The sequence below is a fragment of the Squalius cephalus genome (assembly GCF_949319135.1).
Source record: "Squalius cephalus genome assembly, chromosome: 19".
NCBI classification, from domain to species: Eukaryota; Metazoa; Chordata; class Actinopteri; order Cypriniformes; family Leuciscidae; genus Squalius; species Squalius cephalus.
In genome coordinates, this window is record NC_137140.1 from 28,735,802 (window position 1) to 28,792,623 (window position 56,822).

At 38.6% G+C, this 56,822-nt stretch overlaps 1 protein-coding gene across 3 annotated transcripts; it reads right to left on the reverse strand.

Moving 5' to 3' along the window:
• Window positions 1–1,434: 1,434 nt before the first annotated feature.
• LOC307146595 (inward rectifier potassium channel 2-like) lies at window positions 1,435–20,987 on the reverse strand. Of its 3 annotated transcripts, XR_013819131.1 has the most exons (3): window positions 20,865–20,987; window positions 7,515–11,703; window positions 4,542–4,734 (listed from the first exon to the last, which is right to left on the reverse strand). XR_013819131.1 is itself a non-coding variant. In XM_079850755.1 (2 exons), exon 2 carries the CDS (start codon window positions 4,483–4,485, stop codon window positions 3,202–3,204), a length of 1,284 nt encoding a protein of 427 aa, XP_079706881.1. In that variant the 5' UTR covers window positions 4,486–4,734; window positions 20,865–20,938; the 3' UTR covers window positions 1,435–3,201. The 3 variants fall into 3 exon arrangements, 2 of the variants coding, with proteins under 2 accessions (XP_079706881.1, XP_079706880.1); XM_079850755.1 differs by lacking the exon at window positions 7,515–11,703 and having other exon boundaries at window positions 1,435–4,734; window positions 20,865–20,938; XM_079850754.1 differs by lacking the exon at window positions 20,865–20,987 and having other exon boundaries at window positions 1,435–4,734; window positions 7,515–8,301.
• Window positions 20,988–56,822: the final 35,835 nt, after the last annotated feature.

Sequence of the window (56,822 nt, forward strand, 5' to 3'; positions counted from 1 at the left end):
GAATATAAACGCTCTTAAAATAAAAAAAAATTATACACTATAGTTTATTTAAATTATCTACCAATGTCCAACATACATCACAGGAGAATGAAAAAAAATTGGCATTTGATATTTTAGTCATTTTTGGAATAATATGGCTATTTGGTCTTGCTAAGTATATTTCCATTGATGCATCCACACTAAAATATTGATAACGCTAATAAAGAAAACTTTATTGGGTGCAAAATAGCTGGTTAAAAAAAATGATTTAAATCCTTTACAGACAATAAATACTGAAATGATATTCACTCTGTGGTTATCATACTATTAGTAATATGTAGGCTAGGATTTATTTTTTATCATTAAAATTAAGATTTAAAACTTGGTTCTGGACAATGCAATCTATATATAAATCCTTTTAAAAATACCAATGTGCGTGTGCGCATGTGTGTGGCCCTGGTATCCCCAATGTCATGGGTAGTAATACAAGTATGGAATTACCAAATCTTTGACCTTGTGGAGATATTTTTGGTATTTTTTGATATTTTACTTTTTTTTTTTTTGAAAATGTAAGTATAAATATTGTACAGTATAAAAATCAGTATGTCTATAAGTTCCACATAAAACATGGAAACCCAATGTGTGTGTGTGCGTGTGTTGATGAAGGCATAGTACAAAGTTTCCAAGACAGTTTTAATGTGACCTTCATATGACAAAAAAAAAAAAAAAAAAAAAGGTTGAAATCAACCCCACCATACATAAAAGTGCCTTAAACTGAAGAAAAATGCATAAATAAAAAAATATGCATTTCTATGTGAAGAGCTGAAGATGTCTTTAAAGGACATTATTTAGTAGCTTTAGACAATTTTATAGCAGCTGTCCGTAGGTCACAAAATTCAGGCTGTATATCTGTGTTTTATGTGTTATGGTTAGTCTTTCCAGTGTTTCCAATGTTTATTTAAAGAACTTACCAATCCAAGTTACCCAAGGAACACAATGATTTTTGTCCATTCAATCTCGTTTTATTGAAAAAAGAAATAAAATAGCATGTACAATAATAATTACAATAATAATAATTATAATAAGAACAACAATAATATTTATCATAATATAAAAATCTGTACATTCCATTGTTTTCTTTCAGTACAATAGGGAAGACTGGTACAAAAGCAACTGCAAAAAGTACGGGGATATTTACAACAAAGAGAAATAAATGCTGCCCATAGACCCACAGTCGTTAAAAGGAGCGTTTCCTTCGAACGAGCCAACAGTAGACCAGTGTAAACTAGTTCTACTGCATAATTGGCTGTTCATCTAGAGTTTCGTTTGAAATATGACGTCAAAAAAAGGAGAAGGATAAAACAGCATTAGTAGCAATTTATACTCTTTTGTATGTTTAACACAGCCGTATAACGTGCAGTATTTTCAAAATAAATATCCTATCATTTTATAGTCTCCTTTTATAGAGCTTTCCGGAGAACGTGCTCTAGTGGCTGTTTTGGGTTACTTCAGGTATTTCAAAAAAAAAAAAAAAACAAAGGTGAGAAGAGACAAGTTAGACATCACAATCAAACGTCAAGTGATATCTCAGGAGCACATTCTGTGTGCAAGTGCGGTTCTGAGCTCAGATTCTGTGCTCTGATTGTCATTGGATCACAGTACCATGATCTCAGTGTAATTACCCAGTCCTACATACACAGTCCTTGGTACACCTGCCAAACAAGTCATTAGGGTTGTATTGCAGTTTGTCAGGCAAGACAAGAGGTTAGAGTTGATTGAGAAATAATTAATTATTAGAGAGTTTTAAAGTCTGAAGGGAGAGTGGATTCTGTTTTCTGTCCTGTTTCTTTGCAATAAAACCCAAAAGCGTAATCCATGCAATTAGAACCTCAAATCGGAAGGTTTTCTACTAGCAACATTTTCCAACCCAAACACTTATGTAGCACTAAACTAGAGTAACACTGAAGTTATGGGATGAAAAGGTGGGAGTAGCGGTTTGAAAATAAGGTAAGCTAACCTGTAGCTCTCTTATTTCCAATGGGCTTTGTTATTCGTAGTCTTTATTTGGCTTAGAATAAGAAAATAATTAATAAAAATAAACCATATATGTGCGTAAGCAAACAAAAAACATTTCTTTTCACTTACAAATATATATATTTTTACTCCACGTCATGACTTGTCCTATTGTCCTACGCCTAATAAAAGAATTTGATGCATTCTTTATGAAAGATCATTTTGAATACTCTTTGGTTTAAGTCTAAAACCCTATATAATATGCGACATAGCAGCACTTGTAGAAAGACATTCATTAACACGTTCACTCTCTTTGTCCCTGCGGACATGACGACTGTGATTCTCATTCTGATACTGATCTAAAGACCCTGTCCGTTATATCGCAATAAACAGGCATGGTCCTGTGCGTTTTTCTTTTCAGATAACCCGAAATGTACTGCGGAGGGCTTCCAACTTAATGTTTCTTCTAAAAAAAGAACATTCACTGAGTTGTCTATATTCCCAAATAGAGGTCCCCCACCTAAGCCCCCCGCAAGACTGTTCCAGAAATACCCGTGGCTCACACAAAGACCAGCGGACTCAAATAGAAAAGGAAAAGAGGGGATAATGGAATAATTAACTAGATGGTAGGAACAGGACTTTTTTAATGATACTTAAGACATTGACTAACACTCTTTGCTGTGTTTTTTTCCCCTCATTTGTTATTTCAATGAACTATTATTATATTAATTGCCTGAAATAAAATTGTCAGAACTAAATATCTGCGTGTAAATTTTCTAAACCGATAAATAACGATATTATCAACTTTGGTAGCAGCATCAGTCTACTATATTGGTCTGAACAATTGGTTCTTACATTGTTGGACAACTGCACATGGACACATGCCTGCTCATTTTCAAGTTTTGCCAACCAGTTACATCCTCTCTGCTTCATGTCATTCAGAAGCAACGGTCTAAAAAGGTAGTGTCGCCTAATTGGGAAACTCTCTCTTCTCCTCCCTTGATGTGCATTCTTCATTAGCTGTGCAGTGCCTCTATGCTGTGTTTTATTTAACCATGCATATTCGTAAGAACACTCTTGTACAGTTTTCTGTTGATTCCTCCTTGCAACTGTACCGTTAGCTCGAGTCTGCCTCGCTGAGGGGCTCAGTTCAGCTCAATGTGCCTGTATGAAGAGGTGTCTGTTAAACCTGCTAAGAGTTCTGCACAGTCATATTTCGGATTCCCGCCGTAGAGGCCGCGGTTCTAAGGGAACGGTGGCCTGGCTGTGGTCAGAGTCTGAGCTAGTGTCTGTGTTTGTCCCGCCAGGGCCCAGGCTGTCCCCGTTCCCTTCCTCTTTCTCCTCTTTGTTTGAAAGGGCCACCTCATTCTCATAGCAAAAAGAATTTGAGTTGGATAGGATATATTTTTTCTCAGCAAGGTCCCTCGCGCTGCACAACGGGGTGCTGGGCACTTCGTAGGTCTTGTGAAAGCGAGAGTAGTCTACTTTGTAATAGTTTTTCTCCTCAAAGAGGACGGGCTCAAAGCGGTGTCCCCACAGGACCTCACTGGCCACGTAGGAGCTACGGCACTGGGTGGTCATGGCCGTGGCCTCCACCATGCCCTCCAGGATAACTACGATTTCAAAGTCCGAGTTCTCCAGTTCTTGTTTGCTCATGTCATAGAAAGGGCTGTCCTCGTCGATCTCATGGACGATGGTGATTGGTGACACCAAGAAGATGCGGTCAATGCCACTGTCAAAGCCCACGTCGATGTCCATCTGGTCTAGAGGGATGAACTCTCCCTCGGCTGTGGTGCGAGATCTGAGGAGCTGAGCCCGAACGTGGGCTTCTACCAGGTGGCTTTTGCGCAAGTTGCCCACCCTCCACATCAGACACAGCTTATTGTCCCTCATGGCCATCGTAGCATTGTGGCTGAACACCAGCGTCTCGTTCCTCTTCTTGGGCTTTGCCATCTTAGCCATGACAGCACCGATGATGAAGGCGTCAATGATGCAGCCGACTATGCTCTGAAACACAACCATGAACACCGCGATGGGGCACTCGTCTGTAACATAGCGATAGCCATAGCCGATAGTGGTCTGCGTCTCGATGGAGAAGAGAAAGGCAGCCGTGAAGGTGCTGACGTTGGAGACACATTTGGGACTTCCACTCTCCAGGTCTCCGTGGAATATTGCGACCAGCCAGAAGATACATCCAAAAAATAGCCACGACAGCAGAAAGGCCAAGCAGAAGATAACGAACATCCATCGCCAACGAATGTCAACGCACGTGGTGAAGATGTCGGCCAGATAGCGCTGGCTCTTCTCGCTGACGTTGATGAACTGCACGTTGCAGTGTCCATCTTTCTTGACAAACCTGCTCTGGGTTTGGTGACGGGTGAGAACCTTGCTCTTCCCGTTACCATACCCATTTGGCACCGCAGCAGTGGCCAACTTCATTCCGTCCTCCTCTGATGACACAATGCTGTAGCGGTTGGCCCGCACACTTCCCATCACCTCAGTCTGGGAGGTCTGTGCTGTTTCTGCTTTGGAAAACAGTCTTAGTTTCTGGAAAAAGCGTTGGAGAAACAGTTTTGAAACACTCACGGGGACCAACACAAGCAGGAAATGGTGGGGCTGTTCAGAGCCGGACGCAGGAGGCGTCTCTTTGCTCCAGTTGGACCTTTTGATTGACAGAAAGGGCCAAGGATGGGGCGATCACTCCGTTCGCATCTGCTCGGGTGATATCATCGATCAAATGTCCTATCAAAAACAGGAAACAAGATACACGTTAATGTTAATTGGCACAGACTGTAAACTCAACATTCTCACTGAAGATTTGTTTCAGTCTCAGTTGCTAAATTAAAGTAATCACTAAAAATTGACTTTGGCTCTAACAGCACACGCGTCTCTGAGACATAATTCTCACGCATTCTCATGCAAGTCTCAGCTTGAACTAATACGTTTCTACACTGATTAAATCATAATGTTAACATTTCCCAGTGAATTTAGTATCACATCAAATAATACTAACTTTGATACATGGTATGTGCTTAATCAAAAACTCATACTTTGAAACTTAAGAGGACCCTGACCATTCCTTTCAGACTGAGAAAAAAACCCCAGCAGTTTTAGCCAACAAGACCAAAATGGTCAAAATAACAGAACCCAAGTCAGACTTCTCTAAATCATTAGCTCAGTGAGGCTGTGAAGCAAGTAAAGCTTGTTTTGCTTGATCGTCAGGTTTTTTTTTTCCCAACTTATTTTTATTACTGATCATCAGTTTTATTACCCAATGTTGACAAAGATTATTCTACATTTGACTTATTTTTTTCTTGGGCAACATCCAATATTTTTTCATCATGTCATCATTTCAATCACCAACTGCACCAACACTTTTGTCAATTAAGTATATATTGTTTAAAAAGTCCAGTTGTAATTTGAATAAATACATTGATATTTAACCAGACAGTGCCCCACATTATTTGATAATGCAATGGCAACCTGTCTGTTTATGTGCTCTCCTATATAGCGTAACTGCCCACAGAACCATTAATAATACCCGTTTTCACATACTGTGCTAATCAGGGAATGGGTGAATGGAAAATTGCTTTGTTCAGTCATGTATGTCTCTTACCAATGCACTAATTTAAATTGGCAAAAACTCATCTAACCAATAGAGGCGTCCTGAAAGCTCTACTCAGAACAATTACAGTACCTTCTGTATATTTAATAGGTTTCATATTTTTAGTATATTGAACAATATTACGTGCTTTTAAAGTGTGTCTTGCAGAATGTCATCACAAATACATGTCAAAAGCTGAAACAGCTGATCTTTTGCATGAACAAACAGCGCCATACAATAAGACCAGTTCCCTAAAGGATGATTGACATTTCAAATGTTTTAAAAAGGGAAAGACTCATTTAGTCAGCGGCAAAAGGCATGCATTCTGTTCAAATGTATTCTTGTGCACCACTTCATTCCTTTCTCAAAGTACATAACATTCTGACCTATAGCTTAAACATCAGCGAAGGTAAAAACAAGCTAAGACTGGTTTTCAGCAAGGTGCAGAGCAGGGACTGAGACAAGGCTTGTTGACTCGAGAGCTTGTCTTGTGGGACCTCATCTTCTCTCTCAGCAGTATAATGACAGCCCTGTGACAATTCCCTGAGGAGGGCTAAAACACTACTCATTAAAGCTCCTATTCTGCCCTCAATGTTCCTAGCAACATTAACTAAAAAGAAAGGTCCTATTTTATCTTATTTAGCAGATGCACGGAATGCAGAAGGGTTTGAGAGAGAAAGGAGAGCGAGTAAAAGCGAATGGCACAATCAATTTGAGAGAGAGCATGAGAATACATTTGTATTTAAAACAGAAATGACTTTAGTAGTGAACAAATTTTTGCCATCTAGAACAAAAGTAAGCTGTTTATTTCTTTTGGTTTAACATTTTGTCTTTTACAAAAGACTGTTTTTCACTTGTGGCCCGGCAGACATTCAGATAAGGAGCAGGTTGATAGATGCCATTATTTCTTACATGAAACATAATATGACAGTGTTTATATCCAGGAAAGATGTTTATTTTGATGGCGTGGACCAGTGAGGAGCAATGGAAAATGTTACATAAAAGTCTACATTCTTTTGAATGATCAAACTAGGATTAATATTTTTAAAACATGGGTGCATATTTTAGGGAAATTCCTTTTGCTCTATTATATCTGTTTACAGTTTACACTATGTGGTGTGCATAGTCCTGACAATCAAGTTAAGCACCAATTTAGCTGCCAATTGAAAGTCTCTGAGTGTTTAAGGCAGAAAAGAGGATCTGCGTGTCTGTCGGCCGACTGACGCCTGACAACTGCTGAGCGCAGCTGTGCTCCAAATATATTAGACAAACGCACACTTAGCAACAGTGAGCTCAGATTAAAACAATACTAGGCTATATAACAATTAGTCACGTGTTTCATGCAGCAATGCACATTATGCAGCACTAAACCCCATATGTTTTAAAAGGCAAATCTGTCATGCGGGTGAAGTCTGTCATATGGAGAAGTCAACAGGTGTGGGAGGAAAAGATATTCCCTAAACCTTATTCCTCAGATTCTTTCTTTCTTCAGAGAAAACAAAAAGCAAATAGTAACCACACTCTCATATCTTTCATTGTAGTGGCATGTGCCTGAAGGTCAGAAATTAACTTTAATTAACAAATCCTCATCATCCCATTAGAAAGATCACAAGTGAAAACTCTTTACAGTTTCAAGTGTTTCTCCAAGATAGCAATAATATTAGTCTAGAAAAGTCTTTTCTTTTATGCTTTTTCTGAGATCAGGTTTCCTGTAGAATTGTAATAGAGAGCTCAAGAGTGTTCACAAACTTATGCTTAGATTGTCTGTTATCAAAAGTAAAATATTACTGAGATCATTCTTAACGAAATGAAGTTCAAATGTAGAGCACAAAACACCTCGTATCGTCAAACAGACAACATTTATTTACAGTTGCATACAATCACAAACAATTTCAGCAAATAATATGTATGACCTTACCATTTGTAAATGATCACGAAACAGTTCTCATATATACATATCCAACGAATGGTTTTACTATCCACACTGCCTTCTCATTGATCTTGTCCTCTCCACGTAATGTATTAATAGCATTTGATATGAAGTATGAGAACAGCAATCTCCACGTTTCTCTTCTTGTATGCGGCGTGCGGTAACTCATGTGCTGTTTCTTCTAGGCTTCAAACCCATTTAAACAACACGCACCGGCTAGTCACGCCCCCTCTCTTACACCCGGCCAATCCGACGAGAGGGAGAGTTTCACGCGCGGATAAAACAACAGTTCCACTCAGACTCACAAAAAGTGAAATAGTGAACAGCAGCGTGCGATTTAAGGCTTGAATTCCCCCAAAGGAAGCCAAAACAAAAGGTTGCGGGTGTCTAAAAAAGTATGTGTGCTTTGTCATAAGTAGGCTATGTGTTTCAACATTGTTTTCAAACAATACTTTCAGTTTCAGCAACAACCACAGTTACTTTACAAGTTTGGCAGAATGCGCTAAGTTAAGTAATGTTAGACGCTGATAAACACAAGTCGAGTTTGTCTGAGGTAACTTTAAGTTAACCATTAATTAGCAACAGTACGATTTTCTCAATGAGATTAATACGACAAAACAAAGGTCATTAACTTACCTGTTTATTAAGTCATACATAAAATCGCAAGGTGATTTAAAACATCAGTTAAGTTAGCCATTGAAGCTTGTTTCCGCCACAGAATAAAACATTTTAAAAGATAATTGCGACTTTTTATTTCACAATTGCGAGTTATAGCGTCAGAATTGCGAGATATAAACTCACAATTCGGAGAAAAAGAATATTGCGACTTTTTTTCTCCTCTTAATTGCAAGTTTATATCTCGCAATTCTGAATATCTCAAAGTCAGAATTGCAAGATGTAGACTCGCAATTGCAAAAAAAAAAAAAAAAAAAAAGTTAAAAAGTTGCAATTACCTTATTTATTTTTTATTCTGTGGCGAAAACAAGTTTCCATAGTTAGCGACCCAGGACGACAAAGGCCAAAATTGTTTGGGCGGGAGAAACATCGACAGGGTTGGCTGTGAAAATTACAGGAAAGTCAACTCCACTGAAAACAATTGTGTAATTCCGAGATTGACTTTAGAGATTGAACTATGAAATGCATCTAAATAATCGCCATTTGAAAAAAAACCCCGACCAATCCCTCAAATAAAGTAGAATTTGCAGTTTAGTTTGTGATTTTATGGAACGTATTACATGCTAGAAATCGCACTTTATATGTGTCACTTGTTGATAGTGAAACCAAATGCAATATCGATACCATTTATCTTTAAACCAATTATAAACATATTTTGTTCCACTAAACAAATGCTGTATAAAATAATTGAACACGAAAGACTATTGTGGCCTTTTAGTCTAGATATTATGCCATTGACCTAAACTTTGAAGTCATAAAGTTTTGAAACTTGTTATTCTGGGATTTGCTATTATGAAATATGATCAATAAATAGTATAAGTCTAAGATTCATAGTATGTAGGCTATATCCACAGCTTTACTCTTTGTTTTCCAGCATCTTATAAAATGAATGTAGCCTATATTGTATTGTTGGGAATTAGACCCTTGTGAAAGAGATTAATGATCTTTTATTGTTTAATCAGGTGAATGTTTCTCATTTCTTTATAAGTGTTCCAATGAAAACCCAGCAGTAAGTGTTCCACAGGCCTTTGCCCTTCCTGGCTGCTGCGTGTCACACATTGCTTACTTGTGATAACTAATGAGCCGTGTTAAACTTTTATTTGTGAAGCTGTTGCAAAGTGCTTATTTGAGTTACTTTCTTGTTCAAGTCTATAAATAATACAGACTATTTATAGGTGAAACGTGGTACTTGAGCTGTCCGGCCTCTGTTTACCTTTCAGCCTAATTTAAAGCGATGCTTGGACAGCACTGCATCCAACCACAAGGTGGAGGGCTGGAGACTTCACTCTTTCAGGAAAACCTCCCAAAACACAGCAATTTTATTCATTGTACTGTAGTAAGTAGACATATGTTTTTTGTTAATATTTCTGAGACCATACATGCCACTGTTCTAAGTCCTGGTCTGTCTTTAAGAGGTCACCTTGAGCTAAATTATTTGTATATAACAATAACAAATTATTTTTTCTCTAAAAATTTGTCATCTTTGTTGTTGCATAATCAATTTGTTTAATATCAATCTATCGATCGATCGCAGACGGGGAGGTCATTCAAGTAACACAACGTAGACTGTAAAATTATATCTAAATGATCATTTATTACCCGTTAGATTGTTCTTTGGGTAAGTGGTTGCATGCTGTGTTAATATTGAAAATTGTCACTGGGGCTCTTTTTCCAAAACATTTTATTAGTAGATTGAATGGAAAGGTTAACCACTTTGCAAAATAAGGATGAACAATGTTCTGCACTTCCTCAGCTAATGCAAAGAGATACACTGACTGACCACAGTTTGGTCAGGTTAACGTCACTGTCATTATAATTGATCCATTGCCTCTTATGTAGGTCAAGGTTTTGGGGTCATAATTTAATCAATTTTTTATTTATTTTTATACATCTGAATATCAAAGAACCTTCAAAGTCATAGAGGAGTCTGTAATACACATACAATTTTTACTGCATCTGTGATATCTGTACAGATGTGTGTGCATTTTGTACAAAGAGATATTGAGTTTTGTGCAAAGCTGCTAAATAGTACATGCAATATAGAACATAATTAAAATACTATTCAAACACAACTTTTATATTATTTTAAAAGTAGTGCTCTAAATGGTTTCTCGTCAAAGCCAAAGTACCTACAGGGCTTTAATGTGATATTCCAGTATTTGTCCAGGATACTATCTTTGTTAGAAGGACTTACTTTTAACTGACAGACAGCACACCTGTAAGTCTAGATCTAATATATAAGTGCCCTATTTCTTACTCTAGTGATGCCTTTGAGGAAGCCTCATTTCAAAGTGCTATAGCAGAGTCAGGATGTATCAAGGCCACTGTTAAAGCTCGTGTTCTTGGACAGCACTGCTAGTGGATGCTTTTTCTGCCTCAAGACTATTCCCATTAACCAATTCCACAGCTGCCGTTGGAGAACTTATGTGGAGTGGTTTGTGTTTTGGCTGTTGAGAGTACTTCTTTAGGTCATACTCCTCTGCGCTTAATTCTGGGACCAGGACTTTAACTGTGTGGTTGAACAGGGCGTAGTCCACTCTGTAGTTATTGCGAGTGACCCTGATCATCTCTTGAAAGTGCTGGCCCCACAGAATCTCGCTTGGAGTGTAGGATGTGCGTGTCTGGTGAAGGATGCCCGTGCAGTCGTCTGTGTAGGTGAAAGAGACCACCAGCTCAAAGCTCTCCTTCCTCAGGTCCTGCAAGCTCAACTTGTATAGAGGACTGCCAGGACTGATTTTATGAACTATGGTTGCTGGGGTGGCCAGGATTATGTTGTTCTCTTCAATGTTGAGGTCTTTGTATGTAACATCAACTTTCCCTGTGCTGTGTGCCAGGTGCTGTACCAGCTGTGCATGAGCTGTCCCTTCTACCATGTGGTTCCTTCGGAAATCCCCGACCCGCCACGACAGGCATAGGTGACCATCACGTAAGCTGATCACTGCACAATTGCTGAACCCAACTGTTTGGGCTCTCTTACGGGCAGATGCCATCTTGGCGACGGCAATGCCGATGACAAAAGTGTCAATGAAGACACTGATGACATCTTGGATGGTAACTACGATGATGGCGATCATGCAGTTCTCCGACATGCCCCGAAAGCCGTAACCAATGGTGGTTTGGGTCTCTAATGAGAATAGAAAAGCGGCTGTAAAACTTCGAACCTCATAAACGCATGGCTCATTGTTGGGGTCTTTCATATCGCCGTGGGCCAGCGCAATGATCCAGAACAAAATTCCAAAAAAGAGCCATGATAAAATGTAGGAGAGGGCAAATGTCAAGAACATGACCCTCCAGCGGATCTCCACCAGGGTGGTGAAGATGTCAGTGACCCAGAGAAGCCAGTTCTCTGGAACGTGTTGCACAACCATGTTACAGCTCCCATCTTTTCTTACATATCGTTTCTTCTTGGAGAAATAGTTGTCGTCTGTGAGCACACTAGTAATGTCGTCACTGCACTTCACTCCGGAATACTGCACCATGCCTGGGTTCATCCTGCCTTAGTCTAGAGATGAGAGAAATGCTAAGTCAGATTCACAGTTACCCATAGCACTCCAGTTACATTAACCGGAAGAACATACAGATAACATCACTACAGAAGCCCTAAGAGGCCATGCATTATTATTTTTTTCTGTCTTATTTTGTTGTGATCACTACTTGAGATTGTGATAGATAGATAGATAGATAGATAGATAGATAGATAGATAGATAGATAGATAGATAGATAGATAGATAGATAGATAATTTCACATCAATGTAAAAAATAAAAAAAAATGTCCGAAACTTGAGAAGTGGGCTACAGCTTTATCGTTGTAGACGCAATAGTGTTTCTGAACATGTGGTCAATTTAATTTCCAGCCAACTCAAGGGATCAGACGTCTACACGGTTATAGAATGAAGTTTGACAGACACCGATTAAATAGTTTGTGGCTGACCAAAGAAATGTTAAGCAACAAACTTTTTTTTTTTTTTTTTTTTGTCATGAGATCATGGAAAACAACTTTTGTTGTGCTGAGAAAATAAGACAGAAAATAGTAATGCATGGCCTCTCAGGGCATCCTTAAATCTCATCCTAAAATGATAAATCAATATACAAGGCATTAAAGATATTGACACTGAATCTGGTGAATCCCCTAAAGGCATCATTAAGATTCTGAGTCTTTTTGACCACATAGATGTATACGTTTTAAGGCTGATAAAGATATAGTTCTAAAAATCATTCTAAATGCTAAATAATAGCAGAGTCAACACCAAAGCTGTATTTTAGCTAACGATAACAGTACAGAGAAACGATATTGTTCAAATCACTTTCACAGCATTTTTTTTTTCTCCAGCTGATGAACAATAAAAACAATGACAGCTAACCAAAATACACAAGACTTTATAGATCTCAAGTGTTTAAAACTGGCAGATGGCGTAACTGCAGCACGAGCTTATAATAAACAGAACGATACCGTCCGCTGGTGTGGACACTAATATAGTTATAGTTGTTTATAGTCATCATTCTTGGTGTGAACTGGCCTTTACAGTGCTTACACAACACTGTTACAAAAACACATGATTTGATGGTTGCTGGCTGCACGAAGTTTCATTTACACTAAACTCATCTTTGTTTGTTACAGTAACTGTTATGGGTGGCATTTAAAATGTTGTATTCCATGTAGTCGAGCATGCCTCTGACAATTCAATGGATGTTGATGAGGGTTTTGGACCGGTAAAAATCAGAAGTAATTTTATAAATACTGTAGGTATTTAGATGTTTTGTTTTTCTGTGGAATGGTTACATTTTTCAGGTGGCAGGTTGGCTTTTTGTTTGCATGGTTTATCAGTAAACAGTGTGTCATATTATCTTGTAAAATATGGCTTGATTTGGATGTTTTTGTGGATATAAGATGTAAATAAGGCTTACCCACAGTGTGGTATTGTGTTTTAGTACACAATGCTAAATGTAGTATTTGCAAACCTTTACGAGAACATATTTGTTTTTAAGCACCACTATACTTTGTCTCTTGGTCATAAGCACCAAGCACAGTTGTGTTAGGGCCAACTTTAAGGCTGGGTGGTGATATGTGGAACAAGAAACGGGTTGCGGTCAGTGGCTTGGCCATTTTATGGAGATGACTTAGCGCAAGCTCAACTTGAGGACACCAAATGGAATCCTGGAGCAGAACAGGCAACGAATCTTTTGGCATAATCCACATTGTAAATCTAAAATTGGGGGTCAGAAGGAGAAGGGGGAGAAAAAAATCTCCCCAAGGAGATAAAATCTGGCTTTAAAGCTTAGATGGGGTGTTAAATACATATGCACATATAGTTTTGTGAGACAGCAGCTGACAGATGCCTTCCCCTTTTACCTCAAGTCAAAGCATGTTGCTCTATATTTTCCCTGTTGTGAAGAAATTCTATCTATAGCTTATTAAAATGTTTGCACAGAATTTAGTTATGCAAACAGATGTTTCAAACTGTTTTTGAACATAATTTGTGTCAACGCTAAACAGAAACCCCACACTGTGGACTTTCCCCTCTTGAGTTGGATGATGTACAGACTTTTGTTTGCAGCTTTACGCACGAGCGCAAACATGAACACCCATGCACATAAAACACACACATTACATTTATGAATGGGAGGCTATGTAAATACATATCTGCAAGTAATGATGACCAGACTAACTTTGCCCCTGGTGAGGAAAATTCTGCACACACACACACACACACACACACACACACACACACACACACACACACACACACACACACACACACACACACACACACACACACACACACACACACACACGCATACACCCATGATTTCTCATGCACTTGCTTTCGCACACCTAACCACATAGATGCATCACAAATTATGACATTTTCCACACTACCATAATAGGAATGTCTGTGTTTAACATGGAGTGGACTGTGAACAGATACTTATAATTACTCTTCTTCACGCACTTCATGTTCCGTCACTTAGCATGAATTCTTGGCGTCTTTGATTTAAATGCTTCCCTGTCCTTTATCAAAGCATGTACTGTACTTCCAGCTGAGCACTGGAAACATAGCCTCCATCCAAATGAACAACATGTAAACGGAGTCTTTTTCAGTGTTAAGGGAACATGCTATTTTGGACAAGGAGGATGAGCATTTTTTATTTTATTTTTAAAAAGGCATTTACAGTCATTGAAAAAATCTTGCCATTCAATTACTTGTGTTTGTCTCTCTCACTGCTATGTAACTGACAAATTGGCTATACTGAGAAAGAAAGAAAGACAGAAAGAAAGAAAGAAAGAAAGAAAGAAAGAAAGAAAGAAAGAAAGAAAGAAAGAAAGAAAGAAAGAAAGAAAGAAAGAAAGAAAAAAATATTTTTCTATATTTTTTCCAGTTGTGGATTTTTTTGTCAAAACTTCATTCATGTGTTTCATCAGAATTTTTGTTGGATGTTGGTTTGACTGGTACGTTTTGGCTTCCCGGTTCTATTTTAAGATGGCAATCTGGGAATGTTTATCATTGGTAATTCTTTTTTTCAGCGTTCCCTTTGCCCAGTGTCAATACAGTTTATCATAATAGATTGGTTGCCTAGAGATGCAAACCTCATTACAACAAACCATTGTGATCTTTCCAGTTTGTGGGATTCTTAGAAACATAGCCGCATTGGGTAGCAGTTGTGCTTAGAGAAATCTAATATCTTCTATTCTCGGTTGCCTTTTTAGTTCTTCTTTCTTCGTAAGCTTGGCTTGGGTTGCTGTGTAATTTTTACATGTGTTTGTACGTAATTTAAGTACTGAGTGTAATTTAAATCTCGTGCTATTCATTTATCATCAGATCTGTTGTCTCACCTCGACTAATTTTGTTATTTGCTACTGTGAAGCGTTGAAAGACTCATCTGGAGTTCTGAAATTTTAAAATGATATTACATTTTAAATGTACAATATGTGCCATAGATTGATACATTAAAGGGCACCTATGCAAAATTCACTTTTACATGGTGTTTGAACATAAATGTGTGTTGGCAGTGTGTGAGCAAAACCACCCTAGAATGATAAAAATCCACCCAGTGGTTTTTTTACAATTCTCAATAAATCATAAGCACTGTCTCAGAATGAGCTGTTCTCAGATTCGGCGCAATGTGACGTAGAATTGAGCAGGCCCCTCCCACGACTGTTGAGTGACACTTCAGTTTGAGCCTAGACCCGCCCTGAGTGAGCTGGACACAGAGTCCGCCATTGTTCGACGCTTGAGCAGCTGTAGACAAGAATGTCTCCTAAGCGGTTGAGGTGTGTTGTTGATGGATGTAAGAATGAACATAGCAGTCTTCATTTACTCCCGTTGTTACTCAAGGATGGATCTGTACTGTTTGTGATCAAGCTTACACTCTCCGGAGCAACAGGCCTAACGTGACTGGACACGGAAGAAATGAAAGTGCGAGCGTGCTCTTTATGACAGCTCTTCGAGTCATTTTACGGATATAAGGTTTACCAGTTTATTTAGCACCCACTGAAAATGTGTGTATATTTGTTTACTGTTAGTTGTAACGAGTGTTTTGTGTACTTCGCTGTGTATGTTGTTGATAATGAAAGGGAGAGAGAGAGAGAGAGAGAGTTTATGGATAAGACTTTAATGCGCACTTCTTATACTATGTTTATTCAGCTCTTACAGAGATTCTCTTGTGTGATGTACAATAAACTTCACTGAACTCGTCAGTATATTTTGGTCATCATTCGGACGGGTTTTGCTACAGCAGGCTTGTTGTATTAGTGGATAAAGGCAGATGACAAATAAGTTATAACCATAATTAAACTAAACTATACCTGTTCTATGTCCATACAGCATATATTCTCTGGCTCTGTGGGCATTATTGTCCGACTCCGAGTCGAAATGAACACCGCAACTGAGAGTTTCTGTTCTGATATTATCAGATGAGATTGTCCTGACTCTGAGCGCGAGCTCGTGAGGCTCCGCCCCCTGTGCTGTGCAGCAGCAGTTAATTTGCATTTAAAGGGCACACACTAAAACAGCGCGTTTTTCTGAGCCCCCAAAAATTACAATTTAAACATGCTGTAAAAAATGATCTGTTGGGTATTTTAAACTAAAACGTCACGTACATACTCTGGGGACATCAGAGATTAATTTTACATCTTGTGAAAAGAGTCATAATAGGTGCCCTTTAAGCATCAATTTATAAAATAAATAAATAAATAAATAAATAAATCATTTGTTCTGCCTCAGAAAAGACTTTTCGTTTCAGCTGATGTCACCAATACCTCTTATTTCAGTCCCTGACCACTTGGCTCCATCCTGATACATTTACATTTACATTTTTTACATTTAGTCATTTAGCAGACGCTTTTGTCCAAAGCGATGTACAGATTAGGACTAAATTAAGCGAGTCGTCATGAAGAGGCAAAAAGCAACGCAAGAAGTGCTCAAAATACAAAGTTCAGGCATTATTCAGAGTAACATAAGCCCGATAAGCGAGGATTTAAAGGAAAAAGGAAGAGGAAAGTTTTTTTTTTTTTTGTATGAGGTTAAGTGTTCTAGGAAGAGATGGGTTTTCAGCTGTCTTTTGAATGTTGTCAGGGATTCTGCATTCCGGATGAGGGTGGGGAGATCATTCCACCAGCATGGAACCGTGAATGAGAATGTTCTGGAAAGTGATTTTGTGGCTCTCTGTGATGGAACCACGAGACGTCGCTCGTTGCCCGATCGTAGGCTTCTGGTAGGGATGTAGGCTCGTAGGAGTGAGTGAAAGTAGGAGGGAGCTGAGCCTGTGATATGTCCTGTAACACTCACTTTTCTTGATATAACAAAATCTTGATCTACATTTTTTTTTTCCTCACTGAACATCTACTTTCACTCACAAATACTTTAGGTTGTGGAAGTAAATGGGTTTTGTATGGCGATTAACATTACCAATGTTCAGAATGTCAGAAATCTGTTCATCATTTAAATTGAGTGTTAAAATTGTATTTCATTTCTGTGTAATATTTACACTTGTTAAATTGAATCTTCTTTGTGCAATAGTTAACCCAAACCCAATTCGAAAAAAAAAAAAAAAGAAAAGAAAAGGGAAAAAAAGTTGCAACTTTTAGTGGCATGATGACAGAGTTTTCAGCTTGGGTGAAGTGTTCTTTTTTGTTCTCTCTGATTTCCGCATTGATAAAGAGCTTGGTGTTTTCTTACTGCAGGGTAAGGGGGCTCAGCCAGGAAAGCAAGAGGCTGTTATCTGGGTGGAGTCCTGAGCTTTCTCCATTAACCATTAAAGGAAGGATCTCTGAACCGCAACACCCTGAGAAGGTAAATGAAAAGGGAATGGAAGCTTCCCATTGGGAGAACTTTTGGCAGTGGACTGATCTATTACAGCCAAACCACTGTGAGCATCCTCTGAACTGATCGCTATACTCCACCCAGCCATACTGGGCAGCAGGTTGCACTTAGATTATGGATTGATATTTCTGTAATCATGTGAAATAGTCAAAATGTCATCCAATTATCTTCTCTTGTGAACTGTGGGATACAAAAGGATGAGGCCTTGTGGTTTTTTTCTCTGCATTAGCATGTCATACAATAGCTTTGTGTGAGAAACGGATAAAACATTTATTAAATTAATCACAATCTCCAGCAGGCTGTTAAATGCTGCTCAATTCAGGAGCAAATTATGCAGGGCAATTCGTGAACAAATGATAACAGTTTTTGTGAATCATTAACAGATTTATTAAAAATTAAGAATGATACATTCATGCATTGGATATCACTAATTTAGCAACCATGGAAAATGGTTCCTTGGTTCCTTTCCTTTTATGTTCTGCAGAAGAAAGAAAGGTTAACGACATGAGGGTGTTTTACGTTTAAACTATTAAACTATTCCTTTAATACATTTTAGGGCCCTAAACTGTGATAAATTACCTGGGAATCGGTTCTAAGTGAGCTATCTGAAGAGGCCATTGTAAATGTTGCCATCCTGGAACACTGTAAATGGTTTATGCACAACGATTGTCGTTAAGACATATTGGGCATGACGGGAAGTGATGATGTGTAATTGGGAATGTTTGTGATACAGAGACTGCTTTGTGACCCACTCTAATGCTCTAAATGCCACAACACGACTGTAAAACTCAGTTCAGTATTCATGCTTTCAAGTTTACTATAAATAAATCCATGTCTCAATTCAATTCATTTATTTTAAATGCTTTATGGCATTTTGTCCAAACGTAAATTAACACATCTAAATCATAAATTTTAACTTGCTTTTGTGGTTGTCATTTTGTTGGAGCAAGACTGCAAAATTATGCTGTGAAATGTGTAATTTTTCTAGGTTAAAATACTTTCTCCTTTCTCAGTTTATTTATGCAGATATTATTATTAAGTATTCTACAAGTATAAATAAGTAACTATAAGTATTCTGGTAGGATGGTGCACAGAAATTACACTCTTCACGCTTTAGGCCTGAATGGATAATAGTAATAGTGGAAATTGAGTTTCCAGTTGTAATCGCATAAACTTAAGGCAATCTGCATTGTTTTTCACACAAACATTCATGCTATATATCACAAAAGTATAGCATTTATTTGCATCTTTTTTGAAGCTTGAATATTTGTGAATATGTGTGTGGAAGCTTGAAGCTTCAGTCCTTGTTCAGTGTAACATGTAATTATCATATGATTTTGTTATGACATAAGAATAAGTAAATGATAACAGACTTTTCATTTTTAGGTTAACTGTCTTAATGTACAGTTACATTATTTAAAGGTACTGAGAAGACAGAACCAGCTTCTCATAAACTGCATCTTGTGCTTCCATAGATATTTTCTCAATTTACTATACAGGTCACTTTTGTGTCAAACACTGTTTAGAAATAAACAAAGATTCAGACAATATACATACTAAAATGGTGTAATTTTGCTTTGTCCTTCAGATGACCATCTCTCATGACAGACACTGCTACTGGATCATGTGGTCAAGTAAAGGATACCAATGTTTTATCAAATCATTGTGGCGCAATGAAAGGTAAACAGCCCCCTTCTCTTCTATGTTTACTGTTTTGACCTGACTACAACATTAATTCAGAGATAAACTTCACTGTGTACAAAATAGTGAAATGCTTAGTGACATGCATCAATGCTAGTGTGTCTGGTCTGTGAACTATTTTTGATTGACACAGAGCACATTGCTCTGGGTTTAGAAGTGACCATTAGAGCCACAGTCATTGTCATTTCTATAAGATACTTGTCTAAAGTGCAGTTTCTTATTGTGTATGATCATCTCAGATTGATCTCTCTCAGTCAGCTAGGGGAGAAGGTCATATGCATAAACTGCTCATGTGGGACATGTGGCAATGTTCTAAACGTCAGAGTCCCAGTTCAGCTTACCTCCGCTATGTTTCCTGCACTGCTCGAGGGCTTTACAAGACTATTACATGCCCACTTAAAGCAAATAACGTCCATGCAGATACACACTGTTCAGTCACACGAAACCACCCTGTACGTGGGGAGCAGAACTTCTTTGCCCTGGGCCCTGTCTCACCCATAATGACCTTCAGTTACTCGGTTCCCAGGAAGTTAGAGGCACTTTATTTAGCTAAAGTTTTACTAGTTCCATCACAAGCTCCCAAAGTTTAATGTTACGTAAAGCTTTTAATACGAGCAAAGATCTTGGAAGATGGCACGTGCAGGTTACAGGTGTAGTGCATTTTATTTCCAATCATGTTAGTTAAATCTCAGAGATTGAAGAGGAATTGAAATGAGGACTAAGCTGTTTGGTTAACTTGTAAGGACTTTTCCACATTGCTTAAAGTGCCACTTTATTACTAGCATAAGGACTGTCAGCCATGCTCCGTTAATCTTTGCCCGAAGCACACATCGAAAACCGAGATGTTGACATTTTTAATGTCACCGGAATACGTGACAACAGCGTTGTATTAGTTGACGATTAATAGAAACAAATTAGCATGGAATGTTTATGCAACATTATGTTTTATGCTCGTTCAGCTGTTTAGATGTTCCAAGAAAATTCCCTATTACAGTCTAAAAGTTGAACATGTAATGTAAATGTACTTCTCAATACATGCATTACAAGATAATAATATTTGTGGTTACACAAATATACTTGTAAATCTATTTTTAAGTATGACATTCAGTAGATGGAAAAAAATACACCCTTACATTAGTTTAAAAAACAGCCGAATGTTTTTGAGCTTGTGGGTCATTCGAGTCTAGTGTTTTCTTAGATTACAGCATGTTCTCTCAATTTTTCGCTCTCATTTAAAGCTTGAGATTTGTCCTCCCTAAAGCAGCTCGAGTGTCACCCATATCCTGACTCAGCCCTTCCTCTAACACCCCAAAAACTTATCAGACTGGATTTATCGCTTCTCACATGACTCTTTCCTGATCTGTGTCTGACAGCAACAGGAAACAAGGAATAAAAATTCACTTTTCGGGAGAGGATGACTGGTCTTTAGTACTAAACTCAAATTTTTGTCCATACCCATGCAATCTTAACACTCACTCTGGATCAATTCTCTGCCAAATTTAAGTTTAGGATCATTTTAACTCAACTAATTTGGCATGATAAATAATAAATACTGTTATTTCTTCTCACAGGTCAGCTGTGATTGCCGTTTCTGGTGAATAAAAAAACAGAAAACAGACTAAGAATGCAGATGGTGCCTACCTGCTCTGTGTCTGTTGCTGTGAGAGTGTGGCGTACGGGCTTTGAAGTTTCCACCTGAGTGCAGGACTGCACACAAACTGCACTGGCTGTAGAGGCCGGATTGGGTAAGTGTGTGTGATTGAGAACCAGCCCACCTGTACCTATGCTCAAGAAAAAATTCACATGCGCTGTGTGTGTGTGAGCATGTGTTGTGCTTGCAGCCATAGTGACTCTTCTGATGAGTTGTAGACGCCAATCACTGTGATATAAAAATGAAGAGTAGTCCTTGCTTTGAGGTCATCTATACGTTAGTGTATTAAATGATCTTTTAGCAGATGTATCTATTTCTAATTGAAAGTCTTTCTTACCATAGGAAATCAAACCACATCTGTCAAGTTATTTCTTTGAGTGTTTAAGTTTAAGCTTAAATTTGTCTAAATAAAAGTTTGCATTTTTATCACATTTCTATTAACTCATGATTTCCCCCCCATTCGGCATGCTTAATCAAAAAGTCAAGTTCCGCACATTATTACTTCCTTTTAATCAAAAATGTTGTGCAGGGTTTGCTAAATTACTAGGCAATGCCGTTCTTACCAAGGACGATAACTGTACCTATAACTAAGTTTAGTAGTAGTTATATATAATAACAAAACCACTGTAATGATAAAAAAAACAAAGGAATAATATTGTTTGAATCACATTCAGAACAATTTTTTCCAACTTGTGGAAAACAATATAAACCAGTGGTTCTCAACTCCAGTCCTCGGGACCTGTTGCTCTGCACATTTTGTATGTCTCTCTTATCTAACACACTCAGTTCAGTTCATGGAGTCTCTCTTAACGAGCTGATGATCTGATTCAGGTGTGTTAAATAAGGGAGACATACAAAATGTGCAGAGCAGCAGGTCCCGAGGACTGGAGTTGAGAACCACTGATATAAACATTGACAGCCAATCAAAATCCATCCGACTTTAAAGAGCTGCAGCATTTAAAGTGGTAGAGCACACATCCGCAGCATGTGCTTATAATAAACAAAACATTATCAGCTGTTGGTGTGAATGCTTACATAGTTTTCATTCTTTGTGAACTGGCCTTAATTCATTGCCTATGTTTGGATAGGGGCAGTTAGCAAAATGCATAACATCGCTTACAGCACCTTTACATGACTTTTAGTCTGTTCCTCACATATTGTTCGAGTAGTTTGGAGTATAGTGAATGGATTGTGTGAACTTATTTTATGGTGCTTTTTTTAGCTTGACACTATTAATCATCTTCCACTTTTTGTTGAATTGAAAAAAGCACTGTAGATGTTCTGCAAAATACAGAACAACAAAATCACGAATGCCATGAGGGTGAGTAACTGATGAGCTGTTTGATTTTGGTATTCACAAATACATACAAGTAACAAAAAATGGTCTAAAGTTCAATAAAAACCTGTAACATGCTCCCGGGAGTGAGGACATGTTGTCACAGTAAACACAGACAGCATGTACCTGAACAGCTTGTTATCAGAAGTCTAGAGTTACAGCTGATTTATCACAGTGACACAATGGCTGATCTAAATTAGACATTGTAAACCCAGTTATTAAACAACTGCTTTAAAGCAACTCAGAAAAGAACTCAAAAACTCAAAGCCATACCAGGAGTACCATTTATTTGTCAGATGTTCTGATAGTGTGAAGAGTTTACAGGAACAGAGGAGAGATTGCGTTCTTTCTCCTGTTCTCTCAAAAACACCTCAAAACGAGACAAAAAAGGTCTTACTAGGCCACATCCCTTTGTCCCGTTCATGTCAACTCTTTATAAGATCCAGACCCTTTTTCAGATTTCAGATATGCTCTTAAGAAAGAAATAGTTTAGCTTGACTTATAAACATTTCGGACAGGTTGCTGCTGTTTTGTGCCTTCAGGCAAACTTAATGCTATGGAAACAAGCAATTATTGTTCAGCCACCAGAACTTTTCCATCCTGGTACAAATGAAAATGACTCCTAAATATCAGTGTGTAGATGCACAAGATTTAATTCAACTCTAAGATGCAATTTTTTACGGATTTTTTTTTTTTTTTTTTTTTGGACACAGTGTACAGATAGCAGTAACATATCACAGTGGACAGATGATTGATATACAAGAATTTAAAGGGAAAGTTCACCCAAAAATGAATGTTTGCTCACTCTCATATTGTTCCAACCCCATTTTCTTCTGTGAAACCCAAAAGGAGAAGTGTTTGACACTATTCTTTTGCATTAACACAAAAGGTTACCAAGGGCAGAAATGACAAAAATCAACATTAAAGGACACAACATGACTTACACACTATATTCCAAATTGTCTGTAACAATGCAATAGCTTTATGTAAGTCTGAAATGACGCTTGGCAACAGTGACATCAAACCTGGTGCGAGCAATGTTGACATCCTGTTAGACTTACATGGGGAAAAAACTGAACATGTTTGAGACAACATGAGGGTGAGGGTTACTATTATTATTCTTATTCTTATTATTTTGTTGAAAATACTTGTGCAAATTAATATTGTTGTGGAAAATCCTTTGATAAATACGAAAATGAACTTATTTGAAATGGAAAACTTTTAGAACATAATAAATGTCTTTACTGTGAATTTTGACTAATTGAATGCATCATTGCTGAGTTTAAAAAAAAATCTTATTGACAGCAAACATTTAAATCTAGAGAATGCCATTTTACTTCTGTAATGTGACTCTCTTTCGAGTGAGACAGGGCATTCAATGCAAAAAACTCAATTAAAAACATATCGAGACTGATATTTTTAAGCAACATCTTTCTCAGTTAAACTCTTCCCTTCTTCTGCTTTAACTGTAGATCTTTTCTGTGTTGCACAGTAGGCTGAAACTGTCATCAAGGCCCTGGATGTGCACATGCTTCCAATGAAACAATATTGAATTAGCCCAATCATTTGTGAGTTTCCTTGGCTTAATTTCTCCCCTTCTGACCCCAGGCACAAAGCAGGCCCTGTTAGTGTAAATCAAGCCTTTTAATGCTCTTTATTCAATTAACTTGTTGCTAAGCTAACATCTTGACACCCTAACAAATACATACACTACTTTCAAATGTTCACGCTTTACGGTTATACTTTCTTTAAAAAAAAAAAGAATTTTTATTCAGCAAGGATGCATTAAATAGCTCAAAAGTAGCAGTAAAGACTTTTACATTGTTACAAACATATTATAAATAAATGCTTTTCTTTTGAAGTTGTTATTCATCAATGAATCCTGAAAAAAAGTATCACAGTACTTTAGCAAACATATTTAGGATATTAGAATGGTTTCGAAAAGATCATGTGATAAGACTGGAGGAATGACATCACAGGTATAACTTACATTTTAAAATATATTAAATTAGCAAATTGTAGTAATATTTTACAAAATGACTTTTACTTTATTTTTGATCAAGTAAATGCAGCTTTTTTCAAAAACATTTAAAAAATCCTACTGATCCCAAACTTTTGTACAGTATGAAGGTCAGTTAGATTATGATTTTCACTATTTTACCCAATATTTGTCTATGCAATTTCTATATTTTTTTTTTTTAGTGTTCTAAGCGAATACACGAATTCTAAGCATAATAATAATACACATTTCTCCTATAATTCCCATCATGCTTTAAAATTATGCCTACATATCAGTTAACTATGGAACACAGTGCTCAGTATGTGTTACGGTTAGTTTTCATCCAATCAAATTGTATTTTTAAATATCTTTGAACCTGACACTTTTTTTTATGTGATGTTCTGTGACCATGCAGTAATGATATGGTACTTGTCTCATTCTTCTAAGGTCTTTTAATGCCTGTGCGTGCGTATTAGTAAGTGTGTGCATGCCTGTGAGTCTATTCAAGGTATTTGGTGTCCAATGGTTCAGAAAGCATTCCCCGTTTAAATGTCTTCCTTCAAGCAAACCAGCAAACAAACAAACAAACAAACGATTGTACCATTGCAGGGACCCTGTGGGCCACCCTGTCTACAGAAAACTCTGGTGGTGTGAGTCCTGGTTCACTGTGGGTCATTAACTTGTCTCACATGTGAACTATTAAGAGAAACACAGATGACCTGAAACAGACTTTTATTTATGTCTGCTCTTCTAGAGAAGGACATTACATAATACTTAGTGCAGCAATCCAAGTAGGCTAATGTTTTCATCCAGCTTTCAAGTGACACTGTACAAGTAAGTTGTGAATGCTGGATGCAAATTGACTCCAAGGTGAGACCAGGTCTTTTAATTGAGTTTTGCTTTATTCTTTCTATTTTCAAATTAAGCAGTTATAGGAATTGTCGTTACACTTTTTTTGAGTTTACTGAATTTCAGGCCTCTGTAGTTGTGCTTACTCTGGTAGTTAGATGAACTTACTGAGGAAGGTATAATTAACTTAAATAAGTTTAGTGAACTTTCAAAAATGATTTAGCACAACTTCAACCACTGAAGTTGAGTAAACTCAAAAATGTTTTTACAGTGTAACATTAGTTAATAAAACTACAGCTGTTCATTGTTTGTTCATGTTACTTCACAGTGCATTAACTAATGTTAACAAATACAGCTTTTGATTTGAATAATGTATTAGTGAAAGTTGAAATTAACATTAACAAAGATTAATAAATGCTGCAGAAGTGCAGTTCATTATGAGTCCTTGTTAACTAATGACACCTTATAGTAAAGTGTTAGTGGAATAGTTTACCCAGAAATTAAAATTGTCATCATTTACTTTTGTTATTTCCTTATTTGTGCAATAAATGAAGACAAAAGCTTCTAAAGGTTCTAAAAACTTTCTAAAAGGACACAAAGGCACAATAAAAGTATCATTAAAGTTGTCCATTCAGGTACTTGTCGCTATTTTCCAAGTCATAAGATAGATTTGTGTGGGGAATAGATTGTCCTCTGATTCCCAAAACAACAAAACAGCAGTTAACAGTTAGCTGTTAGAACTTAAAAATAAATATGCTCCTAGATCAATTCCACGGCGTAAATATTGATCCTTATAGAAAGGTTTATTTCTGACATTGGCAAGTGATGCATTTGGCTGTGGATTTTTATGGGTCCTCTTGTTCCTTCCGGAGTATCACATTTGCATCCCAGTTTCATAAGCGTTCTCATGTCAGTGGCGATGAGGCCGTGTATTGATGCTAATCTGATAGAGCACAGCCAGGGGAAATAGCCACTTTTCTCTGGCCCTTTTTCACCCAACCTCAGCCCTGCCCTGACCGCTTGGCTCCACACGCATGTTTCCATCTCAGATCTGCTTTTTCCATGTTGCATTTTAGACTTAGTCCTTTTCCACTCTTTGTTCTGTCTTTCCTTCTGTCTTTTACTCTTTCATTCCACTGCCGAAATCCACATGATTATGTTTACTGGTGATTGCGTTAAATGGCTTCAGGACAACAGAGGTCTTCATAGAGATGTCACTAGCCTGTCAGTTTTTCCTCTGTATTTTATTGTTCTGTATAAATCCAACAAAAACCTCATGGCTTCTATCAAGTATTGACCTGTTGTCAAGACGAGAACTTGACTTGTATAAATATTTTTAAAGTCTGTGATAATGTGAAACTGGGACACTTTATCAGTCGATTTTCATTTAAGATAAACAAATCTGCCATTTGTGGGCAAAACAGTGATGTGGATTTACTGTGTTGTATATAGCCTACTTCATTTTAAAAGCATAGGACACTTCACTATTGTGAACCCTCTATTTGCATACCTCTCACACATTCATGCCTTCGCTGGCTGCCTATAGTATTTTTGAGCTGAAAAGTTTTCTATACTGGCCCATCCCAAAAAGCTACAAAACAACTTATGTTAGTGCCCACACACCTGCTTTTCAGTAAATCAGTTACTGGGGGAACATAACCTAGTTAATATTCATGAGCCAAGCTTTCTTTTCAGATTGTTTCTACGTCCCTGTCTAAAATGACTGCTCTGATAGGTGATTTTAATTCGGTTATTATAGCCTAAAAAGGTTGAAAATGCATCTGACAATGCAACATGCACTGTCAAAGTAACATTGATACTGAGGTTAGTAATTGCATGTGGCTGATGGATCTATTAATGTTTATGAAATACAAGTATTTCATTCATTTCTTTTTTGTGCTTTTGAGTGTTTCTGTGCGCTTATGTGTAATAACTTGTAGTGGTGATCATGTTGTCCGTAACCAAATTTCCATTCAAGCAGTGTAAAAACCTCTAATATCATGTTTTTCTTGTTTGTTTCATTTTGACAGTAATGTACTTTTTTTGCGAAGCTTTAGTTAATGAGGTGGTATAGTTTGTTTTAGAAAGGGAAGAAATGTGTTTTCAATCTAGATAATGTGACAGTTTTAACCCTTTCTCTCACTACTGTGCCCTCAAAACATCTTAAAGGCCAAATCCAGAAAAGAAAAGGCTGGAGAAGAAAAGTACAAATTTAATAAATTAGCCTGTGAAACTCAAATTGGCACCTGCAGCAGTTCCAGAAGTTAAAATCTCATCTAGTTTCTCCATAGAGAAATAGTTTTCTAGCAATTATCCCATAGGCTGTAAACCTGCTATGATATAAAGTGTAGTTAAAAGATGGAGAAGTAAAGATTGTAAGTCCTAGGGAAGTATTAGAATACCAGAGATCCTGTTTTGATTGAAATGGTAACTATGGTAAAATTATTTTATCATTATTTGGAACTAATTATTGAAGTTTTTAAGCTGAAGTGTAATTTTAATAAGTGGACATGGAAACACTGGCCACTAGCATCAACAATGGCATAGCAAAAAAAAAAATCAGTCAAACAGATAGTTCCGCTCCAGTTTGATGCCATTGGTTGAGCCAGGGATGCTCTGTAGGGCTGGATGGGAAGCTCAAACAAACAGCGCAATTATTTGGAAGAGCCACAATGTTTACACTTTTCAGGGGAAATCAGTTTACCAATGGTTGGCTTTTAACTGTCTTTGGATATTACACAGAGATATCTTTGAAGATTTAAAGTGTATGGAGAAAACAAAAGGGGGAAAAATACTCCTGGAACCCAGGCTGCTGAAAAAAAATAATAATCACTGTTATGTTCTATTGTCATTATATAATATTTTTCTCCATGGTGAAAATATGACAGACCTATGATTCAAACTTTGCATAATAGTAACTGCCATTTGATACATGTCTATGGAATTCTTTCTATCCATCTGTTGTTGTTATGCTCACCTCAAATTTGTTTCGTTGAAAGAAATCCCCTCTGTGTGTGTGTGTGTGTGTGTGTGTGTACTATCCTTGCAGCCCTTGACATGAGTCATACAGAATGACTGTATTTTAGTATTTTAGTATCTCTCTCTCCACTCTTACAAACACACAGACACTCACAAACCCACTCATATTTGTCGCACATAGCTTTGGAAAATCTGCTGGTTTATTTGCTGAAAAAAAAAAAAACAGAGGAGAAGAATTGTCATGTAAATGTTTCCAGCAATTAAGTTTGCACGCTTTCCATTGCCTGCTCAGTGGTTGACTCTAAACCTTCATTATAATACCTCATTGAGCTCCAACATAAAGATAATGTGTATGAATTTGTTTATTAAAAGTTTTTATCATAAACTTTAACCTTGAGTAAAATGGTTGATTACACTCATACATATTTTGCAAAAGAAAAAAAAAGCATTCAACTCATATTAATTTTACATTTTGTTGCATACCTTATTTTTCCATTCCATTCTGAAGAAATCAAATAATACAGTGTTGGAATGACAAAGGGGAGAGTAAATGATGACAACATTTTTGAATGAACTGTTCTTAAGTATAATAATGATTTTCTGGATTATATTAACGCAGAGGTTGTGATTTCTTACTCCTACAGTTTACAGTGCCAAACAAGGGACAAAATCACATGATAAGGCCTCGTAATGGAGTCATTAGAAGAACCAGAAGAGACAACAAAGGAAGACCCCCAATTATTGATTACAGCTGGAGAGGAATACTAAATATGTGGTAATGTTGGGTTTGGATAAGGTTGGATTAGATTGAAATTCACTGTGATTCAAATAAATGATAAAGAATCTCTTGTTCCCTCTCTCTGTATTATTAGAGTCTATAAAGACAGTGGTGAGAGATCTCTGGCTAACCTTCTGTCGACTCCAGCGCTCCAGAGAGAGAAAGTGAGCGAGTACAGTGAGAGGTCCTGTAGATGTCATTGGTGTTCACTGGGCTAGTCTGGGTGGAGACTTGGCGTCTGGGTTTCTGACAGTCTGTCCTAGGATGAACCCAGAGACTTGGTGGACAGGAGTCAGGACCGACACACACAGAGACACTGATGGAGTATGTGAATGAGGAGGAAATCAGCTGTTTAGGAGAAATAAGAGCTCAGCCAAGACTCACCGCACTGTCTGGCAGAGTCCTCATCGCGCCATCGTTTTCATTTTCAATTACGCTCTACCCCGGTCCATCATTTTCCTGCTTTCTCTGTCTGTCGAACAGGCCAAATCAAATCCCACTCCTCTTGCTGGTGCTGTTTACCCTGGTCTCCGCAGGGAAAATTGACTTGACTCAGGGCCACTGTGGAGATGTTATCTTTTTTCTGCTGACATTTTCGATCTTGAATCACATCCTACTCATCATTTGATCCAGAGGGCTGACTTCGTAATAATTGGGTTTTCAGGCACATGATCGTAGATCACTTGCAATAAACACTAGTAAATGAGCTGCAGATGATACTGACACAATTTATCACTCAGCAAGTTAAAACAAGGCTAGTTCACACTGCCCTACCAAAGCAGGTTTTAAGGTTGCCATGTGTGCAAATGTCTGAGCAGAGAAGAATATTTCTGATAGCTTTCTACCAAACACCCTCATGCTCTTTCTTGTAAGGTCAAATGTGATTACTTCAGAGCACTGTCAGAAAGAAGGCCTCTGGCAGTGTGTAGTACACACTGCAACAAACACTAGCGCGCAAACACGCACTGGCCGGCAGTGACGCTGGTCCCTACAGCTGGGTCTCCAGCACAGAGTCGTACACAGTGGTCCACCTGTGACAATAAACACTGTGATTACCTCCTAGAGCCTACTGACGCCATCTAATATACTCAAGAGATCATCACAAGGACAGGGTGACCATTCCATCCATCTCTCTCGAGCCACATCTTTGTGACCCATTCCCACCTCCTCCCCTTAGCAGAACAGAGGAGCCTGAAGGGAAGTACACTGGCTCGATTCCCACAGCATTTTCCATCACTAAGACCAGGAGGTGAGCACCTGGGATGCAATTACAACAGCAGACAGCATTTGTACAATTGTGTTTGTTTAGATTTTCTCTAGATTTTCTCTTAAAGGTGCATTAAAGTGGTTGGTCTTAGACAAAAAAAAAAAAAAAAAAAAAAAAACACCTCTCAACAATAACGGTGATGTCACCTTCAGATGAATCTACAATGAGGCAAAACATGGCTGCTCTCCAGGTTATGCACTGACAAGATTAAATTTGACAGTTAAACAAAACTAAAATTCTGACAAGCGTTTAAATTATTTTTAGCAGCCAGTTTTTTTTTTTCATCTTCTAGCTTGGAGTCTTTTGTAATCCGTAGAGCTGTATGGTGAAATTTGGCACACCAATGTCCAAATGTCCCAATGAAATCAAGACACTCATTACAAAATATTGGAGTCACATTCGCTTTGATTGCTATGAATTTTTAAAAATTACATTGCTATGATTCATGTTTTGTTTTTTGTTTTTTTTATCATGAGAAACCAGCACTGCAATATGTAACCCTATGTAACACAAGTGGGTGGATTTTGTAGTTCTTTGGCCCAGTAGTATAAAATTATAATGCATATGCGCAGTTGCGCAAGTGACATATTTTTATATTTTTAAAACATAACTGACAGATCATCAGAAATTGAATCATAACCTGACAAATCATTACAACCTGAAGGTGTTTAAATCTTTAGCTCACAGACCAGCAAAGCTTTTGTTTGATGTCAAAATCAGATGGCATGAGGATTAAAACTAACATCTGCTGCCACCATTCAGAATTTCAAAGCATGCACACTCCCCACTAGTCATTTTTATTATTTGAGAGGGTCTGAATAGTCTTGTGACCAGCATTTAGGTATGGCACTCAGAGAGACAGGGATAGCTGCAGGTCCTATTGGGCATGCCGAAAGGTACACAATGCTACAGTACAACAGAAACTAACCCCTAACCCTACCCCACACACTAGGAGGCAGCTTTTCGCGACCAATTGTAAAGACCTTTCGGCACGCCCATTACTCTTACCTTGCAGATACCCACACTTGCACTCAGATGCTCTCGCACTACCAACAGCTTAAGTTGTACTTTTTTTAAACTCAAATTTTTCTCCTCTGCTTTCTAGTAGAGTTGATTAGAATCTCTCCCCATGAGATTGGCCAACATCTTGGATTTTGAGAACTGTAGCTGCATCCCAATTCAGAGGATGCACCCTTCAAAGGTCGATTGTGTCACAGCGGCGCGACGAAGGCTGCCCCAATTTGAAGGCTCCTCCAAATGCGTCCTTCGTTTCCTGTGCAATGAAGAATACAACAAATTGATCCTTCAAGGCCTCGCCTACCCCAGAATTCATTGCGCGCCAGTGACGACAGAATTCGAGATTGCAGAATTACACTTTTAAATGCAAGTATTGGGTTTCAACTTACTCAAATATCTAATGATACAAATGTAAAAATAAAAACTTTAAAGCAGTTAAAATGTTGACATATCTTATTAAGATGTGATTATATATAGTTTATACACTTTGTTCTATACAGGGTATATATAATATAATTATATACAGTTATATATAATGGACCATGGTGAACATATTTAGACAGTTTGTGAACCCTGTTTTGTTTTCTGCAATGTATGGGTTGTCGCTTGGCCTCTTTACAACTGTTTTACTCCTTTTCTTTTTCAGTCACAAAAGGCCCTCTTCTGGTTTCAATTGAAATTAAGAACTGCAAGCATAGTGATAATCCCAAGCATCTATCATTATATCCAATGCAGGCACCAGCAAATGTGACTTTGAACTCAGTAACCTTCAGTCACCTTTGTTCCATTTCAACCCTTAAATCTCACATTGACTTTTTTGATCATCTCTGCTGACTTTCCCTCTTAGATCCATTGCTCATTGCTGCGCTCTAGGCCTTCGGACTGCTATCAAGCTCCCAAATGCTGTCAGTCAGTGCACAGTAGCCCAGAACCACATGTTTGTGTAAATCAACAGACAACCAGTGGAATGATGCGTCTGGAGTTATGCATCTCAGATGTACGACTGGTTCCAGCTCCGGTGGAAACTTTGTGCAACAGCTTTACAGGCACATATATTTTCTTGTTTAAATTACGACATGTATAGTACATCTTACCCAGTCCTAACAAATCCCTAAGCCATTCTTCCATATTATACTGATTGATAGTCTCACTTTTTACCCCCCTATAAAGGAACTTTTTTAATTTGCAGCAGGATAGATTTAACATTATTAGTATAGTTCGCTGTTTTGGATGATTTATTCCATTCACATGTCAGCAAGGGGGCAGGTTGCATTGGCTACATAAAAACAATTAAGAGGGGAGAGCTGGTTTCGTTTCCTTCCGTTACGTTGCCCCCCTCGTCTCGCTGTCCTGTTTTGGGAGAATGCTAGAGAAGGCTTTGTAGATTTAGGGTGCTAAATAGCCACACACATGGTTTTCCTAAGCTGTAAATTTTATGGATAATTTCTGATGTGGTTAGAGATTTATACCCCCCAACAAAGACCAACATCTGTAGGTAATTATTCCTCCACTCACACGCTTTTCTCCATTGCTTTCTCATTCTCTCAAACACACACAAACTCCCACATTTTTTTACACTTTGTCATTCTTTGTCCTGTCTACACTCACTTAGTCACACAACTGAGGTTGGTCTTTCCTCTATCTAAACTTGAATTTGATACCCTTAAACAATTAGATGTCCAGAGAGAGCGAGAGAATGAGAGACAAAGAGAAAGTGAAATTCAGGAAAGAAACAGTGTATTTCTCTCAGCGAGTCCTCTAAGGCCTTTGTAAATCAGACAGCTTCAGAGTTCAGGTCTGTCGGAGGGCTTTGGGTTATGTCATAATACACGAATTTGCCCGAATACAACTGCAGCCAAACCAACTCATTAGGGAAGTGTGTATGTGTGTGTGTTTATGTGTGTGGTGTGTGAGTAGGTGGGATTTGAAGAGATCTAATGTTTTGCTGGAAGTTTTGTCATCTCGAAGGCAAAGTGCTTTATATTATTACAGTATCTCATGGAATCCAAATACCTGTAACATTTTCCATCCTGCTAATATTTTCCATGATATTTTCCCACACTGTTCACTTTCTCGTACACGTAATATCTTTTTAATTATCAGGCGGTCAGTGCTTGCACAATATTTAGTTCAGATAGGACAAATCTCTTGTGTTTGAAGGCTGATTCTTGTTTCATGTGTTTAGGTGACTTTTTTTTCATAATTATGATAGACGTTGCATGTCCCTCTTTTCTCTTAGCACACAACCCTGGTAATGAAAGATAATTAAGGATCGATCAATGACAATTTCCCAATCCCAGCCATTATAGTCCATATACTAGGCAAACAGGTGAGGTCAAATAAACCTGAATGTATTATGTGTCGTAGCTTCTCGATCATCTGATAACTGCTGCCCTAAACAATAGTAATTGTACACAAACAGGTCTTTTAAATCAAAATTCTAAGTAGCCTTATTTACTGAGAAAGGAAGCTTAGTTAAACATTGTTTGAAATATCTTCTTTTGCATTCCACAGGAGAAAGAAATTCGTACAGGTTTGGAATGACACAAGGGTGTTTACATTTTTTTATTTAATTTTTTCTTAGTAAAGCAGAGATCTCAATCTCCAATGGGTCATTTGAGGTTGAACTGAATGAGTTTGTAGCTTTGTAGACTTTCTCACCCCTGCACACTCACTGAGTATGATGCTGGCAATGTTGGTTGATGATTGGCTGGCTGCACTTTAAGCTGGGATGGAGGTATGACCTTCTTTGCCCTCTCTCATAATTTTTCTTTTTTGGTGTCAGTCATTTGTTCTCCAACCTCGCTGGCCTCTTTGAACCCATTAAGCCCCCCTGGGGTTCTGGGTAGCGAAGGCTAAACTGTGCGGCTGATGTCCAAGCGCTCATCTATAGCTTTACATTTTTAAAGATAATTTATTTTGATTTAGCGAGTTAAGCAGGTCTTGAGCAGTCAAGTTTTGGCTTTGAGGGTGTTCCAGTGCTTGTCTTATTAATCCCCTGCAATAAAAAGGAGGAAAAAAAGAAGAAAAAACGCAACAGCACGGCTAATAACAAGGGTACTGTTCACTTCTCCTGTCCTCTTTTGTAAATTAAAAATTTACTGCTATGGCTTTGAACTCCAAACCAAACAGTAAATCTTACCCGCTAGAACTGAGCAGGAGAGCGCTATGGGTAAGGGGCAGAAATAGCTCTCATTAGAAACAGTTTGTTAGGTCATGTTTCTTGTTACCAAATGGTTGGCAAATACTAAGAAACAAGGCAGCATTATCGGTTTCTTACTGTTTGGCACCCACATTTTTTTCTAACCTCCACATGTCTATTCAGTTCAGATTCATGGATATGGTATGGTTTTTTGTCAGAAAATAAATGTTCAAAATCTGCAGTGGTAAAGACCCTCAAACGAACACTTTTAAACTCTGTCCACCCCTAAAGGATACATATTAGTCCAAAAAGTAAAAAAAAGGTGTCCCAATGACATGCTGAAGGAATTTCTTTTTCAATTGCTGTCTGTGACTTTCTACTGCATTGTATGACTTTTTGCCTTGGTAGCAAAATGTTTTAATGACCCATTGATGCCTGATATTTATTGTATCCACATACTTTGGGAAATTAATATTCCCAATATTCTCGTTCTCTTTTCTTCTCTTTTCACTGTTGTGCATTTCTTGGCTTGGAAAGAGCTGAGCAGTGAATACTTGACATGTGCTGTTACCAGACAAATAAAAAATGAACAAACCAAAAGAATAATGAAAATATTTCTTGTTAGCGTAATGGGAAATGTTGGCCTGGCGCTTTGACCGGCTCTGGTGATGCTGGGGCAGCACATTTCTAGCACACACAATGTGAAGATGGTTCATTCCAATCCTAGAGGTTTTTCAAGCCATGTCTGCAGGTGTCGGAGAACTGGCTGATGACGCTTAGCACTGGTCATTGTGACTTAAATGCTGCTCTCGCTATGTAGCTCTCCCTCTAAGGGTTGATATTGGAAATCATCTCCTCGCCGATTTAATCTGTTGGCAAATGCACGAGGCGTCTGGACATGGTTTTTATGGCCTGTGAGGGAGCACAGGCCCGTGTGGTCAGATCATACTGGAACACGAACCTGACTGCGACCCTCATGCATCCACATCCAGTAAAAGCATTCAACCATCACTGCCAGTTCTCTCAGGTAGAGGAAGGATGATATCACTCTGTTGGCACTCCACAGCAGCACCCGTTGTAGAGTTTTACCTGACCAGCACCATTGCAGAGAGCATCTGGCCCCTGACCACCGCTCTTACAGTGCATAATCTCTCTGAACCTTTCATTCATGGCGTTAGCTTCCTGAATCCTCTAGTAGGAAGAACAAAACCTCATGGATGAGTGCCAACATACTGTGAGAGGTAGCAGACAGAGCACTCGTGAGCCGTTTTACCCTCCTCTCTAATTTCCTAGAGGAGAACGAAGTCAGGGGAAGTGCAAGCTGAAGCCACTGTCAGGACTGGCAGTGTTTGGGCACGCTCCAGCTAGAACAACTTGTGGTTTTTCTGCTTGCATGAAGTGGAGTGATTCCACATTCTGGTGGGTAAGCATAATGACATGCTGACCGGGGAAAAAGTGAGGATGGACGATGATGAGGAGGAGGAGGAGGAGGAGGAGGGAGGGAGGGAGGGAGGGAGGGAGGGAGGGAGGGAGGGAGGGAGGGATAGATAGAACCAAGAGATGGATGCTAATGAGAACATTAAGGACAGCACAGACAAATAAGGTGAATGTCAGGGCACATAGTTGAAACACAAGAAGAAAAAGACTGTACAATGCAAGGTTAGTGATGCTGTGGAAGGGAGCTGCAGACAAAATACAACAAGACAAACACATGAATAAATCTAACTGCTGCCGTTGGTACTCACGTTGATGATGCAAAATGTACTAAGGTTCAGAACCAATAGTATAATGTGAAAAGAGACCAACAGAGGGCGGGGGTGAAATTAAACTTCTATTGAGACCAGGCAATCAAACCAGGTCTTAAGATTACTTTAGAAATGGTAAGGGAAAAATTGAATTAGCCTACCTAAAAATGTTTGTGTGCTTTGTTTTTTTTAGGGTTGGAAAAGACTTTGTGTTAATTTCGGCCTCAACCCTCAGGAAGTTTAAGAGACATTACAGGGAAGTTGAAGAGACATTCAGCACAGGTAATGAATTCTAGGAAATATATGTCTGTCTGTCTGTTTAGGCAACGTCGGTCCTAGAGAGCCACTGTCCAGCAGAGTTCAGCTCCAGCCCTAATCAAACACACCTGAACAAGCTAATCAATGTCTTCAGGATTACTGAGGGTACGTTTACACAACAACGATATGCTTAAAACTACAACGATATGCTTAAAACTGAGAATTTTTTCCTTTGAGTTTTCCGCGTACAGACGACACCATTGTCAAAACGATCCCCATTCACACGGATCTGCGAAAACGAATAAAAACGCTGTATTCTGCTGCCAGGCCATTAGATGGCGATGGAACATGATAGACAACACGTGACGTAATACGCATTTGCATGACATCATCGTCTTCAGAAATTCGCGTTGTTGTTGTTTACACAGAGACCGTTTTCAAAAATGTGCACTTAGAAACCCGTTTTCAAAACTTTCCATTTTCAGGTACCCAAAACGCAGTTGTCGTGTAAACGACCAAAACGCACAAAAAGTTTTACGTTTTTAGTTGAAAACTAAAGCTCAACTCTGCTGGACAGTGGCTCTCTAGGACCGACATTGCCTACCCCTGGTTTAGACCAATAATTAAATATATATATATATATTACCAAAAAATAATAATACCGAAACCACGGTTTCCTGTTTTTCACTGGAGGTCAAATATGCGGACAGGTATATGGACACAGAAATGTATTTACAATGCCTCAATGCCTAGACCTCCCAGTCATACCACCCTCCCAAAAAAAAAGAGAGGGAGAGAAAGAGAAAGCTCTGATGTGTTTATAGATCAAACCCCTCCAGTAGTACCACAGAAAAAGAAGGGGAAAAATAAGGGGAAAGAAACAACCCCCTCCACCACCACAGGAGGCTGCACATAGTTTCCATTCACTTCTTCACTTGCATTATAAAAATAATTAAAGGAGATGTTGTGAGGGGGAGCAAGTGGCCCTGATGTCTCTCTGCTCTGTCATCTCAGCGGGTCCCATCCAGAGTCCACGCAGGTCAGCTCACTTCAAACATCACCGTGCGGATTGGGTTGCATCTACTGTTGAGTCCAAAAGGATTTGTAGACAAGTTTTTTAATGTTTTGAATTAACACATGTTTAGCACATTGACGCATCAATCAAAACCTTGAAATATGCACACTGTAAAACAGTTTCATGACTTCGGTATTGACTTCATTATAGACCTCATTCGTCTAAGCAATGGTTTATAATGTTCTTCAGTGGGAAACAGCTGCGGCGACCACAGGCTTTCATATTTGCCACAAGCTTCATTAAGATTACAAAGTGTTTGTCTTCTTTTCTGTGTTCATTTATCTTTGCTTTTGTAATTTGTATATGCTTGCAAATTGTTGTACATACGTCTCATGTTAATGACACCACACGCCCAAACAATTCCTCAGGGCCACGCGGTGCTTGTACGGGGTGTCATGGGATACTTCAAGAAGCCAACTCTCTCCAAAATACCTGCGCTCATTTGAAACACATTAGAGAGCTATGTGTTCATTCTTTCCGACGCGAGGTGATGCACTTGTCTGGTATGAAGTCCTCAGTTTGTGGGCGGCCCTGAGAGTCGGGGGCCATGGAGCGGGCAGGGAAATGATGAAAAATGAAATGCAGCAGCCATTCCTGAAAACACACAAACGCGATATATCAGCTTGCGTGTCTGGCTCTCAGGCCATGCGATTTTCTTTTTTCCCCTCCCATGAGCAGACGGTTGTGTGTGTGAGAGAGACGTGTTGTTGCCATGTGTTCTCTTTCATGCTGCGTGTTAATGAGTAAAGATGTACAGACGAAGGCATAGCAATGTTTAACTGATTCTCACACGCTGCTGATGACACCTCATGGGCCTTGTGCTGACCTCATGTTCCCTTAACGTGAACATGCATCCCTGCAGAACACCGTAGTAGAGTTAGCACAGAGTTTGTGTTTTTAGTGTTGGGTTTGAGTCCACCTTGGCGAGTCTGATTCGTGTCCAAGTCCTTAACCAATTGAGAGACGTGTCTTATCTCAATTTTGTCAAAGTCCAAAATGTCAGAGTCCTTGTCAAGTTCGAGTAAAAGTCTACCCGAGTGCGTCTGAGTCAATTCATAATCCATGTACCCCGACTCTGTGTTTTGCTTGGCAATGAGTGATCCATTTTTGGGATTGTTTGGAACTGTTTTCGTTTGTGTAAAAATAGACAAAATGTCTTTACCATCAGAAGTTTATCTAGGATGCCGAAAGTGTTTCTTTTCTCCTCTAGAATTCCATGTTGCAAAACATATGTGATATATTACTTGCGTTAAGCCACCAAAACGTGTATAAATGTTTTTACGAGAGGTTTTGTTTCACACGAGACTGGCTAATATATAATGCTGCGCCGTGACACAATTACCTGCCCTGTTTGCCACAAAAATGCAAGGAAAAAACTGTTAAACTTTTCCATTGGCATAAAGACTAAATATTTTTCAATAAAAATGATGCAAAATAGTTTTGTAGCCAGTAGGAAATATTCTCAATTCACCTGCCATTGGTGAAAATATCCTGTGTATTTCACAGGCTTATAATGTCACTAATGTTTGGAACAGAGCTAATGCATCTTTTTAATCTTCTCTGTCTTTGCATGTTTGATTTGCTGTGGGAGAAGAACCACTGATGTGAATGTTTTCCTATAGTTGTTCCATAGTAGCCTAATTGGTGTGCATACTACTGTGCTACTTTAAAGAACAGTACGAGTACAATAATATCCAGTTCATCAGAAGTCTTGCATTCATACAGACTCACAAACCAACACTGGTGACTCATGTGACCCATCACGATGTCATTTTTCCATCAAACTGCTGGATTGGTCTGCAAAACCGAAACGATTTTGGTGTCTGTGATAGCACTGTCAATTCAGGCCTCAGTTTTATCCAACTGATTCATTGGTGAATTAATTGTTTTAACCAATTTATTTACATGAACCATCCAAACAAACTGATTCACTTAAATTATATATATAAAAAAAGATTAACTAGAACTAGTAAGCTGATATGCACATTCCCAATTATGGCAATTATGCTGATTTATTCATGACAGTGTTGATTTTTTACGTGCTCGTAAAGGTAATATTCTAATCTATCTGTAATTTGTTGGGTAGATAAAGTGATTTTTCCATGCAGTGTTTCTTTGCTAAAGTGCAGTGAGGTGTGCAGCCATGGAAAGTGTTTAAAATATCCTACTGGGAATTAGTAAGCCATATACTCTAATTACGTGGCTGTAACCACATTAAGAAGGCTGAGAGCTGATGCCGGAAGATAAAACTACATCATATAGAATGAGATGTTGGTGTAATTGTCATGTTTGTTTGTCTGTGCCAGTTGATCTCCTAGCATACACTTGTCTGTGACTAGAGAAGGAAAACACTCTCAGGAGAGGAGAGTCTGCATCGCTTTCATCTATCATGTGCATGGCACATCTCTGAATCTCATGAATCACATGCATGTCTTGTGTGATTAAAAATTTGGCATGTGGCATTAAGTGGCAGGGAGAGTGCCAGGATCCCATGCTTGATCTGTTTTGGCAGCTGGAAATTCATTTGTATTGGCCTGAACCCTGTTTTCTCCTCTTGTTGTCAGCAGGCTTATTTTAGATCCCAGGATCAAAAGGTGACTTTCCATGGCAGAAAATTAGCCGCTAATAGAAGCTTGTTTAATTAGCCCAAGATTAATTAGTCTGTGCCTTTTGCGAACATAGCGTGAACGCTTTGTGGTTGGGGCACAGCATTCTCAAAAGGTCTATCTTCTGCTCGGATGTTTATTTTTGGAAGGGACTCCTTTACCCGTTTGGTCTAGAAATAGAATACAAGTCCACTTTGCACGTACACACAGCTATGATTATTGGAGTTCATTCTCAACAATTATTTAAAAAAAAGAAGAAGATTATTTAGCGCATCTACGTGCTAAACTGATCATTTATAGAAAGTCAATTATACTATTTTGGGGATTCTGGGAATCAGCAGTTGTTTGTTGTGACAGAAGATGTGTAGATGTCAGGATCCTGCTGCAGATCACCTTGATGTCATCCTTGGTTAGGCTGGACCACACGGGTAGTGTGCAGTCCATGGCTCTGGTCTGTATTGTGAGACTGGTCTGTTTTCACAGCTGTTCTGTTCTGCTTAGAGTGCTCTGCCTCACATCCCATCAGCATCAGACTTAGTCAGTCCCTGCCAACCTCTCCTGGACATTAATCGCATTCTCAAGTTCTCTAGGTGGTCCACTGTAGTTATAGATAGATAGACAGTCAGAAGACTTCCTTTCCCAGAATGCATTACCTGCATACCTTTTTCTCAATAGATAGATAGACGGACAGATAGAACACTTCATTTACCAGAATGCATAACCTGCATACCTTCTTCTCAATAGACTGACATTTTTTTTCCAAACAAGTTCTCCACCCCTCAGCCAATTCTAAAGATTTTATCGGTCATGTCAATCAGAGTACTGATTGCCTATGCAATGCTACTACAAAATAATAAACTCTAACACTATTCCCTTAACCTAGCATTACCCAATGAAAGTGGCTGAATTTGCGCTGAACTGGTTTGGGAAAAAAGAATCATGCAATACACGGACAGTTACACTTCATTTCCCATACATTTTTCTAGATAGACAGACAGACAGGCAGAACAGATTATTATGGGAGGTCCCAGGGTTTGTGGATCTACCATTCCAGAAACTTGGGATCACGCGTGCCTTGATAACATTGCAGCCTTGATTTCATTGACTTTTTTTGTTGTACGACTACGAATACCATAGAAAAGAATGAGAATTGCCATAAACTGAATCCTACCTGTCGTAAATTTTTCAGTGACTCTAAAAATAGATAAATCCAAAACTAATGTTTAAGGGCAAACATGTTGAAGATTAGCCGATAGGCTGTCGATTCAGTAAATGATAAGCTGGTTTCCCTCAAAAGCGGTTTATTCAGCGTAGTGAAGCATCTCCTCCATTGACATCCCTTGACAAAAAAAATGGCTTCTGGTCTCCTTCCCTGAGTACCACAGTGCTACGTTTTTTTTTTTTTTTTTTTGCTAACCTTGGAGGCTTGCTTTAAATCGGCTTTGGGCAGATTCATTTCCCAGAAAACATTTTATTCACCTTTATTCTCTATAGATAAGCACTCTACCGACTGACACTAGAGACTATGGTATTTAGCCTCCTTGTTAGAGTGCCCGCCTCCTATGTTAGAGACTCCACAGAGCAGGGCGAGTAGGACATGAGGGATTACAGATAGATAAATACAGTCAGATATTGTAGATAGAACACTTAATTTCCCAGAATGTATTACTTGAATACCTTTTTCAAAATCAGGGGTCGGCAACCTACGGCAAAAGCGATTGTGGTGTATGTATTTCATTCAGATAAAGTTCATCATAGATGGATAAAACAGAAGTAGGTATCTGTCATGAATCTGCCACCAGAAATTCTTCATGGTCGTGACAGCTTTAGACTTCCACTCTCTCTTGTTTGTTTTCACTGCTTTTCATCTCTGAACAGCAGACAAACAAGCCAATACTCAGTACTGCCCTTTGGCAGCCAATAAAGTTTTTCATATTTGTAGCATTTGTAGATACATCCATGGAACTCAGGCCTCACCCAAAGGAACATGGCTTTAATTAGACCCCTCTGCGATTTTAGTGTGAGTCGGGAGGGAACCCTGTCACAGTATCCTGCTTCCTATTTGCTCCACATCCGTTTCTCTCTGTGTGTACACAGAATAAATAAGGCGCATACGAAATTTGCACGAACGACTTGTCATAGTGTGGTTAAATTGTGCAGGAAACACTGACAGGCTCAGAGGCAAATGAAGAGTTTAGCTATGTGGATTTTTACTTCGAAAAATATGATATTGATATGTTATTTTTTAAATAACATATGTTATATGTTTTGGAGATTTTAGTTTCCATTCAGATAAAAAGGAGCTGTATTTCTATTGCATTTTTAATCCTATTTTGTGTATAAATGTGTTAACGTGTTAGTGCATTGCATCATGGGATACAATATTCCACACAGTAAAGCTCTGGTAATTTTGGCAAATGTAGTAGATACTTTGAGGATTCACAATATACATTCTACGCACTGTAGGTCAGTGTCTTTTTTTATTAAGTGCAAATAACCTTGTTGGCGGATGCTGTTTTCTTTAACTCCATCCACTTCCGACATAGCAAATCACGTCTTTTATTTTATTTTGTGTGAATAGCATCTATTAGTACTTGCACTTAGTGTTCATGGTAATGTTTGTGTCAAATGTAAATAGCAACGAATAAACATATTGTTTACACCGAGTAGAAATAGCCAGTGCCTTAATACATTCAGCCTTAAGTAATGAGATGCATGTTCAACTGCATGGAGACACGAAAGTGTGCTATGAAAAGAAAAACTACCTAATCTACTTCCCAAATCGCTATTCTGCCAAGGAAGAATTATGCTAATTTGCCAAAGTGATACCACTCGCAAATTAAAATAAAGGAGCTTGGTCATCCAAAAATCACACTCCATTTGCATTTTCCCTTTCCAAACATCAACACCACATGACAGAGCAATTGGTCTCTGATGGCAGCAACTCCTTTGCTTGCATGCTGAGACCTCTGCATGACCAAGCACATGGCCCTGGTCTGCTCGCTCGCTCTGTCTCTCACCTTTCTTAATGCCTCACAGCTGAAAGCAGTCACCAGCTCCTGTCCAACTCGATGATACCAGAGAAAAACAAGGACGTGTCTTGCCAGAACCAAATATATCTGTGAAAAATAAAAGTTGCATTCCATTTTTTTTTAAACAATGACAATTAAAATAAACACTGGTGTAATGTCAACATCAAGGGAGCTGAATTTCGTGTCTTCTCACTTTGTTTTCCGACACTGATTCTCAGTGGATCGTCTTTATTTTTTTAATTACTCCTTTCCCCCCCTGTTTGGACAGCTAGCGTGCTAAGCTGACTGGATCTACAACTAAACAGGCCATTTGGAAAAGCATGTGAGTGGGTTTAGTGTGTGTGCTAAAACTGTGAAGGTGAGTAAATGGTTGTTTTTGCCTGTGCTTTTACTGGAATAGGAAAGAGAGATGAACTGCTGAAATATCCTATTTCACGCCTTCCGAGTGAAAGTTGTTATTAATTCATTATTTTTTTCTTTTGGCCATTAAAAGCAATGAATGGTAACAGGGCAGAAAAGATTAACCCCAGAGCTAGAAAAAAAAAATGTTTGGAAAGAGAATTAAAAAGTAGGTGAACATGTCGGAGACCAAACTTTTCCATTCCGCCATCACACCTGATTTATCCAAGATATTACTGGAAAGCTTGCCATGGCGGCCGTCTCTCGCTCTATACACTGGGGCCCAGTCGCAGTCTCTCCAGGCGCCCTTAATCATGGAGCGTGCAAACACTTGTGAAGGTTCTGTGGCTTCATCAGTGTATTTCCAGATATTAACATCACCAAGAGAGGAAACATTTATGATTAAAAATAATAATAACAGGTGAAAAAAAAGCCACTGAAATTAGACCCAGCTGGAATATCGGTGACGGTTAAGTCAAGCAGAGGAAGAGGGGGAGGGAGAAAGAGAGAGTGAGTGAACGAGTGCACCAACATGTAGAAACAAGTTTCATAATGAGCATATTTATGAACTTATGACCAAGATTTTAGCCGCATTTTCTGTGCAGATAAATAATACCAGTGTTAATAAATTGCATTGTGCATTTCATGTTTCAAATGTTGGCATGTAATTGTCTTCAATAATTTAACCTACAGTAGCAAACACAGAACGTTCCTCTAACGCCAGTGATTGACTCCCAGTTGCTAAGTAAAGTTCCCAGAACAATGCAATGATTTTTGACCAACAAGTAAGAACTTATACAGAAGATTATCACATGGTTATTTTTATGCTATATATCTCAAAGGGATACAAATGGCATCAATTTTGTATAATGACTCGTTAAACACAGCTCAGAGTATTACATCCTTATTGATACTTGACGGCAAATCAAATTAGACTTTGCGCCTTTGTGGCTGTGCAAAACTGTTTGAAAGACGTTCTAAAAAACTTTGCATAAAAAGCATTATAACCATTCAGTGTGAAGGTACAGACAGGCATGCTGGGGTCAAGGGCTTCAGAAAATAATTAGACATTCTTATTTTGTCAGACATTACCTAGAAACTGTGTAATGAACACTATAAATCCTTTTCAGGCTGTATCAATCTTCTCTGCTGTACAAATGCTTTGAAGATCCCCTGAAAAAAAAAAAAAGGTTTATCTCTGGAAGCAGCTCTGTTGAAGTACCTTTTTATTTTAAGAACAGCCAGGCTTACAAAAAGAATGAAAATAAATTTTCAGATGGGAGGATGTTGTAATCCTTTGATGCGAACATGCTGTTGTGATAGTGACAAGGTAACAAGGATTTTGGCGGGAAAGGGGCATGCATCTGTTGGAATATACTGATAATGATAAGTGATTATGTCTTAGTTTCCTGGATTATGATCTTCATTCATGGTGTCTTTGATCCACACAGAGTCTTTGACTGTATGAATGGTGCTGAGATTGAGTGAATGCCATCTCCATAAGGCTTTGATTCTCCTGAGATATGAATGTAACTGTGAGTAGATCTCACCAGTCCACACCTATTGCTCTTCAGTGTTGTTGTTTGTCTTCTACTCCCTGAACAGTTGGCACTGGCTTGTGCTCACAATGAACCTTCTTATTAGAACAACTAATCCCTCCCATCCCTCCAAATACAGTGACTTTCCTTCAACCCAACTTTAATGATAACATAGTGCCCCTCTGATTCTTGCATTGTTTATCACCTCTTAGCATTCCACCATGTACAATGTAGTTCTACAATGGAAAACATTTTTGATTTTTTAATTGCACCCAACAGTTGATTTAGGCACAACCCGCCCCTTGTTTTTTGAACCTTACTTTTTCTGGCATAAGGTGTTTCACTTATTTTAGGCATCATGATGTACCTGTAAAGCCAATGTAAAGCCAGCTTTGTAAACCAGAGATCTTCCATGATGCACCACCCTCTGCCAGGTGCGAGCGTGGACGGCAGGAAATGTTGTCACTGTCCAAGGTTCAATCACTTGCTCAATCAAAACGAATTTGCTGCATAGTTAAATTAGGAAAAAAACATATCTGCTCAGAATCAAAGGGACACCTTTGGAAATGATTGTGAATTCAAAACACACGTGTTCGCATTTTCACATCTTCAGTGAATGGAGAGCCCCCAGTGGTCTCGCTGACAGGCCAGCTGTAGGTGGTCTGAGGCCAAATGGAGGAGCTGGAGAGGGTGGTTTATGGAAAAAGGTTGCAGAAAGCACACACTGAGAAACATATCCCAAACATTCCTACTGAGAACGTCTCAGCAAAATTCAATTAACATCGCATGGCAGAAAAGCTCATGTCCCTTATGGGCATTGGCAAGTTCTCAAGGGCTATTTCCTCAACGGCAGCCTTCCGTGATACCACATCATCCAAACACATCACTTCCGACATTGCTTGATTCCTGGCAATAAAGAATTATGGTCAATTGGAATCGTCAAACAAAGGAAAGTTTGCATTCAGCTTAATACTGGGCAGTAGGTTAAAAAGGAAGCTGAATGTGTGTTAAGTTCATTCCCAGAAGCTTGATTGGTGCGACTCAGCTCGGCTCGGATGGGATCTGCACACAGTCTATTGTGCTTATCAATGACTGGGTTCCTGAACAATATGACCTCATTCAATCTCTCAGCAGGAGTGGGGTCCAGCTTATAATGGCACATAATCAGCCAACCTTTGATTTATGTTGTGGCATTGTTCCACTTGGGACAATGGGACTTATTCCAATGGAATTGGATGTCAAATACATGTGTATAATTCATAGAGTTTATTGCATGAGTTTTAGGGACTAACCTGCTTAGCTTGGTTCTGCATCAGATCTGCAAGTTGGATGGCAAGACTCATTAGCTTGGTTCCAACAACTAGTGAGCTCATGGAAATCCTGGAACTATCAGGTTGTTTTAAAATTGTGATGTATTGTGAAATTGTGTGTGTGCATGCAATCCAGGGTTGTGTGCCATTCAGAATAAACTGAGAACGCTTTTTAAATTCCATTTTGAGTTTCAATTGTAGTTCCTGTCCAATGTTTTACTCTCATTTGGAAGCTATAATTGAAAAAGTCTAAAAAGTCTTTATATTTCAACGTTTTATTGACCTCACAGGCTTACAGACAGATTTATGAACCAGTGTGAAGAAACACTTTGTTCCGAAATCACATTTTCTCTTGAGTAGGCACTTATTTTGAACAAGTAATTACTTTGCAACTGCTAAAAAGTACATTCTCTATATAGTTTGAGTGTGTGAATTTAATCTGGACGTACTACATTCACCATATTGTCATTATCATGTATCATGTTATCATTATCACATCTCCTGTGGCCTCATGGGACAGTAAAGTAGGTCTTCCGGGTACTTTTTGCCTACTCTTTTATGAGTACTGTGAATTTGGACATACTTATTTTGTATTTCACCTAGAGAACTGTTTTTTTTTTTACCTTCTATATGCGATTTCAGATGCAGCCTTCATTTCCCAGAGTGCCACTACCTGTTATTCCACTTCCTGTCATTCCAAAACAAATTCAAATTCAATCCAGTTTTTTATTTTTGCTCAACCCTACCTAAACCTGAGTATGTTAACCAATGCTATCTTAGTGTTACTTATATACAATTATAGTTTTTAATATTTTGAATTAGCTTTTATTTTTTATTGTTTTTTTTACTTAAGTTTGTTAAAATTTTTGTGATTTTGTTAAGTGCTTTGTCGTGTTTATTATTATTTTTGTAAATATTTTACATTTTTTTTCAGTTAGTAATTTTAGTGCTTAGAAACTTAGAAAATCAGAAATGTTACCTTGGCAACTAACTGATATAAATTTAAAGTTTTTCACCTAATATGTATATTTAACTCATCATTATTTCAATAAACAATTTAGTAATTAGTATTCACATTCTGTTCTGTCTTGTTTGCACCTGTTCTTGTTATCCTTAATTAGTTAACCTTCATCCTGTGTTCAGTTAATTATCGTCACCTGTTTTCAGTTTATCAGTGTTAGTATTTAAGTTCCTTCAGTTCTGTCAGTCTCTGCCTGTTCATGTCATTTATTGGTGTGTGTAACCCTCCTGCCCGTCTTTTGTGTGCTATTGAGAGTAAAAGATTTTATTGTAACTTTATGACTCGTGATCTTCTTCTGCCTGCACGCACCATGACAGTATTAGTAATTAGGTTAGTAATTACAAATTAGTAATAACCCTGATGTAAAATCTTTGATACGTTTCTATAGTTTGATACCATTAAGCAGAGTTAATAGATCCATTCTACTTAGCCTGTGATAGCTTAATATACTTCATTTCCACAGGTCACAGCCTGTAAAGTGACTCCACCATGAGGAAAAATTGGGTTGCTGACTGGTGTGACCTCACTAACCCGCTTTATTCTCAGCTCAGTGAACTGTGAGCACATAACAGGAAAGTGAACATGAATCAGTTTTCAGAGAGATTTCCCAGCAAGGTGTGGGATGTAAACACAGCTGATGTTCTGATGATCCGATGTTTGAATGTGTGTGTTTGTCTGCCCCTATGCTCAATACATTTTCCATCTGACCCAAAGGCTCTGGGCCATTGATTGGATGTACTTTTGTGCCAATCCGTTTGGCATTTCCGTTTCCTCCTCACGCTTTTGTCAAAGTGTGCACTCGTGCCTATTGACCACTGCTGCTATTTGTGTGTCTCTGTGTTATAAAAAGGAAATTTGGACTCAAAACAGGAATCTGGAGATTTGTAACAGTCTGCTATAAAATAATTCACTTTGCTAGGTTTAAAGCAATAGCCTAAAAAAATAGATTAAATCTGAAACAAAGGTTAAAAGGTCACGCAGATCTACCTTATAAAACTCTCTGGTTGTAATTGAATACTTCAGTCTGGATTTTAATCGTTTAAATCTGGTTTGGGGGCGAGAATGCAGTAATAGTTTATGCTCCATCTGCACGAGTGACTGTACGTATTGACAAAAATATTGTTTATATCCTTGAACTTTTTGCGGCAATGCTTACTAACCTTTTGAACATGCAACTAGATGGACAGATAAAATAACAGATGAATCAGACTATACTCTCTGCATAGAAAGAGTATGAGAATATTTGGCAATAGAAAAATTGCCTGTGTGAAAACAACACCACCCCAAAAAAAAGATATAACAAATATATTTTTCACTCTCTCAAGAAGCTGTTTCTAATATAGTCGTCAGGAACATATTTTACTGCATTGAATCAGCCTTATGAAAAGCATGATTCATGGTGTCCAGAAGCACAATGAACAACACACAATAAACACACAATAAACACACACACACACACACAAAGCAGCTGCCCAGTGGAAAAAACTCCCCTCGTTTTCCACCAAGACAACAGGAAATTAATTAATGACCTTTAAGTAGTTATTGGATTGGGAAAAAAGTAAGACAACATAGAGAACGAGTTCAGAACAGCTTAGAAACAAAGAAAGGGTTGTGCTTATGGATTGGTGTTTGATATCACAGTGTATTACCAGGTATTTATGGTAGAAATAAGAGAAGCCTTCATCAAGACGATGGTATTATCTGGCTATTTCGCATATTTTCCTCGCGTACCCATCAATGTCCACTTTAAAAATCACTTCTTTGATAAACTGCCCATCAGTGTCACAAGGAGATTTTAGCTGTCTGAACGTAATTATTAAGGTGATTAAATGAGTAAAACATCAGCAAACAACCACAACTACTGTGCCCATGCCTACATATTAAAATGAAGCTATATCATTCGAATAGAATGCTGTTCTACCAAATATCAGTTATTTTGTATATTTTCACTCCATCAACGAAAATAGTCCCAAATAAAGCTGCATTAACTGTTGCATCTCCAAGCAACTGATTGGTAATTCATGAACAATTCGTTCATTTTGAACAATTCTTTAATGGGTCTCATAGAATGATTAGTTAATTAAGTCTTGGCTGTGATGCACAATGTGATTTCATTACGTTCTTAGGCTCTGTACAGGATCTCTACTCATTTGTTCACCTCTCGACGGAACTATTGTGTCTTCTGGTCAAAGTTTTGCTGCATTATTTATTATACACCTACTGGTGTTATGATGTAACATGCAAAAGGAGTCACAGAAAAAAAAATGTGTTAATAGATGTGGCGAGCAGGACGAGGTCGAGGGCCGTGGGAGAACGGCACGAGGCCGGTGGCGTGATTGCAAATGAGCGACACCTGCGCGACGCACCGGTCTCGCATCTCTCACGGAGGAGCGGAAGCATAAAGGAGGAGCGACGACAGTGAAGAGCGAGAGAGGACAGGCCTGATTTTTAGTTCATGTTTTGTTTCTGTTTGTGTCGCCAGCAGTCGTCCGTGAGGGGCTGCTGGCTTTTACTTTTATTTTTGTATTTGTGTATTTTATTATTAAATATTGTTGAATGTCCGCCAGTTCCCGCCTCCTTCTTCCCATAACATCAAAAACTCCGTTACAATAGAATCCTCCCAAAAGTATGAGGAAATTTTAGCCACACTTAAAAATGCATGAATGTCCCTGCCTTGTATAACAAAATATGAAACCAAGCATTCATTTGAAGAAACATATTTTTTGCATATTCCACTTGGTTAGATGTACTCTGATATTTTATCTAATGCTGTGAAATGCATACATACAAATGTGCCAATTAACCATTAATGTCCAAATATGTTTTTGGGCAACTGTACAAGCCTGATTTTATGATAACTTCCTCCAGTGGTATTGAGTTTGTTTTGCAGAAGACAAAGGGATAAATTACTTAATTGGACTCCAATTTTGGAACAGATTCTACTTGTGTAAAGAATGAATTTTGACTAAACGGTGAGTCAAGCTAAACGGTGAGTCAGATATGGTTGTGAACACCAGAAGGTTGTTGTGGTGCGTCACTGGCCTGCAACTCACTGTGGCTGCAGAGACGCCATGCTTCAGAAAGAACGAAAATGAGTAAGGGGGATAAAGAGGGGGAGAAAGAGAAAGAAAGAGGGTGCTAGTGATTGTGGACGGAGAGATTGAGAGCGGAAAGACTAATGGTTGTGGTGAAGAGGAGTACAGGATTGGAGGAAATTAGCTGATGTGGAAAATGTTCAAATGCCGTGACTGAAAGACTGAATTCTGGTCCACGCCCGCGACCACATCCATTTACCTTTACTGGAGATGCAGATATGGCATCAAATCTTTGGAAAGGTTTAATCTTAACTAAATAAAACATTACAACTGATGTGGAACGTGACCAGCATACCATTCAGCAACCAAAGTCATGTGATGTAATCACATTTTGGACATGATAGATGTCAACAGTGACACACCAGGAATGCTCTGCCTTACAAAAAGAATTGCTTCTAAGATATATTTTATAAGTCAATGCTAGAAGTAGTGAATTTCAACACAATAAAATAATGATTGTGACACCGCCAATTTTAGGCACAGTAAAAGGCTCTTTCAGGTCGAAAAGGCTTGAGAATGACAAATCCAGTGGCTTAAAATGGACAAATCGGCATTCATCCAATCCATCTTGGCCAGTAAACAGTTTTGCCTGGAATCCATGCAGATGAGGGTGCGTCAACACGATGGCCAGCCAGTAGCCTTTGACTCTTCCCATTTGGGTTCCCTCAATTGCCGTCTGGAGAGTGTTATGGGATCTGTCTCAGCTTTTGGAATTGTGCTCTGTGAGAGCGGGAAGATATAGGAGGCGCTCGGCATTAACCTGACGCTTCCTAACCCGCAGATGTCGGTGCTGAGGTTCGGTGGCATGCTTCACACCACACTCCACCTAGCCTGAGTCACGATATCTAGACTTGAATAAACTAACAGAGTAAAAGAGCTGCTGAAATATCCCTGTCCCAACTGGGGCTGGATTCACAAAACATTCTGCTATTTTTTTTCCTTTTTTTCTATAACCTTGAATTTGATCTGATTTCAGATTTGATTTTCTTTCAAGACATTTAGAGTTCCCAACGATCAAATTCACCTTACACGTCCATCAGCGTTCACAGAATGGACCTCAGGACGGCCTATGGATAAATATGTCAAGAAGCGACATGTGGCAGTCTGACAATGTTTTGATGGGTGAACTCTGAGGAAGGCGAGAAGGTCTTCAGACAAACAATGAGGTAGATTAAACTGGTTTACAAGTAAGGGAGGGGAACAGGCTAAGCTTTGGGCTTGGAAAGCGGTGACCCCTGACAGGAGTGAGGGATCAGGGAAGAGGGTCTGAAATCTCAAGAACTGTCACTCTCCTCAGGGGATGTTGTCGCGCCTGAGGCAAGGCAACTGAGTCAACACAATGTGGGGCTCGTGGTGGTCTCTTTCACCTAGACCCTTCTGACCAGGCGAAGGAGCTAGCTGTGCATATTCAGTAAACAGAGAAAAACAGCGGACGTTGAATAACCGCAGGCCATAGGGGGCAGGCTCAGGAACGGTGGTGGTCTGCGGAGCGAGAGTGAGGAAAACGAGTCGTCATGTATAGGGCATTCTCGAATTCTTCGACTGCTGATACATGCCTCAAATCCATTACAATGTTTTTGTAGTTATCAGCTGTGTTTGTCGATGCTGAGATGTTCTTTCACGAAGGAATATCTCGATCATCTAGTGTGCTTGCCTTAAAGCCACGACTATGGTTTGAGTGAGAAGAAAAATTGTACTGTTTGTACCAAGGTTTGATTGTGTTGGCTGGAGAGACCATGTTAATAGTGGAATGAGAAAGTTGAGCTGAGAGCTGTCTATTAGAGAATGGTGAAGATATCAAGTGTCCCGCTTTTGAAATGAGTTTTAGTTGCTAGTTTGATCTGACTTTCTGTCATTCTTATTTGAGAACTTGAGAACCAAAATGTGACCGGTACACTCACAAGCATTTGATTTGATACAAGGGCCTGGAATTATTGGCCCACAAGGTTTCATATGGCTCCTAATGTGTTAAATTGATAGTTCACCCAAAATATTTTATTCTGCATTTACTTACCTTCATGTCATTCCAAACCTGCATGACTTCAGGTCTTCTATGGAACACATAATATTGTGAGGAATCTGTACATTCAAGATTTTTTGCACATACAATGGAAGTCAATGGTTACCAAAACTGTACAAAGTATCTCTGTGTTTCAGAGAAGAAAGAATGTCATACAGGTTTGGAATGACATGAGGGTGAGGAAATGAAACAGAATTTTAAAAACAATTGGGTGAACTATCCCTTTAACAGTTTGCAGACTCAGAGCAGCGGTGGATTTGCTCTGTTAGTCAAGCCATTCTGTAGAAGAGAGAAAAAGTAGGCGTGAGAAACTAATGCAAAAGAAACTTTCCATAACATGTAGAAATGCAACAATTTCTTTTTATAATGATTAAATATTGTAACATACACTCTAAGAACAAAATCTGTAGAAAAACAGAAAAGCTAACTGGCAATTTTCTGCCAGGATACTATCCGTTACTGACGTTTCCTTTAACCCTAAAACACAACACAATGCAATGCATAAATCAAATTATGGATAAACATCGATACGGAAAATGACTTCATATTAACAAAGTACATAGGGCCCTATACTTTACAAACTTTTGTGTATTACTTTTAAAAGTAACATTTCCCACAACTCTTCAGCAGAACTTTGCATTGAAATGCATCTTTCTCGAGTCATATGGAGAGATCATATCATCCTCACATTCTGTAGGGCTGTCTGCCTGTCAGAGCCCCAGGAAATGTAGCCTGACGCTAGAAGCACTCGCCTGGCAGGCCCCTAGTTCCCATGCATAGCTCTGTTAATGGCCTACGCATCTGAATAGAGGAGGAAGTGGATTGAATAACACGGGCAGCACAGGCCAGTTCTGCTGCCTTTCTCAGTCTTGATGACGTCATTCTCTGTGTGTTTCTGCTGGCTTGTCAGTGAGCCCTGGGGCATGACACTGCCGTTTTAGTCAGCATTTTGACGAGTGAGCCATGAGTTTTGGTGGAGAGAAGAAAAATAAAATGTAATTAGCAGAACTCTGAGTGTGTGAAACACACTTATATGCAGTCTAATCGTGGTGGTTCCTATGTGTGTGTATATGTTAAGTCTTACAATATATGTGTGTGCACATTTCATATATGAAGAGCTATAGGGACCTACCTCGCCTTAAAATTAGTCCATATGAGGTATGTAGACAAATCATTTTAGACCAATTAGAGTCAGTACACTCAGACAAGAGATGTCAAAAAATCGAGATAAAATCAATGCTTTTACTGAAAAAAAGTGGCAAACGTTTCGGTCACATGTGACCTTTATCAGTGCCAAGCTTACAAGACACATATAAGTATAAATAAATATTGTAAGCTTGGCATTGATAAAGGTCACATGTGACCGAAACGTTTGCCACTTTTTTCAGTAAAAGCATTGATTTTATCTCGCTTTTCGACGTCTCTTGTCTTTGGTGGAGTGTGTGGACTCTCTTGAAGTGCCTCACATTTTATATATAAAATGTGTTGCCCCGCCCCAATTGTCCAGACTGCATTCTGACGGTGGACTTGCGCTCAGGAGAAGAGCGGATTAATTCTTTCTACACACACTGCAACGGTCACAATGTGACGTCAAACTCTGCGGCTGCGCGTATGTTTAACCCATAGACTGTAAAAAAATATGGACGTAGTGTCCGTGACGTCACCCGTAGGTTTCTGAAGAGCATTTTTGAAGCCTAAAGTAGGCGGAGCCGGCCGTCGCCATCTTGGCCTTGCGTCACTCCCGGATAACAGAAAATGGGCAAAGAGGCGGGCCGTGAGTGGAGCTGAGGAGCCTGGCTATCTGAAATCACGCCCACCTAGCTTGACGTGATCGAGTTAGCTCAGGCAAGGGAGGTAATGCTATAACGTTATGCTACTGACAGTACCAAGTCTGCGACTGCACAGGGCCTCGCGCTAAAGTGACAGTTGATGATGTAAATCCAATTAAAAGTTCCTATTTTTGCCCTTCGAAATATTATAATAGTTAAAAGACATGGCTACAAGTGAGACTGTGTATCGTGATTCTGTACTATTCTACTAGTTGAAAATGTATTATGCAGTAACTTAATATTACTCTGAGAGAGTATGTGAAACTGATTTATGTGCATAACGTTACATGTCAGTCACTTTTTTTATAGTCTATGGTCCGTCAGCGCGGCATCGCTCGTCAAGTTCGTGGAGAGCTTATTCAGTCCATTTTAAATTCTGATTTTGGCCACCTCTCAAATGGGTTAAACCATAGATATATATTGCCTATGAAGTTCAAGTAAATGCGCTAGAAAATCAAGGATGTGCATTTATTGCATGACGGAGAAAACGCTGACACCTGCAGGATTTCACCTAACGGTACATAAGCATATTATAATCTATCTGTTCCGTGAGAGCAGAACGAACGAGCCTTTATTGACGTTTTTAAATCTGAAAACTCCAAAAAGCAACGAAATTGTCAGACATCCATTAGTGCATGTTCACAGAGGAAAACAACTGAAATACAGCGCTGGTTGTTCTCTCAAACGATACTCGACGACAACGACGGAATCCTAAGCCGTGGGCGAAGTAATGGGTGTATTAAATTGTATGAAATAATCCCGAAAAAAAGCACAAACACTGCAGAGATGGCAAGTTCAGCAGCTAACATTTGCTGAGGTGAAGTGACGCGGCTAACAGCAGACAAACGGCTAGCATTGACATCAGCAGCAATCCACCTGTCACTCAAGTGGCCACACCCTTAATTATGCAGAACTTTAAGGAATAATCAACTAAATGGATGAGTTATAAAAAAATTCACCCCCCTCACAGTTGTCATGAAGGGCAAAATTAGCTGTATAGACCAAAGCCACATACAGACACCAGGCTGTAAACACGTTTTTTTCTGCTGTAAAATTTGGCATTTTAACATGGGGGAGATGCAGATTTGACTCACTTTTGACACCAGCCTCAAGCGGCCAGTCAACGAATTGCAGTTTAACTCACTTCCGTGTTGGTTTCAAGAGAGAGGTTGTCGCTTGGTTTAAAAAACATAATTTAACATATAAATAACTTAAAGTTTTAAAAACACTTAAAGTTTTTATTACAAATAATTTACTAAATGCTAAAAATGAATAAATGTAAAATTTGCATAGCATTTACATTCCTGTGAAAACTGCACTCCTACTTCCCACGCCCCTGTAAATTCCCCTGATATATACATTTATAAATATATATTTAACCTACAATCTTCATGTTGAGAAAATTGTCCATGGACATGCATGTCTATTTGTCAGCTACCCTTCTGTACTTCATTACACAGAATTGATGAACTGCAGAAAGCCTTTTCTAACTCTGTCATGTTTGCTTCTAGTTTTCACAGAATAACAGTCTACAGCCATTCTAGTCTGTGAAATTCTTTGCACTCGCTGAACCCCTCTGAGATATTTTTGGGCAGTGCATCTCTTTGCAACGGTTGACCTGATTCGCTTAATTATACTGAGAATAAATACTGATATAAAATGAGCGGCATAGCAAATTATATTAATAATCACAACAATACCTGTTTCCTGCTCAGTGGCCAGTTGTCTTATGTTGTTTTATGATATGATTGGCCTGTAGAATTTATTCTAATCAATCCAGCATGCAATCTGGATTTGCAGTTGTTGCAAGCAATGACTAGCTGATCACAAGGTGTCGAAGCTCAGTGAAAAAGGGTCATAACTCTGACTCTTTGGTTATTTTTAAAGCCTTTTACCAGGATTGGACCCCCTACCAGTCAGAACGCTGCCGCCGTCTGCCAGACAACCAGATGAGCTCTTAACCTGTTCTGTCCATGCTGTTCTTGGCCCTCCGTTTTGAAATCCACATAGAAACACTAGTGGAGCAAGAGAGGAAAAATAAGTCTGAGAAAGGAGTCATTAAAAATTATTATGCAATTATTTCATACAATAAAAATATGGTCTGCATTTGCTTTTGATTATTCTCATTAGAAATTATATGAGAAGCCTTAAAAAAAAAGTACAATACGTTCCATTTTATTTTAGGGATGTCATGAGAACCCAGAAAGTATGTGTTGAGGTGAACAGGAAGAGCTTGGGTGCCACTTCCTCCCTCTCTCTCTCTCTCATTCTCTCTCTCTCTCTCTCTCTCTCTCTCTCTCTCTCTCTCTCTCTCTCTCTCTCTCTCTCTCTCTTTTATTCATATTAAAAAGATGCCATTTCTAAATTAATTTGGAGATTCGATGTGAAATTATTACAATATAAAAATATATTAAAATGTTAGGTACGATTTATTGTGAATAATAAAAAATAAAAAAATTGAGTAGTTAATTTTTATGAATATATAATATAGTTAGAAATTAAATATATATTGTTAGTCTATTTAAAAACATCTCATTAATTGAGTTAAAAATGAATTTTTGGGGCACACCTGAAATAGACTCCAGACTTGATCTAAGAAATCCAAACCAATCTTGAGAAGAACTATCAGTAAAAGTTATGTCTTCTTTCTCAT

Excerpts from the sequence above, each read along its gene's own strand:
- LOC307146595 (XM_079850755.1), bottom strand. The coding sequence starts at position 4,485 with ATGGGAAGTGTGCGGGCCAACCGCTACAGCATTGTGTCATCAGAGGAG.